The sequence below is a fragment of the Dermacentor andersoni genome, chromosome 1, assembly GCF_023375885.2.
Source record: "Dermacentor andersoni chromosome 1, qqDerAnde1_hic_scaffold, whole genome shotgun sequence".
Lineage (NCBI taxonomy): Eukaryota > Metazoa > Arthropoda > Arachnida > Ixodida > Ixodidae > Dermacentor > Dermacentor andersoni.
The window spans coordinates 79,132,932-79,205,020 of NC_092814.1; the positions used below are offsets into that span (position 1 = coordinate 79,132,932).

At 46.1% G+C, this 72,089-nt stretch overlaps 2 protein-coding genes, 1 non-coding gene and 1 pseudogene across 6 annotated transcripts; 2 read left to right on the forward strand and 2 right to left on the reverse strand.

Annotated features, from left to right (window-relative positions):
- The first annotated feature begins 941 nt into the window (after nucleotides 1-941).
- LOC126544069 (uncharacterized) lies at nucleotides 942-24,398 on the forward strand. Of its 4 annotated transcripts, none has more exons than XM_055061635.2 (5): nucleotides 942-1,039; nucleotides 1,159-1,301; nucleotides 4,260-4,563; nucleotides 23,512-23,658; nucleotides 24,032-24,398. In XM_055061635.2, exons 2-5 carry the CDS (start codon nucleotides 1,267-1,269, stop codon nucleotides 24,266-24,268), a joined length of 723 nt encoding a protein of 240 aa, XP_054917610.1. In that variant the 5' UTR covers nucleotides 942-1,039; nucleotides 1,159-1,266; the 3' UTR covers nucleotides 24,269-24,398. The 4 variants fall into 4 exon arrangements, with proteins under 4 accessions (XP_054917610.1, XP_072142201.1, XP_054917609.1 ...); XM_055061634.2 differs by having other exon boundaries at nucleotides 955-1,039; nucleotides 1,239-1,301; XM_072286100.1 differs by having other exon boundaries at nucleotides 952-1,301.
- TRNAL-CAG (transfer RNA leucine (anticodon CAG)) lies at nucleotides 12,562-12,645 on the reverse strand. The gene has a single exon. It is a non-coding gene; the product is annotated as a tRNA-Leu (tRNA).
- A 358-nt stretch (nucleotides 24,399-24,756) lies between the features above and the next one.
- LOC126544053 (ATP synthase subunit alpha, mitochondrial-like) lies at nucleotides 24,757-26,681 on the reverse strand. The gene has a single exon (XM_050191251.3). The coding sequence runs from the start codon at nucleotides 26,576-26,578 to the stop codon at nucleotides 24,911-24,913; it is 1,668 nt and encodes a 555-aa protein (XP_050047208.2). The 5' UTR covers nucleotides 26,579-26,681; the 3' UTR covers nucleotides 24,757-24,910.
- On the forward strand, nucleotides 26,602-30,916 carry LOC126543238 (uncharacterized; annotated as a pseudogene).
- Nucleotides 30,917-72,089: the final 41,173 nt, after the last annotated feature.

Here is a 72,089-nt window from a genome sequence, read left to right on the forward strand (position 1 = left end):
ACGTCGGCTTTTGGCGAGTTCCAGGCGGCGGCACTCTCTTATAACAGCATCCACCGTCGCTACGTTGTTGCAAACGAGCAAGTTGAAGGCGTCATCGGCAATGCCTTTGAGGATGTGGGAAACCTTGTCTGACTCAGTCATGTGGGTGTCAACTTTGCGGCACAGAGCCAAGACGTCCTGAATGTACGTGACATAGGGCTCTGTTGACGTCTGCACACGGCCGGAAAGCGCCTTCTGCGCGGCAAGTTGTTGACCGTAGGGGTTGCCGAACAAGTCTCGAAGCTGTGTCTTAAGTGAATCCCAACTGGTGAGCTCATCTTCGTGCGTGCGATACCAAACTCGAGGTGTGCCACCGAGGTAAAAGACTACGTTGGCGAGCATAATAGTAGGGTCCCACCGGTTATTGCGGCTGACGTGTTCATACAGGCTGATCCAGTCATCGACGTCTTCCCCATCTTGGCCCGAGAATACGCCAGGATCACGGGGAGCGGGGAGAGTGATGTAGGTCGTCGAAGTGGCAGCAGGTGTCGGAGCCGGCGGAGTCGGGTTGTCGTCGCCGGGAGCCATGAAGGAAGGCTCGACGTACCGTCCACTGCGAAGCTCCGTGACGAGGTACAGGGAACGTCCACCTCCACCAGATATGTTACGTAGGAAGACGCAGACGAAAAGCTATGTACAAATATATTGACAAGGAAAATACGCTGCGCTTGGCCAAGAGGCAACAGCCCGCGCTAGCTTCTAATCGTCGTCGTCGTCTTCACACTGCTGGCCTTTCGTGATCGCGCATATTGTGCCGTAGCAATATAATACACCATGCTTTAGGCCAGCACCGTGTTCGAAAAGCTGTTGTGCCGTGTAAAAATATGACACGCAGAAATGTGGGTCTACTACCTCGCTTGGCTTCGCTTGGTTTGGTGCCTAATGGTATGGCTGAACCCACTACGGCGTGCCGGCTATTAGTCGGCCGGTTTCGCGTTCACTGACAACTTGTTGTGAAAGACGAAGAGAGAAAAGCAGCGACAGCAAACAATGAATGCGTGTAAGAAACTGCAGCACTTTAACAGCACATAGCGCTTTGATCCTAATGTTGTGCGTCGTAGCCAAGTCTAATCAGTGTAGCACTGCGCCGTTTCTAATCAGTGTGTGTGCTTACAACAGGTTTCATGAACGCCGATACTACGTCGAACTTCGTGTATACCCGAGCAACACCGCTTGCTTTCTCTTCTGTCAACTCACAGGCGACTGTTACTGCCAACACATCCGTGCATGGCCGGGCTGAAATCAGGAGCCGTTCAGCTCAGGTAAGTAACGAAAGTACAATCCCGGTGCCTCAAATGAAAGTGGAGCAACGCTGCTCATTCGAAAGCAACATGGCAAGGCTTTTGATTTGCAACAAACTTCTGTCCACATATGTACTTTTTTTTTTAATTTAAATACACGGTCTATTTCCGATTGTCGTAAATGTTCCACGAATTTGCGACTCGGACTTGTGAACGCTTTTTCTTGTCATTCTTCTGTTGCATGTTCTTAATCTAAGCCCCTCCATACATATTTCCGCTGACCAAAGCAGCGGTGGAGCGACAATGGAGGGGCTTTAGCATATTCTGCCTTTGCATTCTGCAGCTACGGTACTTTCGTACAATTGCAGTCTTTTTCTACTCCAAGTGCTATATTAAAAGTTAAATTAAAGTGTGTGGTTTTAGGTGCCAAAACAACGATCTGATTATGATGCACGCCGTTGTGGGGGACTCCGGAAATTTGGACTACCTAGGGTTCTTTAACGTGCACCTAAATTTAAGTACACGGAGGTTTTCGCATTTCGACCCCCATCGAAATGCGGCCGCCGTGACCGGGATTAGATCCCGCAACCTCGTGCTTAGGAGCCCAACACCACAGCCACTAAGCAACCACGGCAGGTCAAGGACTATCTTCAATATGTCATCATGGCGCCCTCTGATGTGCGCACGTCAGAACAGCACTCTGTCGCACTTTTCTGATTAGGCTGTCATGCTCAGTCCATCTGATTAATCTATAGCGCGGCTTGTTTCCCGTTCTCTGTCTAAGATAAACATAAAAGAGTAGTTTGATTTGATTATTTCAAGACTGCATGTAGCGGGAAGTACATAACTGATATCACAAACTCCCATATAAGTAGTGTAGAAGTCTGGACGACTTTGATATTGATGTTGAGCTTACGGTCTATCGAAGAGCTGCCGCCAGCGTGAGCTCAACCTAAGCTTTAACGCGGACCGCGAGGTTCGGAACTTCGTTCACCAACACAAGTTGATCATGGGGAGCAAACTGACGTGACTTTGTTTTTTAGATGCTTAAGCATTGCTTTGCCTACCCAACGAAGAAACCCGTCCGTCCGCCCGTCACGTAAGACGACTCGCTACAAAGAAATTAATGTACAAAACAAAGTAAATTCGAAAGGAAAAAAAAAACGTTGGCGGTGGTGAGTTTCCAACCTACGATCCCACGCTCAGAAGCCAAGTGTCTTACCCACTGGGCTAAACACCCATGCTTGCAAAAGGTGAATAGATCTTAACCATATGAATGCATTGTACCGGCGGTACAACACAAATGTAAAAGGAGAACAGTTTTTTATAAATGCTTTGTTGAAAGATTTGGTGATGGTGGAATAAACGCCATCTCTAGAACTACATGTAGAGCCGACTTAGTGCATTGTAGACATAAGGAAAAACTGAGACTTTGCGAAATCTAATGACAAACGCGCCACATTCCCAATGTGTTTCGGTGGTCGCGGGATGCGCCTCCCGTCGGGGTGTTCCTTCACCGAACAGAATGCCACCGACCCCTGAGGGCTCATGCGCTTGGCGTCGCGCAACACTGATAGATAAGCAGTCAATGAGTTCATAAGGATGATAAGAAGTGATTAGTGGTTATGTACGTCTCATCACGGCTGATAATGGTTCGGCGCGCGTACGTATAAGGTGCTAAAGAGCGATAACGACTTACAATGATCGGAACAGTTCTGATAAGGTTGCTAAGGACCCATAAAGGGCGGATAAAGTCTGATAAGGTTGATAAGGATCGGATCTATTGCGATAAGATTGATAACGACCGATTATGATTGACAAGGGTCGGATAGAGTCCGATAAGGTTGATAACGACCGATAAGGGTCGATAAGTGTTTATATTGGTTGGATCAAGTTATATAATATTGATAATGACACCGAGCTGCGTGGAGATGAGCAAGTGGCACAATGCTTACGCATACTCAGACAACTCCAGTGGAGTTTCTGCGTGAACGTTTTATCACATGTATAGATCGATCAGGAACAATAACTAAGCCTGCATAAATGTACGTCCCATTAAAGATGAAAAATGAGATATCGCCTAGTTTTAACAAAAAGTTATCGAGGCCCCAACTGCGGAAATACATAAATATGCCGCTCAAAGCTCAGGAAGGCTCTGCTTTTTGTTTGTTTTTTTCTGTTTTTTCCCCTCTAAGACCACGACGGCACCAGTCGCGGTATAGCCCAGTGAGTATGACATTGCGCTGGTTAGCTCGAGGTCGCGGGTTCGACCTCTGCCGCTGCAGCCGGTGTGCCTCATACTCGGATCGTGGTTTTGGCAAGTGAGGCCAAAACGACGATCTACGTTAATTCCTGCGTTGTGAGGAATTGTACAACTGCACTCGGTGTCGCTATCTCCATCCACGCGCTATGATACCCGGCCTATATCTATCTATATTAGCCCTGACAGATTTTTTGAACAACCTGACTGGACCAGGCTTGTGGATATAATGAACATAGATCATCAGACAAAATTCGGTGCTGCACATGACCAAGCGTACGCTGGTATTGAGCCCTGACATCGCACACCACAATCAGATTTGTCCGTTATGCACAGCAACTTCCGAAAGAAGCATGATCTAGGCACACGCGTTTGACTGCGCTGTCGTTCCAGTAAACCCACGCATGTGATCATAAAGGCCCGCCGGCATACTCCTCCAAGATGGTGCGAGTTTGAGGCAAAGCAAGTTCGATAATTCGCGCAGCATTGCTTAGAGTGAATGAAGCGCCGTCGCTTGGACAGCCAGCCCGCACGTTTCACGTAGTTTGCTCTGCATGTATACGCACGATCCGCCCACAGGACGCCCACGTTGCCCGCTCGTGGCCTTCGAATTACTGCGTACTGCTGAGAGAAGCCTGTCGCCCTAGTTCATCGCCCCTTCCCGCCCCACCCTCCGCAACCTCTGAACGAGTTACACAAGTACGAGCTCTTCAACGCAGGCGCGGCCTCGAGCGAAAGTCGGCAGCGAGACCCGCTTGCTCGAGTGCCCATCGGCCGGGCGGCTGGCGACTGAACGAGGGCCCTGGCAACGTGGGTGAGGCGATCGCGGAGAAGCTCGTCAAGTTGCTGTCCTCGGATGCGGCGAGCTCGCTGCACTCAGTGCCCTTGCCTCTGCTCGAGGCGCCGGACGCCGAATTGCGTGGTGCCAAGTTGCTGGGCCTAGACCGCTTTCGGCTGCGGCCGGACGACCCGGCCCGAGTCCTGCGCACGGACAAACATCTGCTCGTCCACATCCCGCTGCAGGCAAGCAGTTCGGTCCGCGCAGCCGTTGCTGCAAAAGACAGATCGAACCCTGTGGCCATTAGGCGTGAGACGGTGCACATGCGTGCGCGTTATAGAGGCGATCAGCAGTCCATCAACGCTCGCCCAGCACTTTTACCTTCCGCCGTCAGTACAAGTCATGTGTAGTTACAGATGGTTGTCAACGTTGAGTTGCGCGTCATCCCAGTAGGCCGGTGGCAATAACGACAAAACGCACCAGGAACTTATCCCGGTCCACGTTGTGCATATATTTATTACATCGAATTCCCGAAGTAGAACTATAGACTTAGCACAGTGTTGCGGGTGAAATGACATTACTCCCGTCACTACAACTATGGAGGTGGCAGTCGTATTCATTTAATACACCATCACCCCCTTTCTCAGTCTCTCTATTACGATACCCACTACCTTCACCCACCCCGCTTTTTCTTTTCTTCTTTCGCTGCATTCCCCGTAACTCAAAGGGGCCGAGGAATAGGTGGGGCTGCTTATTTGCTGCTTCACTACTTCTTCGCGACGACATCATATCTAATCGATGCCGCGGTCCAGCGAGTCCGTCTGAAATTTCACAAGGATTACGTTACTTTGACCGGAGAAGTTGTCGTTGATATTTTACCATAGCTGGCGCAATTAACAAATTATTCGGGCATCAAACATTTCGTAAAATAAATGAATAACCCTAGCTGCGGATGATGATGTCAGATGGCCTCGCCTTCTGGCGCACAACGCAAAGGGCCTGTCATCATCATCATCATCAGCCTAGTTACGCCCACTGCAGGGCAAAGGCCTCTCCCATACTTCTCCAACTACCCCGGTCATGTACTAATTGTGGCCATGTTGTCCCTGCAAACGTCTTAATGTCATCCGCCCACCTAACTTTCTGCCGCCCCCTACTACACTTCCCTTCCCTTGGAATCCAGTCCGTAACCCTTAATGACCATCGGTTATCTTCCCTCCTCATTACATGTCCGGCTCGAGCCCATTTCTTTTTCTTGATTTCAACCAAGATGTCAATTACCCGCGTTTGTTCTCTCACCCAATCTGCTCTTTTCTTATCCCTTAACGTTACACCTATCATTCTTCTTTCCATAGCTTGTTGCGTCGTCCTCAATTTCAGCAGAACCCTTTTCGTAAGCCTCCAGGTTTCTGCCCCGTAGGTGAGTACTGGTAAGACACAGCTGTTATACACTTTCCTCTTGAGGGATAGTGGCAACCTGCTGTTCATGATTTGAGAATGCCTGCCGAACGCACCCCAGCCCATTCTTATTCTTCTGGTTATTTCAGTCTCATGATCCGGATCCGTGGTCACTACCTGCCCTAAGTAGATGTATTCCCTTACCACTTCCAGTGCCTCGCTAGCTATCGTAAACTGCTGTTCTCTTCCGAGACTGTTAAACATTACTTTAGTTTTCTGTAGATTAATTTTCAGAACCACCCTTCTGCTTTGCCTTTCCAGGTCAGTGAGCATGCATTGCAATTGGTCTCCTGAGTTACTAAGCAAGGCGATATCACCAGCGAATCGCAAGTTGCTAAGGTATTCTCCATCAACTTTTATCCCCAATTTTTCCCACTCCAGGTCTCTGAATACCACCTGTAAACATGCTGTGAATAGCATTGGAGATATCGTATCTCCCTGTCTGACGCCTTTCTTTATTGGGATTTTGTTGATTTCTTTGTGAAGGATTACGGTGGCTGTGGAACCGCTATAGATATCTTCCAGTATATTTACATATGGCTCATCTACACCCTGATTCCGTAGTGCCTTCATGACTGCTGAGGTTTCGACTGAATCAAATGCTTTTTCGTAATCAATGAAGGCTATATATAAGGGTTGGTTATATTCCGCACATTTCTCTATCACCTGATTGATAGTGTGAATATGGTCTATTGTTGAGTAGCCTTTACGGAATCCTGCCTCGTCCTTTGGTTGACAGAAATCTAAGGTATTCCTGATTCTATTTGCGATTACCTTAGTAAATACTTTGTAGGCAACGGACAGTAAGCTGATCGGTCTATAATTTTTCAAGTCTTTGGCGTCCCCTTTCTTATGGATTAGGATTATGTTAGCGTTCTTCCAAGATTCCGGTACGTTCGAGGTCATGAGGCATTGTGTATATAGGGCGGCCAATCTTTCTAGGACAGTGTTCCCACCATCCTTCAACAAATCTGCTGTTACCTGATCCTCCCCAGCTGCCTTCCCCCTTTGCATAGCTCCCAAGGCGTTCTTTACCTCTTCCGGTGTTACTTGTGGGATTTCAAGTTCCTCTAGCCTATTCTCTCTCACCTTATCGTCGTGGGTGTTACTGGTACTGTATAAATCTCTATAAAACTCTTCAGCCACTTGAACTATCTCATCCATATTAGTAACGATATTGCCGGCTTTGTCTCTTAACGCACACATCTGATTCTTGCCTATTCCTAGTTTCTTTTTCACTGCTTTTAGGCTTCCTCCGTTCCTGAGAGCCTGTTCAATTCTATCCATATTATAGTTCCTTATGTCCGCTGTCTTACGCTCGTTGATTAACTTAGAAAGTTCTGCCAGTTCTATTCTAGCTGTAGGGTTAGAGGCTTTCATACATTGGCGTTTCTTGATCAGATCTTTCGTCTCCTGCGATAGCTTACTGGTTTCCTGTTTAACGGCGTTACCACCGACTTCTATTGCGCACTCCTTAATGATGCCCATAAGATTGTCGTTCATTGCTTCAACACTATGGTCCTCTTCCTGGGTTAAAGCCGAATACCTGTTCTGTAGCTTGATCCGGAATTCCTCTAGTTTCCCTCTTACCGCTAACTCATTGATTGGCTTCTTATGTACCAGTTTCTTCCGTTCCCTCCTCAAGTCAAGGCTAATTCGAGTTCTTACCATCCTATGGTCACTGCAGCGCACCTTGCCCAGCACGTCTACATCTTGTATGATGCCAGGGTTCGCGCAGAGTATGAAGTCGATTTCATTTCTAGTCTCACCATTGGGGCTCCTCCACGTCCACTTTCGGCCAACCCGCTTGCGGAAAAAGGTATTCATTATCCGCATATTATTCTGTTCTGCAAACTCTACTAATAACTCTCCTCTGCTATTCCTAGAGCCTATGCCATATTCCCCCACTGGCTTGTCTCCGGCCTGCTTCTTGCCTACCCTGGCATTGAAATCGCCCATCAGTATACTGTATTTTGTTTTGACTTTACCCATCGCCGATTCCACGTCTTCATAGAAGCTTTCGACTTCCTGGTCATCATGACTAGATGTAGGGGCGTAGACCTGTACAACCTTCATTTTGTACCTCTTATTAAGTTTCACAACAAGACATGCCACCCTCTCGTTAATGCTATAGAATTCCTGTATGTTACCAGCTATGTTCTTATTAATCAGGAATCCGACTCCTACTTCTCGTCTCTCTGCTAAGCCCCGGTAGCACAGGACGTGCCCACTTTTTAGCCCTGTATATGCTTCTTTTGGCCTCCTAACTTCACTGAGCCCTATTATATCCCATTTACTGCCCTCTAATTCCTCCAATAGCACTGCTAGACTCGCCTCACTAGATAACGTTCTAGCGTTAAACGTTGCCAGGTTCATATTCCAATGGCGGCCTGTCCGGAGCCAGGGATTCTTAGCATCCTCTGCAGCGTCGCAGGTCTGACCGCCGCCGTGGTCAGTTGCTTCGCAGCTGCTGGGGACTGAGGGCCGGGGTTTGATTGTTGTGTTCATATAGGAGGTTGTGGCCAAGTACTGCACCAGGGTGGCCAATCCTGCTCTGGTGAGAGTGCGTTACCGGTTCTGGTCACCGGGATCAGGCCGCACTCCAGGCCTGTTTGTGCAATTTTCTCAACACACGGTTTTTTTTTGTATTTTCCGGTGGAGAATTGTGCGGCATCGGGATTTGAATCACGGTCCTCTTGCACGGGAGGCGGATACTCTACCGTCCCCGTAGGAGTTAAATTAAAAATTAAATTATGGGGTTTTATGTGACAAAACCACTTCCTGATTATGAGGCACGCCGTAGTGGAGGACTCCGGAAATTTCGACCACCTGGGGTTCTTTAACGTGCACCTAAATCTAAGTACACGGGTGTTTTCGCATTTCGCCCCCATCGAAATGCGGCCGCCGTGGCCGGGATCCGATCCCGTGACCTCGTGCTCAGCAGTCTAACACCATAGCCACTGAGTAACCACGGCGGGTCCCGCAGGAGTTGTACGCCTCATTTAACCTACAGTGGTGCCCTATTTGATCAGTCAAGGTGGACCAATCTGAGCTCGGTTATACCGCACGGACGGCACTCGGCTAGAGAACCTGGTATTTATGACCTGCACATGTGTGGCCATACATAATTGAAGATATATATCTTTCTTTCTTTTTTATTTTAGGAGGGTTCCCGTACAGTGATAAAATAAAGGAAAAGACATTAAAAAGAAAGAAAAAAAGAAAGAAAAAGGGGGAAAAAAAGAAACATAACAAGTGATTTGAACTCGTGACCGTTGGTGTAAACCTAGCTAAATACCACAAGCAGCCCTAAAAGCTAGAACAATAAATGACTACGTTTAAAATGCTTTGCACAGAAACAGTGGCGCAGCCAGACATTTTTTTCGAGAAGGTGGGGTGGGGGGCAACCGCTTGACCGGGGACGGAGAAGGTGATGTGAGAGGTGGGGGGCTGGGCATGCACCGTATAAAAACACTCATGTCGGGGGGGGGGGGGGGCACGTGCCTGGTGTTCCACCCCCTGACTACGCCACTGCACACAAGACACTTTTTAACGCACCTGTGCTGCAAAGTAGGTTTAACGATTCGCTCATTTTAATAACTACACTAGTCCTTTGGCCGCGTGGCTCAAGCGCTATTTAGAGTACAGCACGCGTCACGCGGATCGAAGCTGTGAATTCAAATTCCTCGTGTTTGCACATAGGCGTATATACAGGGGGGTGGGGGGGAGCACTTGCCCCTCTTCTTTCAAAAGTGGGTGGTGGACAAAGTATGTTATTTGCCCCTATCCCCTCACTTTTGAAAGCGGGCACTTTCGGCTGCACGCTGGACAGTCCAAGAAAACTACAGCTAAATTTTCTTTATCGATAGAGTGACCACATAAGTAATGCTTTCCTTTACTACGCATCCCCTGCTTGGACAGCGAGGATTGCCTGTTGTGCCTTCTCGGGAGGCCCTGTAGCGGACGACGCGCGGGATTGGCCATACACACTCGCGTTACGGAGAACGCCTGACGCTGGGCAGTTTACGCCCTAATAAATGTCAGCTTGCGTAACTTGCATCATGCCCAGTTCTTTGGGACCGCTACATCCGTATTCGAAAACACAATCAGCTTGGTACATTTAACCTGCGGGAGAGGGGGAGGTCGGGATAACGTATTATGATCAGCCGCGCCCGACTGGTGTGCCTTACGGCATGAAATCATTGGATTGTCAAATGCGGGAACTATTTAATCTCTGTCTGAGATAGCCTACGTAGCGTTGCAGTCTCGGTTTCTTACCAAAATCAACAATCTAATCAAACCTCTTACAGCTGTAACTGCCGAATTTCATTGTGTAAGCACGACTTATCGTAGATATGCTCGTGAAAATGACCGTGGTCGAACGTGCAGACCCATTTCAATACCAATAGAACACTGATTTGATTCTTTTCTAAGGCATGTGCCACTTTTGACTGACGATTTCATTTTCAGGCTTTTTCTAAATAAGAGCTACACTATTACTTGTTTTCCGGCAGGAGAAAAAAGCAGCAAGTTAGGTATTCTGTAAGAGTCCACCTAGTGGACATGTCCATTTCGTCTGCTGCTGAAGTTCTGATTGGCTGAGCTGGACTGCGCATCCACTGCAGCCAGGCACCACAGCTAACCAGAACTTCAACAGCAGACGAAATAAACATGTCCACTAGGTGGACTCTTACAGAATACTTCCTCAGGTATTTCGTATTTCGAAAAAATGAGGGCCACTTTTTGGTGAAGTGTGCCAAAAATTCGCACTGTGTAGGTTGCTATGTGCTCTGAAAACAGTTCCTCAGTAGTCGCTTTCTCCCAATTTTTATGCGCCATACTTGGCATTTAGTCATTTTCCCCTGGTATCCTCGCTAAAATATTCGGGGCATGGTGTTTATATTTACTCGAAATACGAAGCGATGTTCTGAGTGACGAGCGATATATTTTTATTCTATGTAGGTTCATTACAGCCTTTGTAGAAAATCACTCAATGAAGCGTTCCACAGTGTCATACTGCCGCTAATCTAAATGTGTCCCAGATTCCTAGTACAACAGCCCAACAGACGGTTGACATTCCGTGAAAATTGAGAGAATTTTAAACGCAATGCGTTGCGAAATTTTCACTTTCCTGCTTTAGATGCAAGTGTTGCAGATAATTACTAAACTCCCCTTTTTCATGTGTTTTCGTGCACCATCCGAGATTCGTAGTTTGTTTCACTGGTGTCCTCGGTGAGCTGAACAAGGGATCTTGTTTCTATTTGGGGAAAATTAGGGGAATGGTATTGCCTATTTGTAGGCAATGTTCCAAATGGGTGGGTTAAATGTGCATTTTCCAGTAGAATACATGTACAAGTGATCCATAGCGTTATTAGTATGCGATTTATTGCAATTGATTGTTCGAAAGAAACAGCTTCGCTGCTAATCGGGTTGTGATTCTCCCAAGGTCGCACACATCTGCTCTTTCTTTCTTGGGAATATTGCAAGTAATCTATGTTGATTGTACTTCGTTGAGTATAACCTCGACAATACTATTAACTAAGCTAGCGATAAGTTTATGCTGTATACTTAAACATCAAGTACAATTGCTTGTTTAATTATTAAAATTATTTGCAGCAAATGCGCTTTTTTATGTGCGCTGTACTGCTGCTTCTTGGCGGGATCTGGGATGTCTGTGAGGTACTTGTTACCTTTTGTCCCTGTATCAGCTTGAAATATTATATAGTTGCAAGAAATAAATGCAAATTCAAATAATTTTTCGGGCCCCCATGGTCCACCATGTGTGAATGATAAATAGGTATATGCCTGTCAACCCTTTAACTAGCAAGATAAGAAAGGCTTGGCCTAGAACATTTTCATTGCTTTATTTCTTCATTATATTGTTCAAATACACATCAGCTGAAATATTGAGGAGATTGTCTAAAAGCTAAGCGAGATATAGTAGGTGAAAAATATTGTTGACCAGCTGGTTGAAGGTCAATGTATGGTCAAAAACTGGTGTTTGATACTTGCTTTGGCAAGGTCAATGCGTGTTCTTGAGATGCACTTCTATAGGGATAAAAAGAACAGCTTGCTTAAACAAACGACCACCATGTGCACTAAAAGAATGACGAAGTCCTCCAGTTTTTCATCAAAACATCTGCTGCTGCTCACGACTGAGATTTTTGTGTATGCCACTGTTGAGCAGGAACATAAAAGGATATAAATTGAGAGGCACAGACTAATATTCAGATTTGGCTCGTTTATGCAGATGTTTTGTTAGGTCCACAATATTGTTGCGCTACCAGTTATATATATATATATATATATATATATAGAGAGAGAGAGAGAGAGAGAGAGAGAGATTAGATCGTTTGCGGTTTGCCCCCGCTCCCTACACACACACACACACACACTCGAGAAATATTTCCATTTTCACTTCTCATGAAGGTGCTTTAAAAGAAACAAGAAATGTCCAACTAAACACACTATTCAGGCGCATATACTTTCTTTCATGGCTTCATATGGTTCTTCGGCTGTCGCTCATCTCCGGTAGCTTAATTCCCCCAACGCCTTTATCACGCGTCGGGTGCACGCGTGCTTAAAAGCGCTATTTGCAGCAACAAATACACCACTGACCCCGCAGCCGGCAGCGATCCGAGCATTTGTACGCGGGTTCGTGCACGCAATAACAAAATCGTTTCATATTTTATGAACCTCTGTGGCGAACACCTGAGCTTTCTTCTCGAGAAGATCCGCAGTATACGCATCAGTTGAAAAAAAAAGTAGGCGGCGGCAAAATAACGTGTCAGAAGTGGGATTCGAACCCACGCCCGGAAGACCGGACTGCGACCTGAACGCAGCGCCTTGGACCGCTCGGCCATCCTGACAACGCTTCGTAGAAATGCTAAAACACCTTGTAGTATACACGCTGGTAAACCAGCTCATTTTCCAAGGTTATTAGATACATGTTGTTGACCATGGAGTTTCCTTCCTCCGTGTTGTTGACAATGTATTGTCGTCCTCGAAAAATTCTCCCTTTGCGAAACCGTGTGATCAAGAAAACGGTTCGAGCTGCAGGGCTGTTCAAAACAAGGTACACACCCTCACCTACCGCAGTGCGCAAACATGACACTTTCCTGAGCGTCTTAAATCTCATGCATGTTAAATCTACATTTGCCGTCTACATCACCAATTATACCATTCTCGTTACCCGTAGAGGCAGTGGCGTAGCCAGAAATATTTTTCGCGGCTAGTACTATCACAGAACACCTAGAATAACTGGATAAGAGGGGAGGGGGCAAGCAGGTGTTGTCGCAGGCCGTTTTACTACAGCCTCTGTAGTTTTACGCCGGGGAGGGGGACAGACTCTTGGTTATCCCCCCGTGGCTACGCGGCCTTCCTCCAGGCATAGCCGCCTATATATAGGCGGCTATGCTCCAGGTATGTACTAAGCTTTTATGTATGGATGGATGGATGTTATGAGCGTCCCCTTTGGAACAGGGCGGTCGGCTGCGCCACCAAGTTCTTGTTATTTTATTGCCTAATGTCCTACCTATGTTAAAAAAGAAAAAAATGAAAAGAAAGAAAAAACACGATGAATTCCCATAACGAAAGTTTCTCAACCCCTGTTGTGGGGTTGAGAAACGTCTCCGTTGTTTGTGGTTTCCTTACTTTTCTTTCACCAATTATCCAATCGCCTTTTACTGATCTCTGTTGCGGACATGTTTACTTTCCCCCTGCTCTGGCTGAACTACAGTGTGCTAGAATAGTTTGCATGAACTACCATGTGCACACTGTAGGTTGAACCCAAGGGTTTCAAGGAGGCCAGTGATTACTAAATCGACAACTGGGCAGATATCTGTGTACGGGTACGTGCCGCCATCTGGGGACAAACTACCGAGCTAGCGCCGGATAAACTGCAGATGGGGTAGCTGATGGGTAGTACACTTTAGCTGTACTGGTTCTCTTGCAGTTTTTATCTGCGTTTCACCGTTCTTCGATAACATCGAAAAATACCAAAGCTTTTCTTAATTTTCATTTTTAACCTAAGATGGTCACGTTTCCGAACAATGTGGCACAAGAAAAAAAGTGAGAAAGATCAAATTTGCAGTGTTATGGCTAGATAATGGTTGTTTAGACGCTGAAAAAAAAAGAAAGAAAAGAAAAAAGAAAGCTGTTTTAGCCGCCTATAACAAGCACTAAAGCTGCCATTTAAGGCATATATAGGCACCAGATACTGTCCTTTAGGCATGGAGTGGAAACTCCGCTGTTTGCGGCGACCAGTAAAGGTCACAAGCCCGCGGATATGTTTTCATGCTGGCGGCACCTGGCGGCATGGGAAGAAATTACCGCCGTTTCGGTTGCCAGGGCAACCGGTTGAGCGTGTTGCTCCCGTTCGGCCGCGCGCGCCTGACTTCTACCACGGAGTGGCCGGAGCTACCGGAGCCGCCGAGCCGCCTGCCGGGCGCTGCTTTTTTTTTTTTTCCGCTGCGGCTTCTACGACGCGCCGCATGGTGCCGCCACTGTATACGGTAGCGTCGGCGCATGCAACAATTGTGACTTTATCTGATCGCCCGCGCCCGCTCGCGCTGACGGGAGTTTCACCTCCTATATGTCTTACTCCGTGGGCGGCCGCATTTCGATGGGGGCGAAATGCAAAAACGCCCATGTCTCGTGCATTGGGTGCACGTCAAAGATCCCCAGGTGGTCGAAATTTCCGGAGTTCCCCACTACGGCGTGCCGCATAATCATGTCGTAGTTTCGGTACGACAAGATTCGTCTGAAATCTAGTGTGACAATACGAGAAAGGTTGTGAAAGCAGCGGCAAACAAGCACCGTCTCAGGATGGTTTGATGTAGTGCGTTTTTTTTTTTTTTCACCTGCATTACGTAGCATAGGCGCAGACTACGAGGGGGCTCCGGGGCCCGAGCCCCCTACGGACTTTTCCAGGAGGGGGGGGGCTCAGCCCCCCCCCCCTTCCGGGCGATGCTCCCTCCCCCCTGAAACCCCCCCCCATCACACACACACACTTAAAGTATCAATAGGAGAGCTTTGTCACCCACATAATTTGAGGTTTCTTTTGAATTTCGTCCACCTTTTCACTTGAAATTTTACTGGGGCTCATATCTTACTGCATCATTGTGGGCGCGGACATGCAATTGATACTTCCGTTTCATTTCTGCAAATTGTGACAATAGGAGGACACAGGCATTAGAAGCACTAGCGGCGGTTGCGTCATCTGTATTTTCTCACTTCAACATTGCTTTAAACTTCCACTGTAAACACCATGCACATACACAATATATTTAAATGTACACACAGGACAAAGTTTATTATACTTTGGAAAGAGATGGAGGTAGCATATTAAAAATTCTTTCTAAAGGTGTGGATAGCCTACGACTAGAGAATGAATATGATGCTGCATGTTCACCACGCTTGAAATTGCTTTGCGTGCTTTTTTGACCATGGAAAAAGACCTATAGACTTAGTTACCTCATCGGCAGAGTCTTTCATGAATGACATGTGAAATGCAAGTGAATGTTGTGTGTCTCAGTGTTGCTTCCCTTTCCAGTAATCAATGGTAACGACTCATGACAAAAAATCATTTCTAATAATTTACAACATTTATTAGGCGTGGAAACATCATCACTTGCATGCAAAGGCCATAATTAAATACAGGGTGTCCCAATTAACTATAATGCACCGAGTTTATCAAAGAGCAATGCGTTACTCAAACAAAACCTAGCGCATATTGTTTACAGTACAGTGGAGTAGCTGCCAGTAATTTTTCGTTACTGAGGTTTAATTGGGTAATTGTAATTAATGATCTAACTCGAGACGTAGTATCCTAATTATCAAAGCGTCAATGAGGCATTTGAAGGGAAAGCCAAGGGACATCCAACTGCAGTATATTCAGCAACATACTAATTGTGTACTAATCTTTTCCGACTGATAAATAAACCCCACGAAAAATAAAAAAATACCAAATGACTGTGTTCCCACCTGCATCATAAAGCAGCGCCCTCGAACAGGCTCCCTCTGAGTTATACAGAACGAAATAAAGCAAACATTGTGATCGAGCTAGTTCCTTATATGCCGCGCCCCGGCCGAAGTAACACGTCACATTTGGCGTTAGTTGGAAACAAGCTGTGATAGCTGTTGTCTTAGCATAGATAAAGTGCACAGATTTTGTTTGTTTTTTGCCACAAGATATATCACCACAAAAACAAATTTACAAGATCAGTGCAAAGGTTTAAAGGTGCGTTTTGTTTCTTCCCATTCGCCATGTCTTTCTCTAATGAGCAGAAGGTAAACATGATCCTTGCCTTGGGATCTGCAAACAGTAACAAGAAGAAGGCCGCAAATATACATATCAGACATCGAAGTGTGGCGGTAGACCAAATCATCGACTATCATCAATAATTATGAAAACCTGAGACGGACCGGCAGCTTCAAGAAACAGCGGTGGAGACCCGCCGTGGTTGCTCAGTGGCTATGGTGTTGGGCTGCTGAGCACGAGGTCGCGGGATCGTATCCCAGCCATGGCGGCCACATTTTGATGGGGGCGAAATGCGAAAAAACCTGTGTACTTAGATTTAGGTGCTCTTTCCGGAGCCCTAAATCTTAGGTGCAAATTTCCGGAGCCCTCCACTACGGCATGCCTCATAGTCAGAAACTGGTTTCGGCGCGTAAAACGCCATAATTAAAAAAAAAAACAGTGGCGGAGGACTTTATCTTTGAGTTCTAGCCTACGCACAGATGTTCTAGCATTTATGGCCTCAAACCCTCGTGCTAGAGTGCGGGACGTGGCCACCCAGGCACCAATTTCCAACTCATCAGTTTGGAGGATTCCAAATGACGGTCTTTCATCCGTATCACATTAACTAGAACCAACGCTTGGACGATAGGGACCAGCGGAATCGTCTAGATTTCTCGAATTGGGTCTCACAAAAGCCGATGTGTCACCGGACTTTTTGGGCATTGTCATGTGGACGGATGAAGCCAATTTTCGCAGGAATGCCTTGGTAAGTTTGCATAACGCACACCATTGTAGGGACTCCAATCTACACTGGGTAAAGCGCTATCGGCACCAGTACCAGTGGCCGCTCAATGTGTGGTTCGGAATTTATGCCGGTTCTATAATCGGTCCCATCTTCTTCAATCACACACTCAACTGGACAGCGTTACATGAACGAAATCCTTGAAGGAGTGGTGGATGAGTTTCTCAGCAAAGTCCCGCTGTAACGTCTTCCATTTCTATGGTATCAGCAAGATGGAGCACCAGCACACAACAGCAGCCGAGCACGAAACTAGTTGATGTGTCTTTTTATGCGCAATAGATTGGAAGGCACGGGCCTCTAAATTGGCCGGGTAGGTCACCTCACCTCTCCACTCGATTTCTTTGTTTGGGGTTATGTGAAAGATTGTGCTTACACGATCGAGACGGACGTCAGATTAGTTCAAGGCAAGGATGATGGATGTCTGCCGTAGAATTCTCTCTACACGTTGGCCGCTTCCCAGTCTGTTTATTTCGCTTTTATTTTCTGACACGAACCTGTTTTTGCAGCACTTTCATGAAAAATAAAACGGTCACATTAATTTGGCTTTGGTCCGATCGAAGCAAGTTTCTGGCCCAAAATATAGCTTTGCGCCCACTCTTTCCATGCGGTGCAATCAATGCTCGGAGTTTGAAACATGCTATGCCTATTCCATTGCTTTTCGCATTTCACGCGTGGTCAGAACGACGCTTCAGCCGAATTATCAAGGGGCTTTTGCTACCAATGTGATCAGTCGGCCTTGAGAGACGGATAATAAACGTGATGTAGAAATGAGAGGAAGGAATAGCTGCTAAGCCGCGAAACCTGCTGTTGGTGCTCCTTTTGTACACCATTATTAAGGTGATGTGCTGTCTCTTCGGGTTTGCGAGAGGCAATTCAATTGCTTTCAATCAGCTTATTTGAGGGCGCTGCTTTATGATGTAGGTGAGAGTGCAGTCACGTGATATTTTTCATATTTCGTGGGGTTTCTTTACCAGTAGGAAAAAATTTGTACGCGATTAGTGCGTCGCCAAAACACTGCAGTTAGGTGTCATTTGAGGGTGCCTACAAATGCCTCATTGACACTTTGAAAATTAGGACAGTACTTCTCGAGTTAGATAATTAATTGCAATTACCGAATTAAATCTCAGTAACAAAAGAATTACTGGCGGCTACTCCACTGTACTGGAAACAATATGCACTAGGTTTTCTTCAAGTAACGCAAATACTCTTCTTTAATGTCTTGGTACATGATAGTTGCGGAACACTGTATAATTCACTCAGTAACCGAAACGAGGCCCAACCGGGTTCACTTGAAATCAGAATCAACAGCAGTCATGAGCCACAGCGCTCGTACTCGGACTCAAAGAAAAAATTGGCATTGGCTTAGCTCGGCTATGCCAGGATATGCGTAGCGAAAGCTAAGGCATAGCATGGTTAGCCTTGGTTAATCTTGATTGCAAGTCCAGGTTAGTCTGGTTGTCTAGCTATGCGGCGTTTAGCCAGTCGTTCAGCGCGCTGTTCGTATGTTTCCTGGGCGATTCGTTTCCTCTTCATCTCGTTCCGATGTCGATTCCAGGCCTCCTCCTGCTTATCAGAATTGTCGCCGTCCATACTGCCGCTTCAACTGTGGTTGCGGCGCACGCGAGCTCTCCTTTTCAATCCTCCGACATGTTATCAGGCATGCGACACAGCTGGCAAAGCGAGCGGAGGCGAGCGCAACGACGAGGAACGTGGTGTGACGTCATACCAAACGGCAGTGGCGGAACACCTGTGACTCGGTGCTACTAATGCGTGCGCAGTAATGACTAGGGAGCGAGAGAGAAATATCCGCAGCGAGGCGCGCATTTTGACGTCATGTGCCTCCTCGGCGAAATAGCAAGTTCGCGGCCAATAAAGCTTTCGCTTTAAAAAAAAAACGAGCTAGAGAGAGAGAGAGAGAGAGAGAGGCTGCAGTTTCGCCGGAAAGGCGAAGCAGTATTAGTGATAACCAAGTACGCGACAATTACACGAAGCACTATTACACCACCGACAGGATTCAGGCTGTGAAATTTAACTGTCTCCTCCTATGAGGCCTTGTATAAAGTCATAAAGTCATATAATGCCGTCACTTCAGCATTCAATTCTTTGAGGTTACACGCAGTTTCTTCAAGTGCAAGAAATTATATACATATATATATATATGTGTGTGTGTGTGTGTGTGTATGGTTCGGAAAGCTGGTCAGCCCCCCGGAGAAATGAAAACTCTCCGCCTATGTTACTAAGTATTCAGAAAAGGAATGCTCAGCATGCACTAAGTTAGCAGCACATACTTGTACATCAGAATGTTCGATGATCCAACGCCGTCTGGATTTGTCGGATGTTTAGTCAAAACTGTTGCCAATTCTTTCACTACCAAAAACCCAGGATTTTGTACAATACGGATTGAGGTTTCGAACTCTGTAAGCAACAGCTCCATTGGGGATGCTGGTGAACCTTTCCTGAAGATCCAGAATGAGTCGCACAACATTCTGGGTAAGAGTTGCGCCAGACAATCACTCATGTCGGCTAAAAACGTGAAGCACACAAGAATGCTAAGTCACGTTCAAGTGTATCGTTGCGTAGAGCAGTCTGAGCCCTTCTGATCTAGTCTGTTGCGAAGCTAGTAATAACAGCCTTTACACCAGCATGGACGCAGCCTGAAATCAGTGAAAAGGAAACTGGCATAGGACAAGCCAAGATGTATGCATAGTAAAAGCAGCGGAAGAATTTTATACCTACCTGTACAGTACCCAGAGGACTCAGGAGAACTCCATTCGAAACAGTAATGAACAGGATACTTATATAGTGACCCAGAGCAGCCACGCTACCCTCATTCGAAGTAGTAATGAACAGGATACAGGGGCTCCTCCTATAACAAGCGATGAGGTCAGAAGGGCCTTGCAAGACATGAAACGGGGAAAAAGCGGCAGGACAAGATGGAATAACAGTATATTTAATCAAAGATGGAGGAGACATAATACTTGGAGAGATGGCGGCTCTATTTACAAAGTGCCTATCAACTGCAACGGTCCCAGAAAACTTGAAGAATGCTAACATTATACTAATCCACAAAAAGGGAGACGTTAAAGAATTGAAAAATTATAGGCCCATTAGCTTACTCCCAGTATTATATAAAATATCCACCAAAATAATCTCTAATAGAATAAGGGCCACGCTGGACTTCAGTCAACCAAGGGAACAGGCAGTTTTCAGGAAGGGATACTCTACAATGGATCACATCCATGTCATCAATCAGGCAATCGAGAAATCTGCAGAGTACAATCAGCCTCTCTATATGGCTTTCACAGATTACGAAAAGGCATTTGATTCAGTAGAGATACCAGCAGTCATAGAGGCATTGTGTAATCAAGTACAGACCGCTTACGTAACTACCTTGGGAAATATCTACAGAGATTCCACAGCTACCTTAATTCTCCACAAGAAAAGTAGAAAGATACCTATAAAAAAAGGTGTCTTACAAGGAGACGCAATTTCTCTAATGCTATTCACTGCGTGCTTGGAAGAAGTATTCAAGCTATTAAACTGGGAAGGCTTAAGAGTAAGGATTGACGGCGAATACCTCAGCAACCTTCTGTTTACCAATGACATTGTTCTATTCAGCAACACTGCAGACGAGTTAAAACACATGACTGAGGACCTTAACAGAGAGAGTTGGGTTGAAGATTAATATGCAGAAGACAAAGATAATGATGAACAACCGGGTAATCTGTGAAGGAGCATGTTTACGTAGGTCAATTAATCACAGGGAACGCTGATTATGAGAAGGAAATTCATAGAAGAATAAAAATGGGTTGGATCGCACATGGCAAACATTGTAAGCTGCTGACTGGAATCTTACCGTTATCATTGAAAAGGAAGGTGTATAATCAGTGCATTTTACCGGTGCTGACATATGGGGCAGAGACTTGGAGACTGACAAAGAAGCTTGAGAACAAGTTAATGACCGCACAAAGTGCAATGGAATGAAGAATGCTAGGCATAACCTTGAGAGACAGAGAGTAGTTTGAATCGGAGTGCAAATGCGTATAGCCGATATTCTAATTGATATTAAAAGAATAAAAATGGAGCTGGGCAGGTCATGTAATGTGCAGGTTAGATAACCGTTGGACCATTCGGGTTACAGAATGGGTACCAAGAGAAGGGAAGCGCAGTCGAGGACGGCAGAAAACTAGGTGGGCCGATAAAATTAGGAAATTCGTGGGCGCTAGTTGTAATCGGTTGGTGCAAGACAGGGGTAATTGGAGATCACAGTGAGATGCCTTCGCCCTGCAGTGGTCATAAAATAGGCTGATGATGATGATGACACCAGCAGACTGTTTGTGATAATAATTGACTACCTTCAGGCAAGTTTTCCACCAGGTTATAAGCAAAATGAGGCTATGAAAAAACACGGAAAAAGGCAGTTTTAGGCTCTAAAAATACAATACAGACACCAACACTGAAATAGGCATTGATAAGCATGATAAAGGTGCTACTAAAATGTTCCTAGACCCATAGTTTCTGCTTATGTGTTAACTTGGAATAATAAGAACGTAAGAAAAAATTGACATTTTACCTAAAGTTCCAGTTTCTAGTTATGGCATGTGAGCAACACATAATTGCTAAACCGAGTTTGTAACAAAGTGGATCATGCTTTAAAAATAGCTCAATATGTTAAGTAATTTGATATACCCGATCCCAGGTATAATGTATGTTTACAAAAATTTATGTTGAGCTTATTATACATAACAGAACAATCCTGCACACAGCAGTTTTGGAACATTTCGTGGCTGCCTGATTCTCACACTAACACCTGCAAGTAACACAGCAACTTGATACAATTTATAGCTCTATCAGGTCATGCGTCATTTCGCACACTACCTGGTTATGTACTGAAACATGTTCAGACAGCATATGCACAAAAACAAAAGCCTATGTCGCTATTTTTATACGCAGGTTGTAGGCGCTCAAGAGTTCAATATATGAAACGTGTTTGTTTTGAGGGATTTATTTTGCATGAATATCATCAAGTTTTGGATGTTGGATATAAAGCATAATTCACTGTACGTAGGTTTATGAGGTTTCACTGTATTGGTAAAACACAATAAGTATATTCACACAAGTCATAAATTAGCTTGTGTAGTGTGCCCCTTTTTTCGTCCCTTGAGTTAGTGCCAAGTTAAGTTTGTGACCATGAATCCAATACAACTAGCCCAATTTGCTGGTTTCTTTCCATCATGGCTATATGTGACTCTAAATATCCAGCTTACCTTAATTTATTATCTTTGGATAATTTAGTACAGCAAGTTTGAACCAGGAAAGAGGAAATAGTGTTTGCAGCAGCAGCATATCTCAGCCTATCTAGGCATATCACAGAGGCTGCCAAAATGACAGGTAAACTTTTACGTAGTAATCATTGAAAGAAATCTGGTACTTGTGTGCAAATAGCCACACACATTTCTTTTAATATTAGCGAGTTTTAGAACAGAAGCCCCAAACGTTTGGGGCCCCAAAAAAATAGTGTCGAAGCCACTGTGCATGTGTGAGACGCAAACTGCGTTTGGGTTGGACAAGAAAGTTGAAGTCTTATAAATTCATGCTCAGCAATGATACAAGCTGGTGTAAAATCATATGAAGGCACGTGTTTATCAGAAAGCTGCTGCAGACTTCAGTTGCCATCTAAATATTTCAACATAAAAGCAGGATGCCCGGCAATATTACTTTCGGTTTATGGGTGTCGCCATCTTGGGGTGTCCTATGAACAGATTAAGTTGATGCTGAGTGATGTCTAGTTAACACAGTGACCACACATTGAACACACCTCTACCATCATTCTCATGCATATCTGTAATGATTGTATACTGTATATTGGGTGCTGCATTTAACGTCCATGTTAGCAACCAATTATGGCAGCATTCTGATGCTTTCTTAAAACGGTGCATACCAAACCATTACAAATTGCATAGCTCTGCACATGAACTTACCACACCACACAGGGAAGATGCTGTTGCGGCACTCGCTGCAGCTGCCACTTCCATGCGATCGTCAAACAAGTAGCCAAGCGGCTATGTGGGCGTAGAAGAGGGCAGTAGGGCTCAGTCAAGGCATCCCCCTTAGTGTAGTCAACCCTATGCAAAAGGCTCGTTTTCGCATCTTATTCCTTTTCTTAGGCCCTGGATGTTAGACTCCTCTTGCCTTACCCATGGACCAAAAGCAACAAATTTGGCCATGCCTCTTATCAGCCAACCACTGTATTACTAGAATGAAATTCCACAGAATAAAAATGGTTACTTTTCGTTCACTCTTCATAACACACATTTTTATTACTAATGGTAGTCTGCCTACATTCTATCATGTCCAAGAGCTGAAAACGTTAGAAAAAAAGAATGAAACACCACTGCAGCAAAACTTAACTACATAGACACATTGGTGTGAAAATAAATGGTAAGTGGCATTTTAATATAAAACATCTGGTAACTAACATGTGAAGCTGTAGGTGCTCTATAAATTAAAGGGGTAGTGGAATTTTACATGGTGCCATACAAATCAACATTCCCATGCTAGTGGTACTGGCAAAAAGTGCGTTTCAGAGTTCCTGTTGCTCCCTGTTGCCATATGTATGCTTCAGATGCAAATGGACTGCTGAAAAACCCCACCTGAAAAAAAATCCTGGCAATGCCACTGTCTCGTACACAGGTGCAAGACCTAAATGTAACTGGCAAATACACCGCACTGCGACCCCATGTCATCACGAAGGGGAAGTTCAAGGCACGTCTGCAATGCCTGCAAATCTACACAGAGATTGCCATCTGCAGTAGCCATCCAAAACTGGAGACGCTCGAGGTCAGTTTGTTTTGGAATACTAAAAAACATACTCACTTCATTAGATGTAGTCTTGTGAGCAATACTACATGGAACACTCAATTTATATTCAAGAGGCCACAGTGGCTCAGCATCTATGCCAAACATGTCCCACAAGGCTGCCTGTTCAAAGGTAAAGTTGTATACTTGGCACATAATCACGTCTATGTGCAAGACCACATTATGCTAGCAATTTTTGCTTGAGAAAAAGATTTGGTGTTCCCTTTCATATTGCTCATGGGTGTTCAATGCAAGCGATATTATGCACGGTTGCATCTCTTTGCACACCAGGAAGTTGGGGAGCAACAAAACTTGTTAGCAAGTTTGTATATAAGCTCAAATTATTCCCTTGCAGGTAATGAAAATGGAAGGACTCAGCCTCATGTCTGCAAAAGGCATGACTGTATTCCTGAACTGGATGCTGCTCACTATGATTGACAACTTTGTTAATCGCAACCAGGCACAGTTGTTCAGACTAATCAGAGAAGCCTCATGGAAAGCCTTTGCAGTGCATGTGATGAGTGTTCTGCCTCACCTTGATGTGAGGTATATTTCAAAGAAGCAGCCATGCCACCATGAAGAACCAAACTGAACATCTTCAGAAAACAGCCACAGGAACCTCGTGGTCCATTCGATTCGCATTCGATTCGAATTACTAGAGAAAGCCAAACCAACTTTGCATGGCTATCAAAATGAATAAAAAAAAGCATTCTACAAAGGAATATATCAACGTTTTTTCCATCAAGCATACTGCTAGTACAAAGTGGCATCAGGTAAGTGGACCACAAATGTTTCCACGTGCCTGACTTTATAAAACAAAAATGTTATAGCAAGTACAACGGTCATACGTACATGATCACTAAGAGGCTAAAGAGCAAGTGATACATAACTACTTCCAAAAGGCAGTCAGGCAACTGAAAGACACACTACTCTTTGCTCACGAAATTTTCATTGGCAGGTTTGTCCAGGTGGGTGCTCAAACTCCGAACTGCTCCTCGCAACAAGATTCACATTTAAATACTTAAAAAAAAAAAAACTGGCAAAGAATAAGCTATCTTGAATGACACATTCTTAACACAATTGTTTGTGTTCATTTTCCAATTTATTTTTATCATGACATTACAGCAGATAATTTAAGTTCTTGCACAAAGATGATGCCTAGTCTATATCTACTCATTTTACATAGACTAGAAAAGTTGGCAGGGCAGTTGAGGCAGTGCAAGAAATTTACAAATTATGCTGTGAAGTTAGCCATGAATGAGGTGACAATATTCTTCAATTTTGCATCTGTAGCTGCACTGATGTGGCCTTCTTGAGCAATGGTAGCCAGGACGTCCTTGTGGTGGCTTCGAATGTGCTGAAGGTACTCCTTCTCAAAGTCGTTGATCTTGGCAGGGTCGAGTTTGTCAAGATACCCACGGACACCAGTGTAGATGACTGCGACCTGGTCTTCAATTGCCATTGGTGTGTACTGACCTTGCTTCAGCAGTTCTGTGAGCCGCACACCCCTATTTAACAATTGTTGTGTGGCTGCATCAAGGTCGGAGCCAAATTGTGCGAAAGCAGCAACTTCACGGTATTGGGCAAGTTCCAGCTTCATGGACCCTGCGACTTGCTTCATGGCCTTCGTCTGGGCAGCTGAGCCGACACGACTTACAGACAACCCGACGTTGATAGCCGGTCGAATACCCTTGTAAAAAAGTTCAGTTTCAAGGAAAATCTGGCCATCGGTGATGGAAATGACGTTGGTGGGAATGTAGGCCGAGACATCACCGGCCTGCGTTTCGATCACTGGCAAAGCAGTCAGGGAGCCGCCGCCAAAGTTGTCGTTCATCTTGGCTGCTCGCTCAAGGAGACGGGAGTGAAGGTAGAAGACATCGCCAGGATACGCCTCGCGACCTGGGGGCCGTCGCAGCAGCAGAGACATTTGACGGTAGGCGACGGCCTGCTTGGACAAATCGTCGTAGATGATGAGGGCATGCATGCCGTTGTCGCGGAAGTATTCGCCCATGGCGCACCCAGCATAAGGAGCGAGGTATTGAAGCGGAGCAGCGTCCGAGGCGGTGGCACTGACGATGATGGTGTACTTCATGGCATCGGACTGGCTCAACCGTTTTAAAATTTGCGCAACTGTACTCCTCTTCTGTCCAATGGCGACGTAAATACAGAACAGCTTTTTCTTCTCGTCCGAGCCTTCATTGAAGCGCTTCTGGTTGATGATTCCATCTATAGCAATAGCAGTTTTGCCAGTTTGCCTGTCTCCAATAATGAGCTCTCGCTGTCCACGACCGATAGGGACCAAGCTGTCTACGGCTTTGATTCCTGTAAGCATAGGCTCCTTTACTGAGATACGCGGTATAATGCCAGGCGCCTTCACGCCGACACGAGCACGGGATTTGCAAGCTATGGGTCCCTTGCCATCTATGGGATTGCCAAGGGCATCCACAACGCGACCAAGGAGTTCGGGACCGACCGGCACGTCGACAATAGCTCCGGTACGCTTCACAATGTCACCCTCCTTAATAAGCCTGTCGTTACCGAACACGACGATACCCACGTTGTCCGCCTCCAAGTTAAGGGCCATACCTTTCAACCCACTCGAAAATTCCACCATCTCTTCGGCTTGTATGTTCTTGAGGCCATAGACGCGGGCGATGCCGTCTCCAATGCTGAGCACGCGGCCGGTTTCTTCGAGGTCAGTTGCAGAGGTCTGGCCCAGGATACGCTCCTCGAGGATGCTGGAAACCTCGGCCGCACCGGCGGATGCATAGGAGCATGGCGTGGTCGAAAGCTTTCGTAATGCGAGCGCACTTATCGCTTCGTGAGCGGACTTAAGTTTCGGCGTTTGCTTCGGGAATTGCCTGGCCAAGGTGCAGGCCAATCTGCGAGAGACGAAAGCCATACTCGCTGCAAGCTCGAGCTACAATGCTTAACAGCCAAACGCCCGGCGAGATCACCTTCCCCTACACCGACGAGAGGACGTGACCTTCCTTGCCGGCGCGGTTGCCAGACGGAATCGAGCGCGCGCCTTCGTGCAGCGCGCGCGCCGCCGCGCGTGTCGCGTCCGGTTTGCCGCTTGTGCGGAAGTGCTAATTAACACGGTGTGCGATCAAATGAAGCTCAGCAACTTGCCGAAATGGAAGAAAAATGTGGTAGATAACATGACGTTAAACTTTTCCATACATTCAAGAGAGTATAAGCGAAGGCACGAAGGTAACCATTCGACAAACGCAACTCGCTTCTACATTTTGAGAACGCAAAAATGTTTATATTAGGCAACTGTTCAATCGAATCTGGTGTCAGACAGGAACGAAATCCTAATTCAGGCCCTCGAACTAAGAAAAAGAAGAAAATCAAGAACGAGATCGAAAATTGCAATATTAAATATAAATGTTAAACATCGATTTCGCTGTTTTCTAATTCCGTAACAAAAACGGGTGGCAGTATTTGACAATCATGTTAAAGGGGCCCTGAACCACTTTTTATCGAAGTGGGGAAAGACATTTGAAGTGAACATACACTGTATAGAACAGTTTACACCCTTTGGATTGCCCCTTCTGCCACACAACGATAATCGCCATCTGCCTTGATGCGTTTCCTTTCTTGAAAACGCCGCGCCCGCTACTTTCCTGTCGGGAATGCTATCATGCTGATAACGCGCATGCCGTTCGTTACTGGAAAGTACCGGGCTCGCAGCGTTAAAGAAAGGAAGCGCATTAGTGCAGATGATGATTATCGTTGTGTGGCAGAAGGGGCACTACAAAGGGTGTAACTTTGCCTACACTCTTAGGCAAAGTTACACCCTTTGGCTTGCCCCTTCTGCCACACAACAATAATCGTTATCAGCCTTGAAGCGTTTCCTTTCTTTAACGCTGCGAGCCGGGTACTTTCCAGTAACGAACGGCACGCGCGTTATCAGCATAGAACAGTTTACACCCTTTGGAGTGCCCCTTCTGACAACGCGCGTGCCGTTCGTTATTGGAAAGTTCCGGGCTCGCAGCGTTAAAGAAAGGAAACGCATCAAGGCAGATAACGATTATTGTTGTGTGGCAGAAGGGGCAAGCCAAAGGGTGTAACTTTGCCTAAGAGTGTAAGAGTGTAGGCTATTTCAGAACCACTTTGCCGCAAAAATTACTTCAATGCGTTCAGCAGCAGCGGAGTTATCGGCAATGCAATCACCGTGGCGCGCAGTTCAAATGTCCGATTTGGTGCCAATGCCGCGCTAAACGTAAGCCAAACGCGGCTGTCCTCAGAGAGCCGTAGTGCGCTTAGCCACTGGACTCGTGGCGGCACCTCGTGGCGGCCGCGGTGTAGCCAAGCGCAGCGACCAATAGCAGCCGCGTATTGCTTTATGACGAAATAAAGCACACAGGTGACTTAGCGCTCCGCTTGCGAGCTCTACGGACCGCGTACGACAACAGAACTTGGCTGAGATGTTCACAACAGCGTATGCTACCCGCGGACTATGTTGTTTCACCAAGCCCGAGGGGTGGTACAGGGCCCCTTTAAAGGGCCGCAAGCGGACGTTAATTAACGCGATAAATTTTATCCGTAATCGTAAAATAAACAAACAAATAATCTTAATATAACAACATTGTAATACTATAATATTTATAATATGCCTGACCTAATCATGGTCTGCAGTATGTACATCAATTAAAAAAATATAATAATAGTGAGTAATCATGGTCTGCAGTATGTACATGAATTAAAAAATATAATAATAGTGACTAAATAATATTACTTTATGTTCTAAAGGCCATAGTTAACGCACACAGATTAAATTTGCCCGCGGACCACAAAACAGCCAAAAGCTCGGGAGCACCGGCACACCGCAGGGATCGGTCCTTTCGCCCTAGCTGTCCAATCTGGTAATGATCAGAGTGGCCAAGAAGCTCGCGGACATCGAAGACGTTAGGCACACCATCTACGCGGACGATATCACGCTGTGGGTGACCGGCGGCAGCGACGCCCACATCGTGATCGCGCTGCAAGCCGCCGTCAACGCGATAGAAGACCAGCTGGAAGGCACCGGACTGAGATGTTCGCCGAGCAAATGGAAGCTTCTGATACTCCCACCTGCCAACAACGGCAGAGGCAAGACCAGACAACGCGAATACGAAAAAATCAGAATCGTAACCAAATCCGGCAACGTGATCCCCGAGGTCGGCAAAATCAGGATCCTAGGCATGGTCATCGAAAAGCACGGAAGAAACGGCGAAACCATTGCCCGTCACACTGCAAAAGCAGCCAACGCGATTCAACTCCTCAAACGAGTCACTTCCCGGAAGGATGGCGTGAGAGAGGAGAGGCTAATTAGGCTCGTCCAATCCTTCGTCATCAGCCACGTTGCGTACGTTGAAGCTTACCACAGATGGCTGCAACCAGAACGCAACAAAATCAACGTAATTATCAGAAGAGCGTACAAGACGGCGCTGGGCCTGTTCGAGTCCACGAGCACGACCCACTTCTTACAACTCGGGATACACAACACGCTCGAAGAAATAGCCGAAGCGCAACGGACCTCTCAACTAGAGCGGCTGTCCACGACCAAAGCCGGAAGGAAGATACTGGACGACCTGGGAATAGGACGCTTCAACGAGGCGGAGATGAAGCTCCCCATCCCCGAAGAGGTCCGACGCCAGACCAGAATTGACCCCATACCCAAGAACATGAATGCCGAGTTCAACAAGGGAAGAAGAGCGGTGAGGGCAAAGGCTCTAATCGGCCTGCACGCCAACGACGAGCACGCGGGGTACGTGGACGCGGCCGAATACCAACGGAATGCCTTCGCAGCGGTCGTTATAGACGTGTCAACCGGCACCACGAGGACGGCAGCGAGCGTGACAAGCGCCGGAGCGGAACAAGCGGAGGAGGTAGCCATCGCCGACGCAGACTGCCACACGGTGCTGAGTGACTCGACACAGGCGGTGCGAAACTTCGCCAAAGGCCAAATCTGCAGGGAGGCTGAGCACTGTAAGAGTTGGCAGTCGTAGCTGGTAGGACGATCGGAGGAACTTGGGGCGACAGGATTAGGCGAGCAGGATTTATTTGCAGGATTTACATTTAAAACAAGGCATATATCGACTGTCTAGCGTGACTCCCAAATGGAGCACGCGAGACGACGCATACAGCAAACAGCTTACGAGCACACAGCTTACTAGTACATTTCTAGCATGACAACGAGCACTCAGCTCCCGACGACGAGCACCCTCTAGCAGCCGGCAATCGCTGCTTATAAGCCCTTGGTCCCCCCTTGAGTCCCAGTGGACGGAAACGTTCGTCCAGTCATCGTTCGTCCAGTCATCGTTCGACGTCACCGTTCGACGTCACCGTAGATGACCCGCCCTTTTGGAGGAGGGCGAGGGCTGTTGGAGGAGGATGATGACTCACATACACGTGCCGCACATACACACAGGTGAAAAGGGCCGGAGCCGACATCAGAGGGCTTCGTAGAACTCTGCTTTGTCCCGGGTGGCGCGGCCGAGTACTACATTCCTGAGCTGACCGCGCGCCACGTGGCTGCCGGCCATTCGCAGTTCTCCGAAGTGCGCCCCGTCCGGCCGGATTGGAACACGTGCAGCGGGCTAAAAGCTGGCACGTTGTCACCCCGTACGGCCATTCCTAACAGCGCGTACTGCGAGCAGTCAAACTACAATAACGAAAAGTACGACTCGAGTGGTTCCCGGCGCATGCGGGCGACGCGTCGGAACACAATGAGAACCACAATGAGACGGCACACGTAGCGGCGCGAGCGCTAACCAACCGCGCCCCGGCGACAGACCGTCCAATGTGGTTCGAAGCGAAGCACCGCATGACGGACTACAACGACATCACGAAGGCCTACCGCCTGGCTCGCAGGACTCTCCCACCCCCGCACCCGAGGCTGAGTCGAGCGGAGGCGGTACTACTCCAGACCGGATCGCTACCGAGCCCGGGACTGATGCACCGCATGTACCCCGAGACATACCCGACCGATAAGTGCAGGGTCTGTCGGAGGCAGACGGCAGATTACACGCACATCTTGTGGAACTGCATCAAAAATCCAGAAGAAGCAAGATCAAGAACGATCCAGCCGCGGCTCGAGGCAGCCGCGAAGAGCCATGACCAAGACGAACAGCTCTGGGCCGTCCAGCAGGTCCTCGGGGCACTCGGGACGCTCGAAAGGCAGGGACCCAGCGAGCCGGCAACGGCTAGCCGAGACCCGCGCCGAGTAACGGCTACCTCGTGGATGACGTAGGCCCTCGTCGGGGCGCGCGAGCGCCCAACTGCAGGCACAAATAAAGTTTGTTCCAATCCAATGTCTGCGTGCCTCTCCTAGCTCGCCCATGAAAACGATTTAAATTGTCCACTCAGCGTGACATTACGGCCGTTCAAGCCCTATTCCTCAGGTAATTACTGTATTGCGCAGTAAAATTCAGCTCCCACCAGTCATTGGAATTGAACTCCTGCATTTTCAATCCATCAACTTTCGTAGTATCTAGGTTCAGAAAAATATATATATTCTGATGAGAAATTTTCTGGAGTTTCACGTGTATTTCGGCGGAGAAACTGGATCGGCCGCGAGAAAAGTCATTCCTGTCGATGAATCTTTTTGAAGGTAGCGTCGCATCGCAAAAGTAATGGTGGGTAAGATGCTTCGTGGATCCGCTCGCAACGGTAGTGTGCCGAAACACTTTTCTCCTGCAATACTTTAATGATATTTGTGCCCACAGACAAAGGCGGAGAGTTTTAATTTGTCGTCCGAGGGGGGGGGGGCGACAACCTTTCCGAACCGTGTATATATATATATATATATATATATATATATATATATATATATATATATATATATATATATATATATATATATCTTGCACTTGAAAAAACTTCGTGTGACCTCGAATTGAGCGCTAAAGTGACGGAGTTATATGAATACATACAGGACCTCATAGTTGGAGACAGTTCAGTTTCACAGCCTGAGTCCTCTGGGTGGCGTAATCTTCCTTTGTGTAATCCGCCTCTTGCATGTTCCTGTGCTGCCCTCTGACGCACGCCGCTGGAAACGTTTTGGAAGGGTGCCGGTGATTTCGCCGGTTGATTTATGTACCTGCGCCATGTTGAGTGTGCGTCGGTTGTGTGTTTCGTGGATCGCGATTTAATGGTTTCTCCGGGGCAGCATGTCGTTCACCCATCGACTATACTGGGTGAACAGGCCCGAGTGTGCTGTTGTGGTAACTGTGCGGCCGATAAAGGCCCGCGGAGTTGCGCCTGCCGACGCGGCTGCCTTAGAGTTCGTTGTCGCTGGTTTCTGTATTCCTTTTACACATCTACTAAACATTTCGCATATTCAAGAAGCCTTCGAGAGCAGCCTTCCCAGTGGCGTAGCAACAGGGGGGGCCGGGGGGCCGTGGGCCCCGGGTGCAAGGGGCCACGGGTGCAAGGGGGGGGGGGGGGTGTCATACGCCTGAAGACAACCCTCTTTCCGCCGGCTTGACTGGGCGCAAATGGCAAAGAATGCTCCAGTATCCAGTAGCCCGAGCTCATGTACCCGATGCGTTGCGCCGCAGAATTGTCGGCTGCAGCTCTATCCAAGACCCCACGAAACAATTGCAGGAATGTTCGGGCTAAAAAATTTAATTCGCAAAATGGTCACTAAACTATTCGCTTTAGCGGAACGTTTCATGTGGGGTGCGCTCGTGCTGTGCGTTCATGCTGGAAGCAGGAGTCGCTAAACATACAGTGAGGCGTAAGGCTTTGGGGCTCTTGGGTACCTCTTGCGTTCAGAACGCGCAGCGAAGACGAACAAAGACAGCAGCAAGAGGGCGTTGAACCAGCGCGCCCGGCGCGCGCGTTTACGGCGAAGCGTTCGTTGAGAGCGACGTTGCATAAGAGGGGCCGTCAAAAGTCGCGAATGAGATTCTCTGGATCGTCTTCAGACTCGGTTGGGCCGAAGAGTTTGGCGGCGTATGACTCGACAGGCTGTAGTCGCGGGCCCGCCGCGATGTCCGGCTCGCTTTTACTTCCCCTATCCCGCTCGCTCCGAGAAGCCGCTGCGAAACCTGCCGTTATGTTTCACACTTTCCTTCTTACCCTCGAAAGTTTCAGAAAACTTGTTGTGTGACTTCATGTCACAAGTACAGTGTCTGTTTCAGCTGCACAGAATTTTATATGAAGAAAGGTGAATTTTGTAAGGATATTTCCCGATCGAGATTCTATGAAGTTATGTCTTTTTGTGATTACTAGGAACTCGGTAGCGCGAAAAATATGGCAGATAAGTAATAACCATATCCTTAATAATTCCGTAATTTGTACTTATAGAGGAAGCACTTCAATTCGAGAATTGAGAACTCAAAGTCATATTATTAACTCAACAAAAACTTCTTAAGCAAAACCGTTTTGGGTGCTACAACCTACAGTACTTTGGCACTGCGGGCGGCGCCAAGTATGGCAGTAGCGAAAGAAATATGAAATAGTGGACCAGTGACGTACGTTGATCCCTAAACCATCTCCAATGCGAGTGCAGACCAACAGGTTTCGCTGGCACGGGCTTCATCGCGGTCTTCTTTTTTTTTATGGTGACGCCAAGAATCGACGCGAAGCGTTGCTCTATTCTGTTCCCAATCTTTTGGTGGTACCGCAGCTCGGATAATCACGTTTGTCCGTATAGCAGCAAATAAAACAAGGCTGTATTGATCAGAATGAAGAGAACTAGTAATTGTGATAGCATTGGCGCCCGCGCAGCAGGGAGGCAGTTGGCGTTTTCCGTTTTTCTAATATGGTGGGGAGATCAGCGTCACTGAGACAATTTAATTTTCGTTTTCGTCCAGGGCTGCCCACAGCCAAAATACTGCGGGCCATAGTACCTACGACGATTTTTGTGAAGTTGTTGGGCAAGATATGAATGTCGGCCTTCAATTTTGCAAATGCAATGTTCCCGTTAAAATTGGTAATTAAAACTTTACAAAAATTTTTTTTTTCTTGTAACGTGAGTGGTATTTGCCACGATGCCGCATTTGTATTGGTTGTCAAGCCTTACAGTCTGACAGAAGATGTGCACATGCGCTTATCATAAGTTATCAGTGCAGCACCCTGTGTTATTTGGCGCAGAAAAAACAGCGTGTATTGGCCTCGAGCTCTACCACTGTAAAGCTGGCGCCACCGTCGGTGTGACGTGCTATTAGGGATCACGTGGACATAGCGGCCGCGTCGGCTGCTTCGGGAGCGCTGAAGCGAGCTGGAAACGAGAGTTTAAGTTCCCTCGTACGCTGCGGTCTTCATTTAGTGGCGAGATTTTCCCGCTTCGAGTGTCTCCTTTACAACGATTGAAAGCATTACAATAGGTAGTGGCTGCCTTTGAAGGCGCGCAACATGGTAGGCTACTGCTCAGTGCCGCAGTGCCGGACGTACGCAACGGAGCCCGGTGTCATCCTTATTCATACGTAGCCGCAGGAAAAGAAGCCGCGTGAAGCTTGGCTCGCGAAACATAAAACCGGCAAACAGTCATCGGCTAATACTCGGGTATGCAGCAAGCGCAGTCGCGAGGAATATTTATGCCACGGCGCCGGGTCTGCGATGTTCGAAAAACGCGCCCTGAGACGCTCGCCCGAGTCCGCTGCCCGACTAATGTCATGACGGTTTGGTTTATGAACTTTTCGATGCTATAGATACTGGCAAGTTCACTGGAGTGGAAAGAGAGCTGTAAGAAGCACATTAAAAAGAAAGCATGGCATATGGTCATGTTTGTGTTATGAAATAATGCACTGGATTACAAAAAAAGAAGCAGCACGAAATCGCACACTGAGAACACCGATGAACTTATAGTCCGACCCAACTCGAGAAATATTGAAACGTCCAAGAATTTAGAAAAAAAAAAAAAGATTCAATCGTCGCGATGGCACATCACAGTCGCCGTAGATATAGGCGTCGAAGTCTCTACAACGAAATTATTTTTGAACAGCTCTGATAGCGCACACGCAACAATGGTTGCTTGTATACTGTCAAATGCTCATATTCTGCGGCCTAAAGCTCATGGCACGGTGCGAAAACGCGCACGCGGCGAAAGCGAAACAGTGCGCGGACAAGCATGCAGACGCGCTGTCGGTCGCTGCGAAGCTGTGCGAACGCTGCATGGAGGCTTCATTCTATTACGCTCGATTTAGTTATACCAACACTATAAGAACATATTTCACATAGTTTGCTCTCAGCGTTTGCCTACCTTTCACGCAAGAAGCCGGTTCGGGAGACTCCATTGCTGCAATTGCGCACAGTGTCGTTCACTTTACATATTCGGTAAAGAGATAGCGTCTGTAAACGATTCTGTGCTTTCAGTTTGCCCAATATTTTTATTTAGACAGTAAAAACTTTCTCTCGTTTCGAAAGTACTCACAGAAATGTCCGGGAGAGCTCCCGCGTGGTGTTTTCACTGAGCACTGACAGCAAAACCTATGAGGAGCGCGCCGCGTGATCTCTCAAACTACGCCAGCGAGGCGCTTCCGATAGATGGCGACTCCGTAACTCCTCGGCGCCAATACCTGCTGCATTCGCGATCTCTGGGAAAGAAAGCGAAGGAGAAGGGGAGCCGGGGGATGTGCGAGGTATGCAAGGCGGCTGTACTAGTGCTGAAACCCGGAAAGTGTCGATATCCTCGCCTTCCTCGACTACACCCGGGGCGGGGGGGGGGGGGGGGGCGACAGAAGACCTATGGGCCCCGGGTGCCAGACAACCTAGCTACGCCACTGAGCCTTCCCCGTTGGATTTGCCAAAGCGGTGCATTTGTTTACAACTACATCTACAGCTTCAGGTCGCTGTTAGCTTCGGATATTGTAGAAACGGCGCATCACTGATACTCAAAACGTAGCAAAACGTACATATCTGCGCAAATGAGCCGTATTGTTCCACGCTGAGGCGAGTCAATATAATCAGCCGAGCCACTTAAACAACTGCAACTGTGATCCAGACACATATATATTACGGGCTGTTAACTACTGATTCTCGCTTTTGTTCAACTTCATCATACTTATACTTTGCTCGTACCATAAGGTGTTATTAGGGAACACCGTGCTCGGTATAATGCCTAACTTATAGGCCGTGTAGTTCTCTCGCGGAAACGCGGATGCCATCGCTGACACAGTTGGTAACTGAGCGAGTTTATGCTGCTGTACCGAATGCACTGTCTTTTCTTTCCCGTTTGATGCAGAGGTAAAAAGTGCTTCTCTGGAATAAAGAAATGTGCCAGCATAACAACACACACAGACCAACCATCTAGGCGAATGCAACGGGCAGCGTCGGGAACGGTGACCAAAGTACAAGATGTTGGCACAGCGCTGTGTCACCGCTTGCCGCTTATTGTGTACGTGCCGGGCGAAGTGAAGAGTAGTCGTCAAATCCCACAACTGAACTATAAGAGCGGTTTTCTTCGTCCTGACTGCTTATTTTTAAGTTCAGGTCCATCGCTAGCGGGTGCACGATCTCGACGGGATGACGCCTAACACAACCTTCGCTGAACAGGATCAACATTGGCTCAAACTTCACGTGCACAGCTTGAGACGACTGAATCTTATGCATTTCAACTTCGAAGGCATGTCGACGCATTTTGAGCGCGAATAATTATATATACAAGTGAATGAGCTGCAGCTATCGCGTTGTCGGTTCGACGGCTGATCGCGTAGGGTTCGGTCAAGCTATCGTGGTCAGCACGCTGATTTTGTCGATGCCGTCGACAAGAAAGCCCGTCGAGCTGTATGACAACTCGCACTCGTCTGTCGCGTCGTTGTCGGCCTATTATGATCAAATGGTCTCAGTGACACAGTGCTGAATAGTCGTCCAACCGTCGGCGTCAGCGTCTTGTCGGTCTCGTATCGACCCAGTACGTCAAGTCAGACATTGCACTGCCACTATCAGCAAGAGTAGGTTGACTCTGCTGCGTCAGCAACGTGTTGTTGAAGTGTCGCCCAAGTGTAACGCAGGGATTTATCAATAAATTTGACAGCCGTCAATGCAGGGCGGTAGCTACGTGGTTGACGGTGCAGTCCAGACGAAGCCCTGGCCCTTTTCTGTTTTAAAGTGGAGTTGCAACTTATGCTACGCACGTTTTCGGCACCGCACCGACGTCGAACTACCAGCAGAGTTTCAACGCGGTACACAGCACAAGTGTTCGCAGCAGTCAGCGTCCATGCGCTTCTTTTTTTTCTGGGTACTTCCCCCGATTACCCCGCGCGTCCGCGCGCACGTCCCTGTCAATATGTTTCGTGACTAATCCGCTAGGGCAGGGCGCATGCGCCGTCTTCTTCTTTTTCGTGATTTGGGAGAGGGAAAATACGCTCAATTCTGCAGCCCATATGGGAGCAGGGCGCAGCAAATGCGCCGTCGCGCCGTGAAAAAGGCGGCTGTCACTAATACTGATTTGCCTTTCCGGCGAAACTGCAGCCTTTCTCTCTTCTTTAATGCTTTTTTCTGTGAGTCCGAGTATAAGCGCTGCTGCGCATGACTGCTGTTGATTCTGATTTCGAGTGAATCCGGCTTGGCCTCATTTCGGTTGAGTGTACTATACAACGTTCCACAATTATCATGCACCAAGACAACGAGCAGTCGCGTTACTCGAAGAAAACCTAGTGCATATTGTTTCCAGTACAGTGGAGCAGCCGCCAGTAGTTATTTTGTTACTGAGATTTAATTCAGTAATTGCAATGAATTACCTAACTTGAGAAGTACTGTCCGAATTTTCAAAGTGTCAATGAGGCAATTGTAGGCACCCCAAAATGACATATAAGTGTGGGGTTTTCAGCGACGTACTAATTGCGTACAATTTTTTCCGACTGTCAAACAAACCTCACGAAGTATGAAAAATACCACGTGAGTGCGCTCCCAACCGCATCACAAAGCAGCGCCTTCAAATAAGCTGAATGAAAGCAACTGCAATGCTGTCGTAAACCCGAAGAGAGCGTATCACCTAGATAATGGTACGGAAGGAGCACTAACAGCAGGTTTCGCGGCTTCGTAGTGTTAAGAACGGCCCGCTGACATGCAAGTTTTAGCTCTTAGCAATGGCCTGCCGAGGTGGCAACGTGCAAGTTTTGCCAGCCAGTTGCGACAGCGGCGGCAAACTTTTCTTGGAACGCCACAGCAAACCTCTAGCCACGGCGTGACTAAGTCGACTGTGTGTGGAGAACAATACGCGCGTCCTCGACTCTCCGTCGCTGGAGCCGAGTTTGACGAAGCAGGCTTTGTGCCTGAACCCGCCACCGCGGACCTGATCTGCTATGAGCAGGGGAGTTGCCGCGGGAACGTTTACGGAGACCCCTTCCCACGCGCCATACCAAGAAGCAAGACAATGGACACCCCCATCGGGGGGGGGGGGGGACTATGAACCTGTGCGGGTGTGTGTGTGTGTGTGTGTGTGTGTGTAAACCATCGCGAGGAGGCGGCTCGTCTCCGGGTCGAACGTTTCCCTCACCTTGAGATCGAGGAAGGACCGAGTGTTTATAAACCGCTGTTGTGCGGCTGCTCAGTGCACTTTCTCTCGCAGTCATGCTAGACCGATGAACTGCAACATCCTGATGTAGATACTGTAAATAAAGCCATATTCCTCGTTCTCGATGAGAAGCAGTCCTTCCCTTCAACAGCGTCCTCAGCGTGGATAAGTTGGACGACGGAATGGGCCAGCTACCTTCTAATTCATGCCCGACTCCAATCTTGACAAGTGACTACGAGCGATGGGATTGAGCCCCCAATCCTGACAACTGGCTGACAGCGGTGAGATGGACTTTGCGACGTGGTGCTGTGTCTGTGGTGAGTGCTTGGTTCTTGCTTTGACTCTCTAGGCTCCATTTTGTGGTTGTTCTGTTTAGAACTGTCGGGAAGCTAGATTGTTGATTGTTAGCTAGGTTGTGTTTTCCTAGGTAGATTTAGCGAGCAGGCCCAAGGCAGTAAAGCAGCACTCATGGAGTTAAGGAGACTGCTGAGAGACGAATTGTTGATTGTTGGTGAGGAACTGGGCCTAGATGTACGCAAGGAAATGCTAAAATCGGAATTATTGCAGCTAATTTCTGAACAGGCCAGTGAGGAAGAAATTGAAATGGGGTTGGAACTTCTGAAAAAAAGACAGAAACGGGACAGAGAGAGAGAAGAACGGGACAGAGAGAGGAACGCGAGTTAAAAAAAATGCAACTTGAACTTGAAAGCAAACGTTTGGAGTTGTCTCAAGGAAGTGAAGGGGCTCTGGGACGATCAAGTGAGGCAGAATCATAGCGCATGGACAGGCTATTAAAGCCATTTGAGGTCGGGACCGACATAGGCTTGTTCCTAAGCAATTTTGAAAGGATTCGCGAGAAGATGAACTTCGGTCCGAGTACATGGCCACAGCGGTTGCTGTCTATGTTGCCGTGTGAGGCGGCGGAAGTAATCGCCAGACTCAGTGCATAGGATGCATATGATTATGCGAAAGTTAAGGCTAGTCTCCTGAAGAAATACCGCCTTTCAGCCGAAGCTTTTCGGCAAAGGTTTAGGAGCACAGGCAAGAAAGATAGCGAGGGGTATCCGGAGTTTGCATACGGCTTAAAGGCCAACCTAGTTGAGTGGCTGAAAAGCGCGGAAGCGTACGACAGCAGAGACATGATCATTGAATGCATGTGTCTAGAGCAGTTTTACAAAAGCATCCCCCAAGCTGTGAAACTGTGGGTGCAAGACAGAGGGAATGTAAACACTGTGAACAGGGCGGCTGAATTAGCCGAAGAGTACGCAACGCGTAGAAAGTTGAACGCCGAGGACAGAAATTGGGACGGTCGAAATGGACCGCGGAAACCATTTCCGTTCAAAAAAGGTTCGCATACTAGACGACCGGAGCCTGTAGACGTGGAGGAAAATCCCTCAGAAAAGAGCGAGGAGAAATCAAACGGGGAAACATTACCAAAAGAGCAGAAAAGAAAATTCGAATCTTTCAGACCAATCCGCTGTTATAAATGCTACAAACTGGGGCATATAGCTATAAACTGCGGGAAGCCTAGCGTAGTTTTCTCCTACGTGGATGAAAAATGGGAGAATATGGAACTTTTAAGCCCATATCTTCACGACCTGCAAGTTAATGGCAAACCATGCCGGGTGCTAAGAGACAGTGCCGCCACGATGGACATTGTCCATCCGTCTTACGTGACGGTAGATGACTTCACCGGAGAAGTAGCATGGATCAAACAGGTTGTAGAAGAACACAGCGTGTGTCTGCCCATGGCCAAAGTCAAAATCAGTGGACCATTTGGGGAGCTAGTGACCGAGGCTGCAGTTTCCAAATTTTTGTCACTGCAGTACCCTTACATTTTTTCGAATCGTTCAAATCGGTTACTGCATGAAAAAGGGCTTAAACTGGGAGAAGGCATAGTACAGGCATTGACCCGAGGCAAGCTCGTAAAATCGCGTCGCTTTCGGCTGAAAATGCACAAGCTGCTCCAGCAGAAGCAGAAAAAGGGACAACTTCAATACCCGAATCCGAGCTAGGCCCGAGGGACAAAAAAACTGTTGAGGAGAGCCTGCCAGCTGACCAGCTCAATGAGAGTGTATCACTAGAGTGTCAAAGTTCAAGCCTGCAGGAAGAGCAAGCTGACGCAATCGCAAGCGAGACAGGGTCGTTATTATCACCGGCCTCAAAGTACTTTGATCAGCTCTTACGTGTGGATAGAGAGTCACTGGCAGCCGAGCAAAAGAATGATGAGAGCTTAGCTAAATTACATCACACAGCTAAAGAAGGCATTGCTAGGCGCAACGTGACGATACATGAGAGAAGAGGATTGTTGTATCGGCACTACAGAGATAGAAAGGGTAGGATTTTAGATCAGTTAGTCGTACCTACTAAGTACAGGGAGGACCTTTTGAGTCTTTGTCATGGAAATGGGTGGTCCGGCCACCTAGCCATAAACAAATAAAAGCAAAGATTGCTTATGGAATACTACTGGCCTGGCTGTTTCAAAGACGTAGAAAACTTTGTAAGATCATGCGACGCCTGCCAGCGCTCGGGTAAACCAGGAGAGACATGGAAAGCTCCACTAAAGGTAGTGCCCTTAATAAAAGAACCTTTCAGACGACTTGTGATAGACACGGTATAGGCCTCAACCAAAAACAAAATCGGGTTACAGGTACTTGTTTACCATGCTGTGTCCGACTACAAAGTTTCCAGAAGCAATCCTTCTGAAAGAGCTCAGCTCCACCGAAGTAGTAGACGCGCTTTTGACAGTGTTTGCACGAGTTGGGTTTCCAGCCGAAATTCAGGCGTATCAAGGGTCAGTATTCACCAGCGCACTGACTTCCACATTCTTGCAAAAGTGCGGGGTAAAGTTAATACACAGTTCCGTCTATCACCCTCAGTCAAACAGTGTAGAGAGGTGGCATTCAGTGCTTAAGCGAGTTTTGCGTGCGCTCTGTTACGAGCACAAGGAGGACTGGGAGAACTGTCTGCCGGCAACTTTGTTCGCTTTGCGAACGGTGCCACATGAAGCGACAGGGTTCTCGCCAGCAGAACTAGTGTATGGGAGGACACTCCGTTCTCCACTAAGAATGTTAAGAGAGATGTGGGAAGAAAGAGGAGAGAGTCCTACAGTGGTTGAATGCGTGCTAAATCTGCTGGAACGGCTAAGCGCAACCTAAGAACTAGTCGAAATGAACATGGGAGTAGCTCAAAAGAACGCCAAATTCTATTACGACAAGAATGCGAGGCTTCGTACGTTTAACGCCGGAGACCAGGTAATGATCCTCAAACCTTCAAGAAAGAACAAGCTTGAAGTTCACTGGGACGGGCCCGTTAAAGTGTTTCACAAACTTTCAGATACAAACAATGCTCTGAAAATGCCCGGTCGCAGGAAGGAGGTGAGGATATATCACTGCAATTTGATGAAGCCGTATGTAGAGCGGAGCGGAGTCGTTAACTATACCATCAAAGAGCAGGATGGCACTAGTACCAAGTTTAAGGAGTATAGGGAGACCTCCAACTCTGAAATCGGCCTAGAAGAAGTAGTAAAACATTCGGTAAGCTCGCACGCTCTTAGACCCGAGCAGCTAGATGAGCTAAAAGAGGTGTTAGGGGAATATCTCAACAGATTCAGCGATCGGCCGGGTAGAACCGAACTAATAACGCATGAAATAGAGCTGACATCGACCGAACCCGTAAGATCAAAGCCTTACAGGGTGTCGCCAAGACAGAGATTATGAAGGCAGAGATAGAGCGCATGCTAGAGTTGGGAGTTATTGAGCCCGCTGAGGGTGACTACACGTCACCGCTAATACTGGTAGAAACCTCTAACAAGGACCCTCGTCCGTGTGTTGACTACAGGAAGTTAAATGCCATCACTAGGGATCAGCTGTACCAGATACCCAACATTGAGGAACAAATTGAAAGAGTTAGCGCTGCTAAATACATTTCAACTATAGATCTCGTGCGGGGGTACTGGCAAGTTCCCCTTTCAGAAAGTGCCAGCCGCTATGCCGCATTTATCTCACCTGTAGGCACTTTTCGCCCTCTCGCACTCAGCTTCGGGCTGAAGAACGCGCCATTTAGCTTCTCTAAGTTTATGGATATTGTCCTAAAAGACTTGCAGGAGTTCGCCTTGCCATATCTTGATGATGTAGCAATTTTTTCGGACAGCTGGGAAAAACACGTATCGCACCTCAAACAGGTGTTATCACGGTTGAGGGAAGCCGGCTTAACGATGAACGCGGGAAAGTGTAGATTTGGTTGTTCGCAGGTTACTTATCTGGGCCATGTTGTCGGCCAGGGCACGAGACGGCCGGCCGAGCTGAAAATAGCTACGATTGGAGAATTTTCTCAGCCGCGCACGAAAACAGACCTTCGTTCATTTTTGGGACTTGTGGGGTACTATCGACGGTACATTCCGAATTACTCGCAAATGGCAAGTCCATTAACAGACGCCCTCCGAAAGGGAGCACCTAGTAGCGTACACTGGGATAAGGACAAAGAGAACGCTTTCCAAAGTTTGAAAACGCTATTGGTTTCTCGTCCTGTGCTTCGCGCGCCAGACTACACAAAGGAATTCATAGCCCAATGCGACGCAAGCGACAGAGGTATGGGCCTGGTACTTAGTCGGGTCGGCGACGATAACGAGTAGCATCCTATCCTCTATGCCAGCCGTAAACTAAATGTAAGAGAGGAAGCCTACAGTGCTTCAGAGAAGGAATGCTCTTGTTTAGTTTGGGCCGCCCAGAAGTTGTCGTGTTACTTGTACGGAGCGAAGTTCATTTTCGAGATCGACCATTGTCCTCTGACGTGGTTTAATCAAATGTCACACACAATAATGGCCGCTTGCTCCGATGGAGCCTTACTCTCCAAGAGTACAACTTCTCCGTTAGATATAAAAAGGGAAAGTTGGATAGCAATGCGGATGGTTTGAGCAGGCTAATTTGAATTCTGCGTTTAAGGGTCCCGCCTAAATTTTAGGGTTACTATTGCTAATTTTGTTAAGCCAAGAAGATCCCTTCTCATTTAGCAGGATTCCCTCCACAATTGCTGAATTTGTCAGCTCAAAATTGCTTCAAAAACTGGCATTTTTTTTTTCTGCACATATGTTTTCTTTGAAGCCTAGCGGGTCTAAAGTGAGATCGAAGGTACGTCATCTCGGCGCAGAGCCGTGTTGTGGGGTTCGTTTTGCAGTTGCCTGTCCTTGTTGGACGTTTTGGGGCGGTGACATCATTACACAAGTGGTCGCTGCGAGCCAAGGCATCACCCCCTGGCCACCAGCCGTTCTCTTCTTGCCCAGCGGTTGACAGCGCTGGACAGTCGAGATTTTCCGGGCCATGGAGGCGCTGTTAAAAACGGCCCGCTGACATGCAAGCTTTAGCTGTTAGGAATGGCCTGCCGAGGTGGCAACGTGCAAGTTTTGCCAGCCAGTTGCGACAGCGGCGGCAAACTTTTCTTGGAACGTCACCGCAAACCTATCGACGGCGTCACTAAGTCGACTGTGTGTGGAGAATACGCGCGTCCTCGACTCTCCGTCGCTGGAGCCGAGTTTGACGAAGCAGGCTTCGTGCCTGAACCCGCCACCGCGGATCTGATCTGCTATGAGCGGGGGAGTTGTCGCGGGAACGTCTACGGAGACCCCTTCCCACGCGCCGTTCAAGAAGCAAGACAATGGACACCCCGGCGGCCGCGCTGAGGGGGTCAGCTCCGAGTCCTGCGAAGGCCTTCTGCCTTCGGGGGGGGGGGGGGGGCGTGAACCTGTGTGTGTGTGTGCGTGCGTGCGTGTGCGTGTGTGTGTGTGTGTGTAATCCCTCGCGAAGAGGCGGCTCGTCTTCGGGTCGAATGTTTCCTTCACCTTGGGATCGAGGGAGGACCGAGTGTTTATAAACCACTGTTGTGCGGCTGCTCAGTGCACTTTCTCTAGCAGTCATGCTAGACTGATGAACTGCAACATCCTGACGTAGATACTGTAAATAAACCCATATTCCTCGTTCTCGATGAGAAGCAGTCCTTCCCTTCAACAACGTCCTCAGCGTGGATAAGTTGGACGACGGCATGGGCAGCTACCTTCTAATTCATGCCCGACTCCAATCTTGACAACTGATTACGAGCGATGGGATTGAGCCCCCAATCCTGACAGTAGCTATTCCTTCCTCTCATTTCTACGTCACACTTATCCGTTTCTCAAGGCCGACTGATCACTTTGATAACAAAAGCCCATTGATAACACGGCCGAAGCGCCGCTCTGACCACGCACGAAACGCGAAACACAATGCAATAGGTATAGCATGTTTCAAAATCCCGGCTTTGTTCGCACCGCATCGAAAGAGTGCGCGCGAAGCTCTATTTCGCGCCAGAAACTTGCTTCGGACGAAAGCGACATTAAGGTGACCGTTTTATTTTTCATGAAAGTGTATACGTGCTGCAAGAACACGTTCGTGTCAAAAAATAAAAGCGAAATAAACCGACCGGGAAATGACCAACGTTAGAGAAGAGGCAAAACCGATGCGCTCAAGAAAGTACGTGATTTTTCACTCTATGTACAAGGCCACCAACAATTTAATTACACTTACTCTCGGTAGCTTTTTAATACAGCCAGTTTCGCATTTCACATACTTTGGAGTTATTTTTGAATGTAATTTACATTGGAGAGAACCAATTAACAACGTATGTAAAAATTTGACCTTTGGATGCCACACGCGCTCTTTAAGGCGAGATATTGTTTTCCGTACGGCGTACGACGCTCCCTCTACTATGCTTTCTGTCATTCCCATATCAGTTACTGTTGTGAATCTTGGGGGCAAGCATATAAAACCTACTTATCGCCTTTACTTCGTCTGCAAAAACGAGCATTGACCGCGATAACTACTAATTCCGGTCATTCCGGGAGCAACGTTTTTCATGATAATCAGGTACTATCGTTTTGGTTCTTGCGCAACTACGAAACTTCGCTCTTGATCAACACTATAATAAACACTACTTCTCCCCTTCCGTTAAACCTCTTAATTCGTTTTACCTTCTCGTAGTACAAGGCAAGCATCCAATTGCAATTTTAACCTGCCCAAACGTAACAATGCATGTATGAACGCCTGCTCGAGTTCAGTGGTGTCAAAATATGGAATGAACTACCGGTAGAGGTTAAAGCAGCGAGAAATTTTAAAATGACCACCAAACTGCATTACAAGTGTAAGGAAACTGTCTGAAACTTTTTTTATGTGACTGAAGCCCTCGGCAGTTAAGCAACGTGCGGTTGACCTCTTGTCAAGACATAATCTTGATAGGGTTGTCTCTAATGTCAAGAAAGCAAAATCCCTCACCCTAGAACTATTTTTCTCAGCGAAGACCCATAAGCAAGAAATTCCTTTTTGGGCTATAGTGTCAGAGAAAGGGACGTGGCAGGTCTGTGTCGCTAGTTACCTGCAGAACTGCTTAGCTTCACTAGTTTTTTCAGGCCCCTTTCGCTTGCGTAATTCTCAGGCACTAGTTGAGTATTTGAGAGAGGAAAATCCTGGTGATTGTACAGCTTTTAGTATGAATATCGAAGACCAGTATTACTCCTTGCCGTATGACGAGTTGCTAAATTCCGTAAATGAGCGCATTAAAGAACAAGTGCAAGAGTCGGCTTTTATTGACAGATGCGGTGTTTCCACGGGAGCTTTTCTAGAAATTCTTTCAATGTACTTAAAGTCGACGTTGATTGGGTAGAGAGATGGCGTGTTTCTGCAGAAATCAGGCATTTGTATTGGCTCAAAATTTGCCCCTATTCTTAGCTATATTTACCTGAGTAAGGTTGACAGGTGCTTAGAGAAAGCCTTAGGTGATTGCGTTATCAACATATTTCGTTACGTTGATGATTACCTGATTTTCTGCAATAGGGAAGAATTCGATTCCACTGATACCTCAGTAAGTGAGCAATTTAAACTTTATGGAGGAGGATTAAAGTTTACCAAGGAATTTCCTCAGCGACGCGTAATTCAGTTTCTAGACATTTCCTTGGTCTTCGAACAAAATCACGTTTGTTGGCAGTACTCCCCAAGATCTTCGAAGCCGTTGTTAAATTTTCAATCGAAGAATTCCAAAGTAGTAAAAAACGGAATTGCCATGTCCTGCCTTAAGTCTTCTCTCACCAGATCCTGTATGTACAAAATGAGCTCCAGTTTTAATGCACAGGTCCGGCGCCTATTAGAAGCAGGTTATCCTAGCGTAGCAGTGGCCACTGTGGCTGAACGCCTAAAGAAGTCGGTTTCGAGGGGGACGGACGTGATTACAGAAAGCAGTAATAGCAAAAAAAGAGTAGTGGATATTCCGTACATTCATTCAGTATCGCACAGGCTTAAATATGTTGCAAGTATATATGATGTTAATGTTGCTTTCACTGCTCCCAATAAGCTAGGTAAGATATGCGCTGCCGTGCAGAGGAAAAAGGAGCAGGTAAAAGGAAAAAAAAGAACAGATATTTGTCCAGTGAAGCACAATAAGAACAACAGGTTTACTGACTGTCGTATGGGTGTGGTTTATAAAGTTCCTCTTAGCTGTGGCCAGTTCTACGTAGGGCAAACGGGGTGGTGTATCAATCAGAGGCTAACGGAACTAAAAGGTCGTTAACCGGTGGATCGCCTTCTAATATTTCCCTACATTGCCAAGATTGTAACTGCACGCCAGAGTTAGATGAATGCGCGATATTGTACAGGCACAAGAATGAAGATACGCGTCTTGTGGTAGACGCATGGCATATCTATAACGGTGGAAGTGCGTGCGTGAGTCAGCCTTCGATTAGTTTACATAAGAAAGGGATTAAGTGCCTTAACAGCTATCTCTCGCGTACACCGGCACATGTACCGGACTGACACGTGGTGATACCATTCCAGAGCTTGCGCAGATGAGTTTTGTGTTTTCTTTCTTCTTTTCGCATCAGTGCTCCCTTCAGTTGACAGTCGGCGTTCGTGTTGTCCACTTCTCTTCTCTTGTGTCCTGTCTGCACGCCTCACCTTTTTGCATAATGAATCCTTACCAACTAGCTCAGCTTTCTGTCGTTCCAAACTGATGACTTGGAAATTAGTACCTGGGCGGCCACGTCCCGCACGCTAGCATGGGGATTTGAGGCCATAAATGCTAGAACATTCGTGCGTAGGCTAGGACTCACAGGTGCAGTCCTACGCCGCTGTTTCTTGAAGCTGCCGGTTTGTCTCAGGTTTTCACAATTTCTGAAGATAGTCGATGCATTTAGTCTACCGCCACACTTCCACGATATATATATATATATTTGCGGCTTTCCTTTTGTTGCCATTTGCAGATCCCAAGGCAAGGATCATGTTTACCTTCTGCTCATTAGAGAAAGACATGGCGAATGGGAAGAAACAAAGCGCCCCTTTAAACCTTTGCACTAATGTTGTCAATTCGCTTTTGTGGTGATATGTTCTGTGGCACAAAAAAAAAAAAAAAATATCCGCGCACTTTATCTACGCTAAGACAACAGCTATCACAGCTTGTTTCCAACTAATACCAAACGCGACGTGTTACTTCGGCCGGGGCGCGGCAGATAAGGCACTAGCTCGATCACAATGTTTTTCTTTGTTTCCTTTATTTCGTTCTGGGTAACTCAAAGGGAACCTGTTCGAGGGCGCTGCTTTATAATCCAGGTGGGAGCGCAGTCACGTGGCATTCTTCATATTTCGCGGGGTTTTTTTATCAGTCGGGAAAAAATTAGTACGCAATTAGTATGTCACTGAAGATACCGCAGTTCGGTGTCCCTTCGCTGTTCCTTCAAATGGTTCATTAACACTTTGATAATTAGGACAGTATGACTCGTGTTATATAATTAATTATAATTACCTAATTAGATATCAGTAGCGAGACAATTACGGACTACTACACTGTACTGTAAACAATATGCACTAGGTTTTCTTTGAGTAACGCAACTGATCTTTTTTTTTTTTAAATCTTGGTGCGTAATAGTCAATTGGGACACCCTGTATATATTTATGACCTTTGCATGCAACTGACGATGTGTCCATCCCCTATAAATGTTGTAAATAAACATCGTTCTCGTAGCATGAGCTACACGTCAGAGCAGACTACATCGTTCTGTGGCTCGTATCGGCGCAGCACACCGCCTCCGATGAAGTTGACTAAAAGCACACGCGCCGCTCTCATAGCTGATCCTGGAAAGGGGGAAGCAAGCATACCAGTTTCACTGACGACCAGGGAAAGTTTAATGGCCCAAGCTCGCTGAAGTTCTGGGAGAACCTCCGTCGTCTCGTCCTCATGAGCACCTCTAATTTGCCGTCACTGACAGTAGCTCAGTGTCCACGTTGACTCGGTAAAATGTTTGACGTGGGTATCACAATGGTCCCGGACTCCACTCTTCAGCATACGCCAAACAGCGTAAACCAATTATGGCAGCTGCTGGTGCGATCGCGCTCTCCAGGATCACTATTCTACGCTCCTGCAGTACCGAAAGAGTGGCTGAGAGGTAGATTCCTGGACTGTTAATCTGTTGATCGTAAGCTCGCCTCTTCACTCCACAATGACAATTTTTCTTTGTAATTTTCTCGCAAAGGATTTCGGAATCCCAGCGGGGGACGGCGGCGGACATCAAAACGACCAAGGAAGTGAACCCATAACAGCTAGCGCTGCAAAATCAGCCCATAGATCAAGCAGAACGAGCAATAAATTGCCAATGATGGATCAGAAAGATGCGTTGAATATTCGTGTACAACGTGGTGACAGCAGTTGAAATTTGAATTATAAAGAGAGACTTGTACAATAACAACTGCAAATTCTTCGGAAGAAAATGCTTAAAGCGATTGACAATACCAGTGGTACTAGTCAGATTTGATGCAATGTGGTCTATGTGATGCTCCCATGACATATATGTGAGTATAAAAACATTACGCCAAGGCATTTCAAGCAGTCAACGATTTCTATTTGGCGCGAGTTCATTATAATATGAAGCATGGACGAATAAAGTTATTGTTTTTCAGACGGAATATGACTGATTTTGCTGTAGTCATTTCTTTATGTGCATATAATTTTTATTCGGCTATTTTTATAACTCATTAATTGGCAACAACATTAGATGTAGTTATAGATCATAAATATCAGTTCCAGAGAAAAAATGCTGTCATTAATAGCCCCCCCCCCCCCCCCATAAGCAGTTAACATTGAATATAGTGAATTTGGCTTCGCCTTCAAGGTTTACATTTTTGTCGAATATGCGCATGGCATAGCATGACAGGCGTTAAAATTCAGTTGGAATCGCATGAACAAAACGTTCGGTCACGGGTTCGTCGCAGGTCTCGCGAATAAATCCCAGAATATTATCGCTTGCTGCGTTACTACACCGTGACAATATCAAGAAAAGTGAATAGCTGAAAAAAAAAGAAGAAGAAAAGAACAAAGTTGAACGATGATTTCACTGATGTTTACAGCCTTGACGCACGGGTGGCATCAGGATTTTTCTGTTGTGGGGCAAAGCGTACTTCTCCATTTTCGTTGGGGGTGCAGGAGGGCACTCTATGACATGGCACATGGGGGGGAGGGGTTGCCGAATAAAATATTGGAGGGTATAGTACACTATAGCTAAGCAAAGCAAGCTGTTGCTCAGCTTAGTAATTTGTACTCGCGCGCAGAACAAATCCAAAGCGGCGTGCTTTGTGGGTGCGACAATAGATGGCGCACCTAGCCTCATGCACACTAAAGTCTCTCAAGTGATGCTGAACCTCTTAACAGGAAATTCTTTCACGATTTAACGCAACTGGTGAAGGTACCCACCAGCGTTCCAAGTGCCAAACAATCTGTCCTAGATCTCTTCTTGGTCAATAAAAATACACTAAAGCGAAATCCTAGTATCCATGTCTTCGAGGGCATATCGGACTATAAAATTGTATGTCTTAGAATACAATTGAACTATATATGCCCGTAAAGCAAATAAACGAAATTAAATGTACCTGCATTCTCTCGTGCAAGCAATGTTCATATTCTGGATGTGCTAGACAGCTAAGTTTCATACTTTGTCTGTCTCTCTCTGAATCAGATGAGCGTTCGGTTGACCACATAGGGAATTTTTTAATTACCATTACATTAAATGCATACGTGACTTAGTACTACACAAGCGGAAAATAACTCGGAGCAGAAACCCCTGGCTAACCAAAGAGATATAGTACGCTTGGGACGAAGGCTCAACCCCCCCCCCCCCCCCCCCCCCCCCCCCCACACACACACAACAAGAATATAGGCGTTTAAACGTATCATCTCCAACGATCAGATTTCTGTGCTGGATCACAGCTAAAATCGCCGGTACTAAAATTCGCTATCAGAACGTGCACTTAAAAAAGTTTCTTTGTGTCCGGGCAAATGTTGGAGCTATCTTTCACCTAAGAACAAGCCAGTACCTAAACTTTTTATAAACAATATTGGTGTAATTGATAACGCAGAAATAGCACGCGTACTCATTCAATACTTTTGCTCAGTTATTTTTTTTCTAAAGTCAGGGGAAGGGGGCGGCAGGCTCCCCTCCGTTAAATAAGTTGGGGCTGCCCCCCTCCTCTGTTAGGTGAACTTTGGCACTGCGGCACTCATATTCGACAAGCGCTGGAGGCGATCTTATTACCAGTAGTGCCATGCGTTGGGCAATTCCAACTCTACAATTTCTCAATTAATGATTTACTCGCGATTAATCGGTTGATGTGGCATGAGAAAACACAGGAAGGCAGGTGTTATCGTACTGCTGCAGGCATTCCCCCAAGGCATTGCACATGACGGTCACCAGCCCTTTTTCGACTAAGACTCTTGGCACAGCGTATACTGTTTCATGAACCACCTGAGCGTGAAAGTACCTGATCGTGAATTTGTGAAAGTCCCCCCTAGCTTTTTTAGGCTACGATTCAACTTTCATTCGTTTAGTTAGAGATCAGATAGAATACGCGGAACTGTCAAAATTGATCAACAAAGAGAAAATAAGGGATATTCGAAATTTTAACGTAAGAAAGACTGAGGAAGCAGTAAAACATGGACGCAGCATGAAATCAGTAAGAACAAAACTTGGCCTAGGACAAGCCAATATATATGCACTGAAATATAAGCAGGGTGATATCATCAGCAATTTTGAAGAGTACCACAGCAGCCACGATATCTCCATTCGAAGTAGTAATGAACAGGTTACAGCGGCTCCTTCTATAACTAGCGATGAAGTCAGAAGGGCCTTGCAAGATATGAAACGGGGAGAAGCGGCAGGAGAAGATGGAATAACAGTCGATTTAATCAAAGATGTAGGAGACATCGTGCTTGAAAAGCTGGCGGCTCTCTAAACGATGTGTCTATCGACTGCAAGAGTCCCAGAAAACTGGAAGAATGCAAACCTTATACTAATCCACAAAAATGGAGACGTTAAAGAATTCAACAATTATAGGCCCATTAGCTTACTTTCAGTATTGTATAAAATATTCACCAAGATAATTTCCAATAGAATAAGCGCAACCCTGGAATTCAGTCTACCAAGAGAACAGGCTGGCTTCAGGAAGGAATACTCTACAATGGATCACCTTCATGCCATCAATTCATCAATCAGGTAATCGAGACATCCGCAGAGTGCAATCAGCCTCTCTATATAGCTTTCTTAGATTACGAAAAGGCATTTCATTCAGTAGAGATACCAGCATTCATAGAGGCATTACGTAATCAAGGAGTACAGACCGCATACATAAATACATTGGAAAATATCTTCAGAGATTCCACAGCCACCTGAATTCTCCACAAGAAAAGTAGAAATATACCTATAAAAAAGGGGTCAGACAAGGAGGTACAATTTCTCCAATGCTATTCACTGCATGCGTGGAAGTATTCAAGCTATTAAATTGGGACCGCTTAGGAGTAAGGATCAACGGCGAATATCTCAGCAACCTTCGGTTTGCAGATGACATTGTCCTGTTCAGTAACATTGGGGACGAATTACAAGAAATGATTGAGGACCTTAACAGAGAGAGTGTAAAAGTGGGGTTGAAGCTTAATATGCAGAAAACAAAGATAATGATCAATAGCCTGGCAAGTGATTAAGAGTTCAGGATCGCCAGTCAGCCTCTAGAGTCTGTGAAGGAGTTTACCTAGGGCAATTACTCACATTGGACCCTGATCATGAGAAGGAAATTTACAGGAGAATAAAAACAGGTTATAGCGCATACGGAAGACATTGTCAGATAATGACTGGAAGCTTACCATTATCATTGAAAACGCAAGGTGTACAATCAGTGCATTTTACCGGTACAGACATATGGGGCGGAAACTTGGAGACTGACAAAGAAGCTTGAGAACAAGTTAAGGACCGCACAAAGAGCAATGGAACGAAGAATGTTAAGGATAACCTTGAGAGACAGAAAGAGAGCGGTTTGGATCAGAGAGCAAACGGGTATAGACAACATTCTAATTGACATTAAGAGAAAAATATGGTGCTGGGCAGGTCATGGTATGGTATGAATAACTTTATTTAGGTCCTGAGGGATCAGTCTGGGACTGATGCGGGTGCGCAGATTAGATAACCGTTAGACCATTAGGGTGACAAAATGGGTACCAAGAGAAGGGAAGCGCAGTAGAGGACGGCAGAAGACTAGGTGGTGCGGTGAAATTTAATTCGAAGGTGCTAGTTAGAATCGGTTGGCGCAGGACAGGGGTAATTGGAGATTGCAGGGAGAGGGATTCGTCCTGCAGTGGACATAAAATATGCTGATGCTGATGCTGATGATGATGCGTTGTGTATTAAGAGTGCTGTGTTATACCAAAGACGCATGCAGTTTGTCCACCTTTGTAGGTAAGTAGGTGCAACGAAAAATACATTGTTGTAATGCCTGAGGTTGCCAATGAAGCAAGGCAACTAAGGCTCTGTGTTGCAGCTAGACTTATTTCCTTTTATTTCAGATATCTTTAACCCTTTACCTCCCGAGCTATTTCTGAAAAATCGTTTCCAAAATCTAAGTGCTTGACTGAATCGGCACGTTAAATAACTGCCCGAAATGCACTAAGAATAACCTACTTATTTGAAGAACACCTATGAAAATCTGTTTAACTCTCTCTCTCTCTCTCTCTCTCTCTCTATATATATATATATATATATATATATATATATATATATATATATATATATATATATATATATATATGTATATATATATATATATATATATATATATCCAGAACAGAGCGAGTCGTTTCATTTCGAAAAATTATAGTAACTAGGCAAGTATAACCCAAATGAAAGTCGATCTTACGTTGCAACCACTTACTCGCCGTGATATGGCCCTTCTATTATTATTTCATAGATTCATTCACACAGTTGGTCTAACCTTATCAAACCTGAAAAAAGGATCCTCTACGTGACAAAGACTGAACAATCAGTTCAGCTACACCCGAATTTATGGCAACACACACGCTTTTAATTTTCCAGCTTTGCCCCGTGCGGTCCGTTTATGGAACGCTCTACCAAATAACATCGCTTGTCAATCTAAACACAGTGCATTTCGCAATCTTCTAATCGATCAATATGCCGTTTCAACCGTCTAAACACTTGTCCTCTTTTAATTTCTTTCCTGCATTTTTCTACAAGTTAGTAAAAGAATTTCAGTGATCCTAATATTTTACTACACTTACTGCTGTATATATGCAAAAACGTTTATAATGTTATTATGTTATTGTGTTTACCGTTTATTGTTATTGCTCTACATATTGTATTTCCTAATGTCGTATTAATTTTCCGTGTTGCGTGAATATTCTTTTCATTATACTGATGTTTTTTTCCCGATTCCATAGTGATATGCTACCGTATTTTCTCCCTTACACAATGTGTTCGCGAAGGCCTGTAAGGTACATTATATATATATATATATATATATATATATATATATATATATATATATATATATATATATATATATATATATATATATATGTGTGTGTGTGTGTGTGTGTGTGTGTGTGTGTGTGTGTGTGTGTGTCCTTTACTGAAGGGGTACTTTAAGCCCTGGATGACGGTAAATCAGGCAATATCATCTGCGTATAGACCTATATACCGGGTGTTTCAGCGAACACGTCCAATTTTTTTTATCGCCTATGGAAGGTAGCATAATTCTAGTCCATGAGCTAGTCTACTCGAGGAGGCGCACATTACATGCGCAAAAATTTGAAATTAGTAATTGACTAATTCACGAAAAATTACTATAATGTGCTTCAATGCATGAAACGACGTTTTGTTAAGAAAGTAAGTGGAACGACAGTGCATTTTTACCGCAAGTTTGACAGCGCTTACCTTCTAAACGGTGTCATCCACATGCACAACCCTTTTCAAGTGGATATGCCTTGCAGTCTCACCTGATAGAATTTTTAAATTGCAATATGTGCCATAAGGCCATTAGTTAAAACGAATTTGTATATACGCATCTCTTTCATATACCATCATCATCATTCATGAGCCCTCTCCCTCCCCGTCCCTTTTCCCCAGTGTTGAGTAGCAGGTCAGAGCAAGTTATAGCTCAGGCCGACCTCTCTGCCAATAAATCTCTCTCTCTCTCTCTCTCTCTCTCTCTTAATTAGTGGATTTTTGTGAATTAATCAATTGTGCATTTCAATTTCTTGTGCAAGTAATGTCCGCCTCGTCGAGTAGACCAGCTCATGGACTAGAATTGTGCTATCTGCCGCAGGTAATTAAAAAAAATGTGTTTGCTGAAACACCCTGTAGCTGTTATGCACGTGTGTTAAAGTACTAGAATACATTATATACAAACAAATTTCAGTTTTCATCGAAAGTAACAACATAATCGACAGTCGACAGCACGGTTCTCAACGCGGCTTATCGACAACTACGCAACTGTACTTGACATGGTTCATGGCCCTGCCATTGGTTTAGGCAAACAGAGCCAAAATGACATCCTAAATTCTTAGACTTTGAAAAAGCCTTCGGTGGCCTTTCATACCGTAAGCTGCTTATCAAACTAAAATGAAACCTTAAAAACAATTTTTTGGATCGAAGCGTATGTAAACAGCAGGCATCAGTATGTCACAGTTAATGGCATCAATTGGCCATCTGCACCGGTTCAGTCCTGCATACCACAGGGGTCCATCTTCGGGACGTTTTTCTTTTTGGTTTTTATTAACGACATCCTACGTGATATCCCGCGCAGGATACGCCTATTCGCCGACGGCAGTGTGCTTTATCAGGAACTTAACGCCCACAGTGATCAAGTCCTCTTGAATCATTCTTTATCTAAAATTCAGCATAGGTGCTGAACATGGAAAACGAACATTAACGCGGAAAAAACTTTAGCGATGACTGTAGCCCGTAAGAAAGAGTACTTAAAACTCTAGTACAAACTAGGGAATCATTACTTGTCTTTTGTTTTAGCATATAAGTACCTAGGCATTGTCATCACATCTCACTGAAGATGGAACAAATACATGGCATGTTTAAAAAAAAAAGCCATTGAGAAAAAAAAACTTGGACATTTAAGAAGGGTGCTCGCTAAAGCAACCCACAAAATTAAGCTCCTTGCCTATAAAACGTATGTAATACCAATACTGAAATATGCGTAGGCTGTTTGGGACCCGCACACACAAGTGAACATAGTGAAACTTGAATCAATACTGAGAAAGGCTGCAAGGTTTATATTTAACGCCTACCAACGCGACATATTTCCATCGGCTCTTTTGGAATGTGCTAACTTGGAAACGTTATAAACTAGACGGTATCGCGAAAGAATTAGGTTTTTTTATCTTATATATCATGGTACGTACGTACGTTAGAAATAGACAAAAGTAAGTACGTCAAACCTTTCAACCGCCGCGAAATGCGTTCGTCTCATCCAAAACAAGTAATCGAACACTTCTGCCCTACTAACGTATACAGGTATTCCTTTTTTCCCTCGTACAAGTAACGACTGGGACAACCTGCCACCGGAATTTTAGAGAGCGCTGATCTGAATCACTGGTGCGTTGCTTGCAATATCTTAGTGAGACTTCGCTCTTGTTTTAATTTATATTGTGCTTTGTCCTGATCCTGCACGTACGCAAAGTGATTATTTCATTCGTAACTGTATTTGTCGCCACTTTTGTAACTGGACATGCTCTCGTGTTGTATATATTAATCGGGATTGTTAGCCGATTTTGCCCCTCAGCATACTGTGATGCAGTCATTATATACTTGGTATTCGACATTATGTTTCCGTGGTACCTGCATCTGTTTTGTCACTACTCGTTATACTATACAGGGTGTCCCAACTATAATGCACCAAGATTTAAGCATATTGAAATACCACGTAGCTGGACAGAACCAAGGTAGTGTTCTTTGGCGTCGCTTGGAGATAGTAAGATTTTTTTTTGCATTCTATCTAATTATATAATCAGTCTTAATTAATTAATCAACTTCTCAAATATTATAATTAGATGAAAAGTGTCAACGAGAAAATTGTAGAGCAACACGAAGAACTCCCGATACAGCTTTCTGTTACTCAATACATACTGCGTAAAAGTGTTTTTCTGAGCTAGAAAGAAGCCCGCCAATACACGCAAGATTGCCGCGCGACTGGCAGCTCGGGGCACGCTGCGTATATTTGCGAGCTTCTTTCACGTTTGTAAAAACACTTTTACGTAGCACGTGTTGAGCAACAGAAAGCTGTATCGGGAGTTTTTCGTGTTGCTCTACAATTTTCTCGTTGACACGTTTCATCTAATTATAATATTTGAGAAGTTGAATAATTAATGAAGACTAATGTAATTAGGCAGAATGCAAAAAATAATCTGAGTATGTCCAAGCGACGCGAAAGAATATTACCTTGGTTCGATCTAGCTACGTGGTGTTTACGTATTTTTACTGTTTGGCTCAATTTGCGCGGGACACCCTGAATGTGGCTGCTTGCTTACTGTGCGCTGCGCTATCTTGCAGAACGTTCGCTGTTGATCCAATTCCGCTGTGTTGTTTTTGCCAAATCTCTTTCTCAAAATATTTGAAAGCGTAGACTACCTACAGCGTTGTGGTGACACAGCATTTCCTCCGGGGCAAAATTTTGCTAATGCAAGAACCAAAAAGAAAGGGGGGGGGGGGGGAGAGCAAAAACGATAGGAAGAACGTAGAAACGAGATTAATGGAATGTTGAAGTATAGGCATGAAACAGCTGCCGAAAAGGGCAAAGGACAAAGTCCAGCAGCTGTCAAGCCTCCGAACTGCAGCGTATAACTTATTCTTGTAAGTATGGAAAATGAAGATAAAGGACGAACGGGGCATGTGAAATACCGTACCAGGTGTTTATTTTTACGCAGAACACGTTTTCTTTTCTTTTCAAGTAAACTGTCATATCTAGGCCGCTGCAGTTTTTACCTATAGGCTACGTGGCTAGGCGGATATTAGCAACAAAAATATTTAAATGATAATTTCGCTAATATGACTAAATATGCTAATTAACATTTTAATTACTAATATTATAGGTAACGCGTAATTGCAAAGTTGAAGCTGAAGAGCAGTGAAGTCGCGCCTGCTTAGCAGCAATTGTATAAGTAGCACTATTTTCTAATACGCTACCTGAAAATGTGCTACGAAAGACATGGGCGTTCGAGTTAACAGTTTTCTAAAAACGTGCCTCTAACATTTCTGAAAGATCTTATGTGGGACGCCGGGGCATTTTTTAACAGATTTTGGCGACAAATATCGCTAAAGTAGAGCTAGTTGGAGGATTTATGCTAAGTAGACATGACTCTACTACTTCTCGGCTTCAATTTCGCAATTATATATGCGCCCTAAAGTGAGTAATTAGGAAATCAATTAACGTATCTAAGTTAATTAACGAAATTATATTTGAACATTTTCTTGCTGCTAATGTCCGTCCACCCACGTAGCATATCTGCAAAAACGGCATGGCCATGGATATGACAGTTTCCTAAAAAAAGAGTTCTGCATAAAGATTTAACGTCTGATATACAGGGTGTCCCAGCCAACTTTAGCCAGAGTTTAAAATATGCGAATGCCACGTAGCTGGACAGAACCAAGGTAATGTTGTTTTCCGTTTCTTGGAGATACTCACATTATTTTTTCCATTTCGCCTAATTAGATGATTAGTCTTAATCAATTCATCAACTTCTCAAATATTATAGTTACATGAAAAGTGTCAACGAGAAAATTGTAGAGCGACATGAAAAACTCCCGATATAAGCTTGCTGTTGCTCAATACTTGTTGCATAAAAGTGTTCTTCCGAGCGTGAAAGAGGCCCGCGAATACACGAGCGCGAATGCCTCGAGCGGCCTGTCGCGCGACAATTTTGTGTGAATTCACCGGTTTCTTTCACGCTAGAAAAAAACACTTTTATGTAGCACGTATTGAGCAACAGAAAACTTATATCGGGAGTTTTCTGTTGCTCAAACTTATATCGGGAGGAATGGCTTATTGCCCCGTAAGGTTCATGGCTACTCCGACTTCCTCTCGGACGACGACGAAGTGATCCTATTGCTGAGTGTTTGTTCTCCGTCACCAGTATTTTGTGGTAATTCTCGCTTTCTTCCGGGGAACACTGTTCCCTGCCCGACGGGAATGGAAGTGGAGCCACCCGCACTCCGACCTGATGTAGCGGCGCCCGCGTCGGCAGCCTCAAGGAAGCGGAACAGCCTCTCGAGCGACAGCGAGGCTACCCTGATAGACTCGACCGAGAGCGACGACAGCTCCGACGACGACTACGTGACTGTCCTGAGTAAGAAAGCAAAGCGGCGGATGCTTGGGGCCTCTGTGGACACATCTACTATGAGGACTCCGCAAAGTTCGCCAAAGTACACCATCCTTTTCTTACCTGTGCTACCCACCGACAACATGAGGTTCCTCAACAGGCAAGTTGCATCGGTTGAACTCGAGAGACTGTTGCCAAATGGCATTGAGGACGTACGAGTCAACCCTCGGAAGAATATTGTCGCGGTAGACGTCGCCCAAGCGTCGGCGTTAGATTCTCTGCGAGCTGTCACTGTTCTCGGTGGCATGAACGTCCGTACCATCATCCCGATGGGAAAAGAGACTACTACAGAGGTCATATATGACATTGATGCGGCCATTTCAGGCGAGGATTTACCACTTTTGATAAAGCCTGCCAATCATGGGACCCACATACTACAGGTGGCCCGTCTCGGAACTTCCAGATGCGTGAAAATTCTCTTTAAAGGTGACTGCCTTCCATCGCATGTGAAGGTAGGTCATTTTCGACATGCTGTCCGGCCCTTTGTTCCCAAGCCGCTTCAGTGCAGAAACTGTCAGAAATTCGGCCACGTGAGCGCCGTCTGTGGAAAGTCTGCTATATGTTCCCGCTGTGCAGCACAACACTCTGCAGGCAACTGCCAGGCAAAAACTTACAAGTGTCCGAACTGTCAAGGGCCCCACGATGCCTCATCAAAGGATTGTCCTAGAGTTAGGCGAGAACTCTCCATCTTGAAGAAAATGGTTAGGGACCGGTCGACCCATCGTGAAGCAGCTGCTGACGTCAGGCGACGTCGTTCTCGTCGCAGACGCTCATCAAGGAATTCTGCTCTCCGCACAAAGAATACGCGTGCCGCACAGCCTCTTGCTGTTGAATCTGCTCCAACCTCAGTGCAGAATGTTTCCAAACCGTGTATAGATAACGGAGCATCTGAAAAGACTGCCGTGAATGAGGAATGGCCACCACTGCCAAGGATAAGCCCTGTGGAAAAACCCCAACAAGGAAAGGCACCACAATGCTCCACCCCTCACCCAGATGAGCTGACAGAGCATGACCGCCGAATTGTAACAATGCTCAAGTCTTTGATAAATGCGATTCGCACGCTTGTGGGAACTCGAATACGCCAACAGCTCGAAGCGCAGTTCAAGTGTTGGATGCCCTGAGCCCAGTGCTTGCAAATCTTGCATAAGCACAATGGCTCTTCCACTGCCTTCACTCCGTGATGAAGTGCGTAGCGCGACAATTTTCCAGTGGAATGCCAGAGGACTTAAATCACGGATTTCATGTTTCCGCCAATACGTTTTCACGAACCGATTTCCTGTAGTGGTAATATGTGAACCGAACGTGTCGAAAGCGCTAAGACTCTCTGGATACGAAGCCTTTATGGCGTCAACGTGCGGGCAACCCAGCAAAGTAATTGTTTACATCCGTACAGAACTTACTTACATCCCCCACTCAGTGCAGCCTCATGATGGAAACCAATACGTGTGTCTCCGCATTACAAAGAATAAAGCGGCCTTCACCCTTATCGGCGCCTACATATCCCCATATAGTCGGTTCGACGGCGACCGATTGCGAGACATCCTGACGGCAACTACTGGACCCTGGATTATCACAGGAGATTTTAATGCTCATCACTTGGCTTGGGGAAGCTCCAGAATAGATTCCAGGGGCCGGAAACTTGTGGAATTTGCTTCCGACCATGAACTTTGCATTATGAACGATGGCAGTCCGACGTACTTGCGTGGTGCGAACTATAGCAGTTGCCTAGACTTGACCTTGGTGTCACGGCAACTTGGTCAAAATGTTCGATGGTTCTCTGACATCGAGACTCATGGTAGTGACCATATTCCCACCTACTTAATTATCAATGGATTTGGAAGCTTCTCCTCTTGTACTTCCCGACAAGCATATATAAGGTGGTCAACGTATAAGACAAAGGTGGAAGAGGCATGCAAAGAAGGATTTACCGGCACCATTGAAAACCTTATTACAAGTGTACTGGAATCGTCTAAGTACACATTTACATCTGCGAAAAAACGTACGGATTTTGACATGGAACTTGAGCGACTTCGAACGATTCGCAGAAGAGCCGAGAGGCGATACAGGCGCACGAAGTCAATTAATGACCTTAGAGTCGCTCGACGTATACAGAAGAAAATCCAACGTCGTATGGACAGGTTGGAGGAACAACGGTGGAAGACGTTCTGCGAATCACTTGACCCCCGCAAGCCTCTGTCTATCATATGGAGGACGGTGCGCGGCCTTGGCTCGTCTCCACAGCAACGACACCCATTCTCAGCCCTAGCCCTCCATCAAGGCCGCTCACAGGTCGATATAGCCGAAGATTTCTGTGTGAAGATTGCGGGCAGTGTGGTCACCATCAATAGTGAAATTCTGGGTGAAGTTCCTGCGACACGCTTCCCAGAATTGAATGTGTCCTTCTCACTTGAGGAATTGGACGCTGCTCTGGCCTCATGCAGGCGCTCATCGTCGCCAGGACCAGATGGCATCACCTACGCTGCTTTATGCCACCTAGGTGAAGATGGCCGAAGCAGACTGCTGGAATGTTATAACCAGTCATGGAATGATGGCGTCGTTCCTGAGCGGTGGAAGTCCAGCCGCTTGATACCACTCCTGAAGCCTGGAAAGTCGCCACTTGACCTAGCGTCCTACCGACCCATTGCGCTGTCCAGCTGTGTTGGGAAGGTCATGGAAAGAATGATTCTCACCCGCCTAGAATGGTATCTTGAGCGCCACAACGTATACCCCGATGCCATGGCTGGTTTTAGAAGAGGCCGTTCCTCTATTGACAACGTCATCGACCTAGTCTCGTCTGTACAACAGGAAAAACACCACAAGCGTATATCGGTTGCACTATTCCTCGACGTGAAAAGCGCCTATGATAATGTAACGCATGAAGCCATCCTTGATGCCCTGGAAAATAATGGAATAGGTGGACGCATGTTTCGGTGGATTCGGAGCTATCTATTCAAAAGATCCTTCTTTGTGCACAGTGCAGATGGCCGAACTGCTGACCATTACACTTACCGTGGCGTCCCTCAGGGTGGGGTTCTTAGCCCCACTTTGTTCAACCTTGCAATCCTTGGCCTTGCCGACGTTCTACCACATACAGTAAACCTTTCTATATATGCTGACGACATATGCATATGGGCCTCGGCAGTTACACGTCTCCAGGTGCGTGCACGGCTCCAAAAAGCAGTGACCCTAACATCATCGTACCTGCGTGCGCAAGGCCTCAGCATTTCGACCGAGAAGTGCGCCTTAGTCGCCTTTACCCACAAGCCCATGACCTGGTACCCCCATTTCTATTGACCACCAACCAATTTCCTACGTAAAAACTCACCGATTCCTAGGCGTTATTATAGACAGAGACCTTTCATGGAGCCCCCACATCACATATTTGAAGAAGAGGCTTACTTCTATCTCCCACATACTAAGGTTTCTCGCCGGTAAAACGTGGGGCACATCCGTGGCATCTATGCTTCAACTATACAGGACGCTCTTCCTGGGATACTTGCGATACAGCACACCAGTGCTGTCCAATGCTAACAAAACTAACATCCATGTCCTACAGAGCATTCAAGGCCAAGCCCTTCGAACATGTCTGGGGCTACCTCGAAATGCTTCAACCGTGGCAACAATTGCCACCGCGAGAGACCACCCAATAAGGACCTATATAGATATCGACGCGCTCCGGGTGCATGTTCGCCATATATCCCGAGTCCCTGACCACCATCTCGCTCGATTGCCTGAGAAAAGACCCAGGGCAGCGTTCTCCAGATCAATTGCGGCTAACCGGCACTCTTTGTCTTTGAGGCACTCACCCGCAACAAGAACGCCATCCCCTATGTGGTGCTTGAAGAAGCCTCCTGTGTACCTTGCTGTTCCAGGAATAGTGAAGAAAGCTAGCCTGACCACCGCGGCTCTCAAGCAGATCACACTGGAACTTCTGCATTGTTCATACTCTAACCGAATTCATGTTTACACGGATGGTTCCGTCTCGGAAAATTCTACGGGCGCCGTTGTTCTACCATCTCAATCGGTCGTCATCAAGTTTACGACATCACACGTAACGACATCTACAGGCTCTGAACTGGCCGCTCTTCGCGCTGCTGTCGAATACATTGAAAAAGAACCGTCCAACAAATGGGCAATATTTTGTGACTCGAAAGCAGCCCTCCAGAGCTTGAGAAGTTTACGACGTGGCAATTATGAACAGCTGGTGTCACAAATCTACGAAACCTGCCATTGCGCTTCTGAAAGAGGACATAATATCATATTTCAGTGGCTGCCGGGACATTGTGGCATCGTTGGTAATCACCTCGCCGATGACGCTGCCCGACGTGCCCAGGCTGGCTCACCGACACTCCTTATACCTTTATCCAGAGTCGACGCTGCAAGAGAGCTTCGCAGTCTCGCTCGTACAATCACGTTAGGTTGCTGGCATACACCTCAGAACTCTAAGTGTCGTTTACACAGCCTCGACCCATCACTGAAACTTACATTACCAGCGAACCTTCCACGACGTGACGCAACACTGCTGTGTCGGCTGTGGGTAGGAGTAGCATTCACCAACTCCTACAGCTATCGTATTGGAATGGCGGATTCACCAATGTGCGCGAAGTGCAAGTGTGAAGAGACCATCAGTCACCTTCTGTGCCACTGTTCTCGCTTCGATAATCAACGCGAGACTCTCCAGTGTGCCTTAAATAGACTGGATGACAGGCCATTTACGGAAGCGAAGATCTTGGGGGCCTGGCCTCATAGTTCAATGGCCCAGAAAGCAGTTCGAGCGCTTTTTCGCTACCTGAGGGAAACAGACTTGAGTGCCAGACTGTAGACATCCTATACCTAAGTTCTCTCTCTCCCTCTTTCACTCCCCATTCCCCTCCCCACGTGTAGGGTAGCAAACTGGACTCAGTCTAGTTAACCTCCCTGCCTTTCTGTCTTCCCTTCTCTCTCTCTCTCTCTCTCTCTCTCTTATATCGGGAGCTTCTCATGTCGCTCTACAATTTTCTCGTTGACACTTTTCATCTAACTATAATATTTGAGAAGTTGCTGAATTGATTAAAACTAATTATCTAAGTAGGCGGAATGCAAAACATAATTTGAGTATGTCCAAGCGACGGCAAAGAAAAAAACATTGCCTTTGTTCTCTCCAGCCACGTGGCATTCGCATATCTTTAAACTCTGGCTAAAGTTAGCGGGGACACCATGTATATAACAGAAAAGGAGCCCTGCGGACAACGAGCGGTAAAAGCACCATGCCCGCGAGAGAGTTCAATATACCTCCATATACAGAAGGCTCGATCAACAATCTATTTCTTTATCATCCTTTTATCCCCATATCTAAATTCCCCCGCCTAGAAGCAAACCAGATCAGTTGAATGGTCAACTTCCTATGCCATTCCTTCTTTAAAAATAATTAAATTATGGGTTTTTATTTGCCAAAACCACTATCTGATTATGAGGCACGCCGTAGTGAGGGACTCCGGAAATTTGGACGACCTGGGGTTCTTCTAATGCGCAGCTAAACCTAAGTACATGCGGCCGCCGTGGTCGGTATTCGATTCCGCGACCTCGTGCTTAGCAGCCCAACACCATAACCACTAAGCAACCACGGCGGGTAGCCATTCCAAGTTGCCAAGTGGCGAGATTTGGGCTCATTCTGCGGCAATTATTGTCGCCCTTTTTCCACCTTATCTTCATGTGTATTTCCAACCTATATGCATTTCGCTCTTGCCTAACATGTCCGCCACCCTTTACGACACTCTTAGTGTGTAATTCAGTACTATAAAGCTAAGGAAAAAAAAGTAAGTAAAATCAGTCGCCAACTGGTACACGATTTCTAGAACTTGTATTCAGCCAAAGGAAAAAAAAATGGAGGTTTGATGAGTTCACACATGACTATGCATGCTTTACTTTCACTCTCTTTCTTGTCTTTCTTTCTTTTTCTCATTTTTCTAGCCGTCCTGGCAGCTTGGTGGCTATGGCGTTGCGCTGCTTAGCTCGAGGTCCCAGGTTCAATCGTGGCATCGGCAGCGGCCGCATTTCGATGGGGGCGAAATGCAAGAACGCTCGTACTTAGATTTAGGTGCACGTTAAGGAGACGCTGTCAAAAGCAAAATATGCGTTGAGCTGTGTTGATGAATTACCCTTTACAATGCCAAAAAAGTCGCTCTTACCGCGAAAATCACCCTGGTAAGTCAGACGCAAGAACGAGAGGCTGGTGGCGACGCCACCTTTGAGTTTCCGCAACAGCTCGCCGTGACGTCCCCGATTTTGACAGCGACTGCTCAGGCCTAGTTGATTTCTTATCCGCAAAGATGGAGTCCTTTGTTTTCTGAAGAATCCAAAGACTGAACTCGGCGAGTTTTAAGAACATTTACTGAGCCACAACGGCCAAAATGCGAAAGAAGACCTCGAAATCTGTGACGTCACACCGACGTGCCGACCGCGGGGCTTCGGGAAGGAATTCGTAAAAGTGAACTTCGACCTTCATTTTCTTTCCCAATAATCTGCCTATTACCGCTAAACTAATTAAAACCATGTTTCCAGATGATGATTTATCACTCTAAACTGATTTAGTGTTTCTCTTTATATAGAGCCCTTTAAAGAACCCAAGGGGTTCTTTGAACTACTACTATACGTCGTGCCTTATGATCAAGGCGTGGTTTTGGCACGTAAAACCCCAGAATTGAATTTTTTCTTTCTTTTTAATTCTGGAACCATCCCATGTTTTTGGTCATTTGTTGGTTTTACACCACAGCCCAGGATATTCCCTTCCACCTCTTACCCACAGCACCGCTTACAACGCTACTGCTATTTATCTTACGAAAGATCCCAGCAGTCTCGGCCTGTAATAAGCCTTTTGAAACAACTCTAGGATAATTCTGCTAAACCCACTTACAAAGTGCACGGTAGTATAGCGGCACTGAAATTTTATCTTATCTCAGCTGCGCCTGCTTTTGTATGGCCCCTCACGCGATCATACATGCCGACACAAAACGGCGTTGAGGTGTTGATGACAGTAGGTCAGCGACGTATACGATCCCCTCGCGTCACGTCATCCGTGTTGCCCTGTACGCTTCTCGTTTTGGAGGGACGGCAACAACAATTCCGAAATGCGTTAAATGGACATATCCTGTAGCACTCGGTACGTTGCTTTCTGTCCTTGTCTGACGAAGCGATCACATAGCTCATGTGGTGGCTAAGCTCTCCGCGGCACAGGAAAACGCCATTAGTGTTACTGTGGAACCCGTACTGTTGCATAAAATACATGCGCGACACTTTTTCATTCTAACATTGCGGGCAAAAGCGGAACAGAGGTGAATACAATATTCAGATTAATAGTTGTCCCTAAGTGTCAATCTTCGCAAGCGTGTTGTCAAAGAGAGACAGAAAGAGAAGATGCTGAATTAGTTTATCCACAAAGTAGACTCCGACAGTTATTGCACTATTGCCCATTGATTGAATGACTGATTGCTTATTTGCTTGAGTCATCGATCGATCGATGGAGTTCAACGCCATGGTTACGAGAGAAGTCGCAGTAGAGCCCTTGAGATTAGTTTTGACCACCTGGTGCGCTTTAAAGGGACACTACTACCGAGGAACGATAAATCTGCTTAGGGTTAAAAAAATAAGTTCAGAACTTTACTTGCATTTATTATTAAAGTGACGTCACACCGACGTCACTTTAAAACTAATATTATAAGACTAAGACTAATATAAGTATGTTTGCCGACGATTGCATCTTATATAAAGAAATTAACTGTTACAATGACCACACCGTACTCAAAACTGCTCTAAAATCAGTGTCAGAATATCGCACTGAGTGGCAGATGACATCAAACGTATCCAAGTCAGCAATAATAAGGATAACGAGGAAACAAAGTGTATCCAACTTTTCCTGCACTATCGGTGACACCGAACTAACTTTTTTTAAAGAGTACAAAGTATATTGAATTAATCATATCAGATGACCTCAGATGGTAGGCACAGTTAAATCATGTAACGTCGTCAGCATTAAAAAGACTGTCTGTTGAATACTACAGAAAACAAAGCTGTCAGACCAATGCTTGCGTACACGCTAACGTTGTTTGATTCTCGTCCACAAATAAATAAATTTATAAACTAGGAGTTCAGAAAAAAATCAGTTAGGTTCTCATTTAAAGAAATACCGTTTATCTGATTCTCTTTCAGGTTTAAGTTGCAAAACTGGAGAGAGAGAGAGAAAAAAAAAGGTGAAAGGCAGAGAGGTTAACCAGATTAAATGTCCGGTTGGCTACTCTGCACAGGGGAATGGAATAACCTTACGTGAGCGCACTAAATTCGCACGTCAGAAAATGATGTTCAACTTTTCCCTAACCAGCTTGACATTGATAGTTAGGTACCTAACAGAGAAACTAAGCACACACGCCACAAACATCCCCAAACTCTACACGAATACCGATTCAAAACTGACTGCTTCAAGTATTCATTTTTTCCCCTCAATCACTTCGAGAATGGAATAGCCTGTCAACATGTACAACTAGTTGTAATGATTTAGATAATTTCCTGTCATTACTCGAAAGCCACTTACGTGTCTGACAGAGACGAACTGTAACACCGTAATTGTCGCGTGCACTTTGGTATAACATGTTCATCAAGTCCTGCATTGCTGCTCTTGTCCTTACCACATGCATCTTCGCTTACCCGCCGAGGTAGGCAAGCGATTATTGAATAGTAATAATAATAATAATAATAATAATAATAATAATAATAATAATAATAATAATAATAATAATAATAATAATAATAATAATAATAATAATAATAATTAAAAAATTAAATTATGGGGTTTTACGTGCCAAAACCACTTTCTGATTATGAGACACGCCGTAGTGGAGGGCTCCGGAAATTTCGAACACCTGGGGTTCTTTAACGTGCACCTAAATCTAAGCACACGGGTGTTTTCGCATTTCGCCCCCATCGAAATGCGGCCGCCGTGGCCGGGATTCGATCCCGCGACCTCGTGCTCAGCAGCCCAACACCATAGCCACTGAGCAACCACGGCGGGTAATAATAATAATAATAATAATAATAATAATAATTATTTGTTTTGTAAACATATATATACTAGACAGGAAAGGGAAAGCGAGGAGCAGGCTGGCACCTGCCACCGGAAGGGGCACAACGCCTGCCTACTCTCCAGAAGGGAGGTGACAGCAACATAGAAATTGAAGATAGGAAGGAGGGCAGGAAAGAGGAACGAAAGGGCAAGGTGACAAACGTCAAAGAGTAAAGCAGAACACACACAGTGCAGGTCACACACAGTATATAGGGCCGATCACAGCAGGTCACGCCACTGAAGAATGTAGAAATAGAATAAATAGTGTCTGAGATTCCGTCACCCGAAAAGAGAAAAAGGCTACAAATGTGAACCTAAATTTTTTTCTTTGTGGAAAAGTAAGAAGAGCGCGATGCGCCTGACCGCTTCGAGACGCACAACCACTGAGGTACAGACATTCGTCGGGTGCCGTACACCGCAGGCCGAGGAAGCCTCTCCTCACTAGCGACGTGTGTACGATTGTCCCGTTGTGCGCAGAATTACTGTCTCTGGCAACAAAATTGCATCACTTGCAATTCCCAGAATTTAAAAGAAATGCATCTCTCTTCGTATTAATTGTGTAGAAATAATTGATTAAGCAACCTAATCCTTAGATAAACAGTCGCTATTACTAGTAGTTTGTCTTATTGCTTCCTATTAAGCTAGTATTGTGCTGTATACAACTTATTGCTTTTGTACCCGTGCTCGTTATTTTAATATGTTTGTTATGTTGGTGTGACCTTCCTGCTAAAAATGCCCGTTAGGATTGCCAGCATGTATGGCATAAATAAAGTACTTCGTATTTCGGGTCACTTTCGATCTGAAGTTCTGAAAACTTGATCTTGGTCCCTTTAGAATGCAATATAATCATTCCTTATCGCTAAAAGATTAACTAGTTTTGAGCAGATGCTGTCAAAATCAATGACGACAGCTGGAACTAATGCGGAAACTTCGAGATGGCTTCGACCAGCTATCTTTACTTTTTGTTTGTTTTCCGGCTTACCAAGCCTCTGCTAAGAGCAAGAGTGGGCAAGATGACTCTTGTTCAATCTTGGTTTTAGGCAACGCAGCAGCGCTCAAGCCAGGGGCGGATCAAGAGTAGCATCAACATGGGGGAGGCACTTATAGTGCACACCCAGTTCCGTTAGCGCAGAAGTATACGTACGTATCGAGGAAAGGGGGGGGGGGACAGGTTCCCGTCCTCCTGGGTCCGCCAGTGCTTCAAGCAGGGCAACATCTTTCGGACACAAAACTAAAGGAGGAGCGCTGTTCTGTCATTCGTCGCGTCTCCCCCGTTTTTGCGTGCGTCAGCTGCCGCGCTTTTGAAATCCTCCGTGGATAAGTGATTCCTATTCCAGAAGAGTAATCTAACAATCAGGGTTGACTTGATATTCCCAAGGTTTGGGCACGTTGGTATACGATATGAATGCAGCTTTTTGTGCACAGGACGTGGACAGAGACGAGGCTAAGACACACGAGCGCAGACTCACAAGAGTGTTTCATTTCGAAGAAAACAACCACATATATGACAAATTCCGTGACACATCACGTGTGCGCCGCCCGCAGAAAATTCCTGTCTCTGCGCAAGAAATATTCCTACTGAACGAGCAAAATCCCTTTGCGATATCCCTTTCAGTGCAAGCAAATCTAAGTACACGAGCTGTTTTTCAATCCGCTCCTATCGGAATGAGGCCGCCGCTGTCGAGAATCAAATCCCGACCTCGTGCGCAGTAAAGAAAAAAAAAAGAGAGAGAGAGAGAGAGACAGAGAGAGAGAAAGCGCCACAGCCACAGAGTCACTGCGGCGGGTCTCAAGGCTGTCAAAGGGATGGCGATCAATCAAATACCGATTTCACGACTTGCCGACGCTTTCACCGTGAGGCTAACGTATTCCGTTGGCGGCGCAACGTAGTCACCGTCGGAATCCAGTATAAGGAACGCTCGTCCCGGCTCACAGAGAGCGATAGATGGAATATACGGGGCGCCGAAAGAGCCAAACGCTCAGGACAGAAAGAAAGAGTACACAGAAAAGAACAGGAAAGTGATAGGCATACCGACGCCTTTCGTTTCTCACATCTCAGTTGTGAAAACCTCAGTAGCAAACCCAGAGTAGAAGGTGAGCCCAGTCAAAGGAGGGAGACAAAGACAACGCCGATGACTTATACCTGCTCGCTAAAGAGACTTTAGCGGACATTTTCATAGAGCCAAGAGGCGAAACCCATACGAGATATGTGGGGCAGTGTTTACGGTAGTACAGGCTCGTAATTACAGCCGCATTTCAGCTGCTTCATGCACCCTGGAGGACGACATAAATCGCTTCTCGCCGCACCTCCGTGTATCAGTGGCCGTTATATGCAAGTCGAGTAACTGTTGTCACAGTAAATTTGTCAGAGCCGGATGCATTGCTGAAACCTGCTTATGTATTAAACGAAGTAGAGACCGATATTTGACATAGGATGAAACATGTTTTTCGGCTCATTGCGTTTTGGTCCCATGTTTGTCGCTACGAATTATTGAGGAAATAATATTCTCGGTGAAGCCGCTGAGTGCGCTCGTTTGCGCGAAGGTCTTGCTAAGGTATCGTTACCTAGTGTTGCGTTTTATATCTTCGAGCTAGTTCTCAAATTGGACGCGGACCACAATGCGTCGGTCACCGGGCTCTGGCAGGTGCTCTGTTAACGAGCCAGGCGCTGTGTTAGCGGACACCGGGTGACCAATGCATTGTCGGTACGCGAATCGATCCGCAGGGCAGACATGCGGTGGGCTTCACCTCACACGTGCGGCAGTCAAATATAACAGGCTAACCCCGCCTGCTACCGCAATCATCACCACCACCATCATACACCACCATCAACTATAGCAGCGAAACTAAAAAAAAATGAAAAAACTTTCCTGAACGGGAAATATCCAAGATATGAAATGTGTTATACGTGGTAATTGATGCGTAGGGGGTTATGCTGATGTAGTATACGTCATTTATTTATATATGCGCGAGAAGTACGAGCAGTGAGATGTACATATTTACAGTGCCCAACATAACTTTGCCTCTGTTTAACGCATCCTCTTGTTTTGGGTCCCCTTTAGTCACCTTCCATCCTCACTGGTCGGTGTTTATCAGGGTGTCCCATACTACTTGCTGTCCTCCTTTTAGTATAGGCTTGGGCGTTTCTGGCATTGGTGTAACGCCTCCTTTCTAGGTATGGTGTATGGGGAACGGTGAAAGATGGACGGCTTCGTAGAATGTTTTGCCGGCCGGCGTGCCTATTGCTTATCACGGGCAGTGGGCTTGAATTGAATTTTTGGGTTTTACGTGCCAAAACCATGACTTGATTATGAGGCGCGCTGTAGTGGGGGACTCCGGAATAATTTTGACCACCAGGGGACGTTTAACGTGCCCTCAATGCACAGGACCCATTGGCGTTTCTTCATTTCGCCCCTATCGAAATATGGCCGCCGCGGGGGAATGGGTCGTTTGCCACTGTACTCCGGACGGCAGCTATCAACCGCGCACACAATGGACTTAAACAGCGCATTCTCGCCATGTATTGGGAAAGGGGTTTCCTGGCTTCACACGGAATTTTTCAATGGGCTTTCCATATAAGGCTACGCAATAAAATTGTCTACTGGCGTGGACTTAATTGACCTTTACCCTACCAGCCCTCCAAATTTCTTTGCAGCTACAGCACATGCGTGTACGTGAGTGCACACACACTTCGCCGTATAATAAAACATAAACTGGCATGCATGGGGCATTTTGAGCGCTTCTTTTTTTAATGTGAAGCGCTCTCAATATATGTTCCTACACCTCTTCATATTAGAGAATCCTGTCGAAACGCGCAACTGTGTTAAAAAACATAGTTGCGGTACCTCCTTCCTGCTCACCTCCCGCTTAGACATTTCCGCTTAAACATAGACATCTGGTAGTGTCCTTGGCGCTTTTAATGTCTATACGGGATAAGAAAGCAGAGGTATCTAGCACAATTTGAACTTAAGATTAGCCCAACTTGAGCCCCAGACGACTAAATAGTTCGGAGAGAGACCGGGATATCTAAACAGCAGAGAGTCATTTCTTCTACGCCGCTAATCATGTGGAATATATAGAGGCATGTCTGACAAGTATAATTTGTCGTTTTCTCCACTCAGAGGCACAACTTAGTGTTCTGTG

What these genes read in the sequence shown, in the direction of transcription:
- LOC126544069 (XM_055061635.2), top strand. Translation starts at nt 1,267, where the DNA reads ATGGCCGGGCTGAAATCAGGAGCCGTTCAGCTCAG. An exon ending in TCAGGAGCCGTTCAGCTCAG is followed by an intron (nt 1,302 to 4,259) that starts GTAAGTAACGAA and finishes TCTTCAACGCAG; the next exon opens with GCGCGGCCTCGAGCGAAAGT. An exon ending in TCGTCCACATCCCGCTGCAG is followed by an intron (nt 4,564 to 23,511) that starts GCAAGCAGTTCG and finishes TCTCGTACACAG; the next exon opens with GTGCAAGACCTAAATGTAAC.
- LOC126544053 (XM_050191251.3), bottom strand. Translation starts at nt 26,578, where the DNA reads ATGGCTTTCGTCTCTCGCAGATTGGCCTGCACCTTGGCCAGGCAATTC.